The following is a 72089-nucleotide window of genomic DNA, read 5'->3' on the forward strand; positions in this document are numbered from 1 at the left end:
CTGCAGAGACTCCAGAGAGTGCACTGGCACCACTTGGGATGCAGTGCAGTGACTCTAGAGAGTGCACTGGCACCACTGGTGATGCAGAGCAGTGAGTCCAGAGAGTGTACTGTCACCAATGGGGAAGCACTGCAGTGACTCCACAGAGTGCACTGGCACCACTGGGGATGCAGAGCAGTGAGTCCAGAGACTGCACTGGCACTACTGGGGATTCAGCGCAGTGAGTCCAGAGAGTGCACTGGCACCACTGGGGATGCAGTGCTGTAAGTCCAGAGAGTGCACTGGCAGCACTGGGGATGCAGTGCTGTGAGTCCAGAGAGTGCACTTGCACCACTGGGGATGCAGTGCGGTGAGTCCAGAGAGTGCACTGGCACCACTGGGGATGCAGTGCAGTAACTCCAGAGAGTGCACTGGCACCACTGGGGATGCAGTGCAGTGAGTCCAGAGAGTGCACTGGCACCACTGGGGATGCACTGCAGTGACTCTAGAGAGTGCACTGGCACCAGTGGGGATGCAGTGCAGTGAGTCCAGAGAGTGCACTGGCACCACTGGGGATGCAGTGTAGTAACTCCAGAGAGTGCACTGGCACCACTGGTGATGCAGTGCAGTGAGTCCAGAGAGTGCACTGGCACCACTGGGGATGCAGTGCAGTGAGTCCAGAGAGAGCACTGGCACCACTGGGGATGCAGTGCAGTGAGTCCAGAGAGTGCACTGGCACCACTGGGGATGCAGTGCAGTGAGTCCAGAGAGTGCACTGGATCAATTGGGGATGCAGTACAGTTAGTCCAGAGAGTGCACTGGCACCACTGGGAATGCAGTGCAGTGAGTCCAGAGAGTGCACTGGCACCACTCTGGATCCAGTGCGGTGAGTCCAGAGAGTGCACTGGCACCACTGTGGATGCAGTACAGTGAGTCCACATAGTACACTGGCACCACTGGAGATGCACTGCAGTGACTCCAGAGAGTGCACTGGCACCACTGGTGATGCAGTGCAGTGAGTCCAGAGAGTGCACTGGCACCACTGGGGATGCACTGCAGTGACTCCAGAGAGTGCACTGGCCCCACTGGGGATGCACTGCAGTGAGTCCAGAGAGTGCACTGGCCCCACTGGGGATGCAGTGCAGTGAGTCCAGAGATTGCACTGGCACCACTGGGGATGCAGCGCAATGACTACAGAGAGTGCACTGGCACCACTGGGGATGCAGTGCTGTGAGTCCAGAGAGTGCACTGGCACCACTGGGGATGCAGTGCAGTGAGTTCAGAGAGTGCAGTGGCACCACAGGGGATGCAGTACAATGAGTCCACATAGTACACTGGCACCGCTGGAGATGCACTGCAGTGACTCCAGAGAGTGCACTGGCACCACTGGGGATGCAGTGCAGTGAGTCCAGAGAGTGCACTGGCACCACTGGGGATGCACTGCAGTGAGTCCATAGAGTGCACTGGCCCCACTGGGGATGCACTGCAGTGAGTCCAGAGAGTGCACTGGCCCCACTGGGGATGCAGTGCAGTGAGTCCAGAGATTGCACTGGCACCACTGGGGATGCAGCGCAATGACTACAGAGAGTGCACTGGCACCACTGGGGATGCAGTGCTGTGAGTACAGAGAGTGCACTGGCACCACTGGGGATGCAGTGCAGTGAGTTCAGAGAGTGCACTGGCACCACTGGGGATGCAGTGCAGTGAGTCCAGAGAGTGCACTGGCACCACTCTGGATGCAGTGCGGTGAGTCCAGAGAGTGCACTGGTGCCACTGGGGATGCAGTACAGTGAGTCCACAGAGTGCACTGGCACCACTGGGGATGCACTGCAGAGACTCCAGAGAGTGCACTGGCACCACTGGGGATGCAGTGCAGTGAGTCCAGAGAGTGCACTGGCACCACTGGGGATGCAGTACAGTGAGTCCACAGAGTGCACTGGCACCACTGGGGATGCAGTGCAGTGAGTCCATAGAGTGCACTGGCACCACTGGGGATGCAGTACAGTGACTCCAGAGAGTGAACTGGCACCACTGGGGATGCACTGCAGTGAGTCCAGAGAGTGCACTGGCACCACTGGGGATGCACTGCAGTGAGTGCAGAGAGTACACTGGCACCATTGGGGATGTACTGCAGTGAGTCCAGAGAGTGCACTGGCACCACTGGGGATGCAGTGCAGTGAGTCCAGAGAGTGCACTGGCACCACTGGGGATGCAGTACAGTGAGTCCATAGAGTGCACTGGCACCACTGGGGATGCACTGCAGAGACTCCAGAGAGTGCACTGGCACCACTGGAGATGCACTGCAGTGACTGTAGAGAGTGCACCGGCACCACTGGGGATGCAGTGCAGTGAGTCCAGAGAGTGCACTGGCACCACTGGGGAAGCACTGCAGTGACTCCAGAGAGTGCACTGGCACCAGTGGGGATGCAGTGCAGTGAGTCCAGAGAGAGCCCTGGCACCACTGGGGATGCAGCGCAATGACTCCAGAGAGTGCACTGGCACCACTGGGGATGCAGTGCAGTGAGTCCAGAGAGTGCACTGGCACCACTGGGGATGCAGCGCAGTGAGTCCAGAGAGTGCACTGGCACCACTCTGGATGCAGTGCGGTGAGTCCAGAGAGTGCACTGGCACCACTGGGGATGCAGTACAGTGAGTCCACAGAGTGCACTGGGACCACTGGGGATGCAGTGCAGTGACTCCAGAGAGTGCACTGGCACCACTGGTGATGCAGTGAAGTGAGTCCAGAGAGTGCACTGCATCAATTGGGGATGCAGTTCACTTAGTCCAGAGTGTGCACTGGCACCACTGGGGATGCAGTGCAGTGAGTCCAGAGAGTGCACTGGCACCACTGGGGATGCAGTACAGTGACTCCAGTGAGTGCACTGGCACCACTGGGGATGCACTGCAGTGAGTCCAGAGAGTGCACTGGCACCACTGGGGATGCACTGCAGTGAGTGCAGAGAGTACACTGGCACCATTGGGGATGTACTGCAGTGAGTCCAGAGAGTGCACTGGCACCACTGGGGATGCACTGCCGTGAGTCCAGAGAGTGCACTGGCACCACTGGGGATGCACTGCATTGACTCTAGAGAGTGCACTGGCACCACTGGGGATGCAGTGCAGTGAGTCCAGAGAGTGCACTGGCACCACTGGGGATGCAGTGCAGTGAGTCCAGAGAGTGCACTGGCACCACTGGGGATGCACTGCAGTGAGTCCAGAGAGTGCACTGGCACCACTGGGGATGCAGTGCAGTGAGTCCAGAGAGTGCACTGGCATCACTGGGGATGCACTGCAGTGAGTCCAGAGAGTGCACTGGCACCACTGGGGATGCAGTGCAGTGAGTCCAGAGAGTGCACTGGCACCACTGGGAATGCAGTGCAGTGAGTCCAGAGAGTGCACTGGCACCACTGGGAATGCACTGCTGTGAGTCCAGAGAGTGCACTGGCACCACTGGGGATGCAGTACAGTGAGTCCACAGAGTGCACTGGGACCACTGGGGATGCACTGCAGTGACTCCAGAGAGTGCACTGGCACCTTGGGGATGCAGTGCAGTGAGTCCAGAGAGTGCACTGGATCAATTGGGGATGCAGTTCACTTAGTCCAGAGAGTGCACTGGCACCACTGGGGATGCAGTGCAGTGAGTCCAGAGAGTGCACTGGCATCACTGGGGATGCACTGCAGTGAGTCCAGAGAGTGCACTGGCACCACTGGGGATGCAGTGCAGTGAGTCCAGAGAGTGCACTGGCACCACTGGGAATGCAGTGCAGTGAGTCCAGAGAGTGCACTGGCACCACTGGGAATGCACTGTTGTGAGTCCAGAGAGTGCACTGGCACCACTGGGGATGCAGTGCAGTGAGTCCAGAGAGTGCACTGGCACCACTGGGGAAGCACTGCAGTGACTCCAGAGAGTGCACTGGCACCAGTGGGGATGCAGTGCAGTGAGTCCAGAGAGAGCCCTGGCACCACTGGGGATGCAGCGCAATGACTCCAGAGAGTGCACTGGCACCACTGGGGATGCAGTGCAGTGAGTCCAGAGAGTGCACTGGCACCACTGGGGATGCAGCGCAGTGAGTCCAGAGAGTGCACTGGCACCACTCTGGATGCAGTGCGGTGAGTCCAGAGAGTGCACTGGCACCACTGGGGATACAGTGCAGTGAGTCCACAGAGTGCACTGGGACCACTGGGGATGCACTGCAGTGACTCCAGAGAGTGCACTGGCACCACTGGTGATGCAGTGAAGTGAGTCCAGAGAGTGCACTGGATCAATTGGGGATGCAGTTCACTTAGTCCAGAGAGTGCACTGGCACCACTGGGGATGCAGTGCAGTGAGTCCAGAGAGTGCACTGGCACCACTGGGGATGCAGTACAGTGACTCCAGTGAGTGCAGTGGCACCACTGGGGATGCACTGCAGTGAGTCCAGAGAGTGCACTGGCACCACTGGGGATGCACTGCAGTGAGTGCAGAGAGTACACTGGCACCATTGGGGATGTACTGCAGTGAGTCCAGAGAGTGCACTGGCACCACTGGGGATGCACCGCCGTGAGTCCAGAGAGTGCACTGGCACCACTGGGGATGCACTGCATTGACTCTAGAGAGTGCACTGGCACCACTGGGGATGCAGTGCAGTGAGTCCAGAGAGTGCACTGGCACCACTGGGGATGCAGTGCAGTGAGTCCAGAGAGTGCACTGGCACCACTGGGGATGCACTGCAGTGAGTCCAGAGAGTGCACTGGCACCACTGGGGATGCAGTGCAGTGAGTCCAGAGAGTGCACTGGCATCACTGGGGATGCACTGCAGTGAGTCCAGAGAGTGCACTGGCACCACTGGGGATGCACTGCAGTGAGTCCAGAGAGTGCACTGGCACCACTGGGAATGCATTGCAGTGAGTCCAGAGAGTGCACTGGCACCACTGGGAATGCACTGCTGTGAGTCCAGAGAGTGCACTGGCACCACTGGGGATGCAGTACAGTGAGTCCACAGAGTGCACTGGGACCACTGGGGATGCACTGCAGTGACTCCAGAGAGTGCACTGGCACCTTGGGGATGCAGTGCAGTGAGTCCAGAGAGTGCACTGGATCAATTGGGGATGCAGTTCACTTAGTCCAGAGAGTGCACTGGCACCACTGGGGATGCAGTGCAGTGAGTCCAGTGAGTGTACTGGCACCACTGGGGATGGACTGCAGTGAGTCCAGAGAGTGCACTGGCACCACTGGGGATGCACTGCAGTGAGTGCAGAGAGTATACTGGCACCATTGGGGATGTACTGCAGTGAGTCCAGAGAGTGCAATGGCACCACTGGGGATGCAGTGCTGTGAGTCCAGAGAGTGCACTGGCACCACTGGGGATGCAGTACAGTGAGTCCACAGAGTGCACTGGCACCACTGGGGATGCACTGCAGAGGCTCCAGAGAGTGCACTGGCACCACTGGGGATGCAGTGCAGTGAGTCCAGAGAGTGCACTGGCACCACTGGGGATGCACTGCTGTGAGTCCAGAGAGTGCACTGGCACCACTGGGGATGCAGTGCTGTGAGTCCAGAGAGTGCACTGGCACCACTGGGGATGCACTGCAGTGAGTCCACAGAGTGCACTGGCACCACTGGGGATGCAATGCAGTGAGTCCAGAGAGTGCACTGGCACCACTGGGGATGCAGTGCTGTGAGTCCAGAGAGTGCACTGGCACCACTGGGGATGCAGTGCAGTGAGTCCAGAGAGTGCACTGGCACCACGGGGGATGCACTGCAGTGAGTCCAGAGAGTGCACTGGCACCACTGGGGATGCAGTGCAGTGAGTCCAGAGAGTGCACTGGCACCACTCTGGATGCAGTGCGGTGAGTCCAGAGAGTGCACTGGCACCACTGGGGATGCACTGCAGTGAGTCCACAGAGTGCACTGGCACCACTGGGGATGCACTGCTGTGACTCCAGAGAGTGCACTGGCACCACTGGTGATGCAGTGCAGTGAGTCCAGAGAGTGCACTGGCACCACTGGGGATGCACTGCAGTGACTCTAGAGAGTGCACTGGCACCACTCTGGATGCAGTGCGGTGAGTCCAGAGAGTGCACTGGCACCACTGGGGATGCAGTACAGTGAGTCCACAGAGTGCACTGGCACCACTGGGGATGCAGTGCAGTGAGTCCAGAGAGTGCACTGGCACGACTGGGGATGCAGTGCAGTGAGTCCAGAGAGTGCACTGGATCAATTGGGGATGCAGTTCAGTTAGTCCAGAGAGTGCACTGGCACCACTGGGGATGCACTGCAGTGAGTCCAGAGAGTGCACTGGCACCACTGGGGATGCAGTACAGTGACTCCAGAGAGTGAACTGGCACCACTGGGGATGCACTGCAGTGAGTCCAGAGAGTGCACTGGCACCACTGGGGATGCACTGCAGTGAGTGCAGAGAGTACACTGGCACCATTGGGGATGTACTGCAGTGAGTCCAGAGAGTGCACTGGCACCACTGGGGATGCAGTACAGTGAGTCCACAGAGTGCACTGGCACCACTGGGGATGCACTGCAGTGAGTCCAGAGAGTGCACTGGCACCACTGGGGATGCAGTGCAGTGAGTCCAGAGAGTGCACTGGCACCACTGGGGATGCAGTGCAGTGAGTCCAGAGAGTGCACTGGCACCACTGGGGATGCAGTGCAGTGAGTCCAGATAGTGCACTGGCACCACTGGGAATGCACTGCTGTGAGTCCAGAGAGTGCACTGGCACCACTGGGGATGCACTGCAGTGAGTCCAGAGAGTGCACTGGCACCACTGGGGATGCAGTGTAGTGAGTGCAGAGAGTGCACTGGCACCTTGGGGATGCAGTGCAGTGAGTCCAGAGAGTGCATTGGCACCACTGGGGATGCACTTCAGTGAGTCCAGAGAGTGCACTGGCACCACTGGGGATGCACTGCAGTGAGTCCATAGAGTGCACTGGCACCACTGGGGATGCACTGAAATGACTCCAGAGAGTGCACTGGCCCCACTGGGGATGCAGTGCAGTGAGTCCATAGAGTGCACTGGTACCACTGGGGATGCAGCGCAATGACTACAGAGAGTGCACTGGCACCACTGGGGATGCAGTGCTGTGAGTCCAGAGAGTGCACTGGCACCACTGGGGATGCAGTGCAGTGACTCCAGAGAGTGCACTGGCACCACTGGGGATGCACTGCAGTGAGTCCAGAGAGTGCACTGGCACCATTGGGATGCAGTGCAGTGAGTCCAGAGAGTGCACTGGCACCACTGGGGATGCAGTGCGGTGAGTCCAGAGAGTGCACTGGCGCAACTGTGGATGCAGTACAGTGAGTCCAGAGAGTGCACTGGCACCACTGGGGATGCAGTGCAGTGAGTCCAGAGAGTGCACTGGCACCACTGGGGATGCACTGCAGAGACTCCAGAGAGTGCACTGGCACCACTTGGGATGCAGTGCAGTGACTCTAGAGAGTGCACTGGCACCACTGGGGAAGCACTGCAGTGACTCCAGAGAGTGCACTGGCACCACCGGGGATGCAGAGCAGTGAGTCCAGAGAGTGTACTGGCACCAATGGGGAAGCACTGCAGTGACTCCAGACAGTGCACTGGCACCACTGGGGATGCAGAGCAGTGAGTCCAGAGACTGCACTGGCACTACTGGGGATTCAGCGCAGTGAGTCCAGAGAGTGCACTGGCACCAGTGGGGATGCAGTGCTGTAAGTCCAGAGAGTGCACTGGCACCACTGGGGATGCACTGCAGTGAGTCCAGAGAGTGCACTGGCACCACTGGGGATGCAGTGCGGTGAGTGCAGAGAGTACACTGGCACCATTGGGGATGTACTGCAGTGAGTCCAGAGAGTGCACTGGCACCACTGGGGATGCAGTAGTGAGTCCACAGAGTGCACTGGCACCACTGGTGATGCACTGCAGAGACTCCAGAGAGTGCACTGGCACCACTGGGGATGCAGTGCAGTGAGTGCAGAGAGTGCACTGGCACCACTGGGGATGCACTGCAGTGAGTCCAGAGAGTGCACTGTCAGCACTGGGGATGCAGTGCAGTGAGTCCAGAGAGTGCACTGTCAGCACTGGGGATGCACTGCAGAGACTCCAGAGAGTGCACTGGCACCACTTGGGATGTAGTGCAGTGAGTCCACAGAGTGCACTGGCACCACTGGGGATGCAGTGCAGTGAGTCCAGAGAGTACACTGGCACCACTGGGGATGCAGTGCAGTGAGTCCATAGAGTGCACTGGCCCCACTGGGGATGCACTGCAGTGAGTCCAGAGAGTGCACTGGCCCCACTGGGGATGCAGTGCAGTGAGTCCAGAGATTGCACTGGCACCACTGGGGATGCAGCGCAATGACTACAGAGAGTGCACTGGCACCACTGGGGATGCAGTGCTGTGAGTCCAGAGAGTGCACTGGCAAAACTGGGGATGCAGTGCAGTGAGTCTAGAGAATGCACTGGCACCACTGGGGATGCAGTGCAGTGAGTCCAGAGAGTGCACTGGCACCACTGGGGATGCAGTGCAGTGAGTCCAGAGAGTGCACTGGATCAATTGGGGATGCAGTACAGTTAGTCCAGAGAGTGCACTGGCACCACTGGGAATGCAGTGCAGTGAGTGCAGAGAGTGCACTGGCACCACTCTGGATGCAGTGCGGTGAGTCCAGAGAGTGCACTGGCACCACTGTGGATGCAGTACAGTGAGTCCACATAGTACACTGGCACCACTGGAGATGCACTGCAGTGACTCCAGAGAGTGCACTGGCACCACTGGTGATGCAGTGCAGTGAGTCCAGAGAGTGCACTGGCAGCACTGCGGATGCACTGCAGTGACTCCAGAGAGTGCACTGGCACCACTGGGGATGCAGTGCAGTGAGTCCAGAGAGTGCACTGGATCAATTGGGGATGCAGTTCAGTTAGTCCAGAGAGTGCACTGGCACCACTGGGGATGCACTGAAATGACTCCAGAGAGTGCACTGGCCCCACTGGGGATGCAGTGCAGTGAGTCCAGAGATTGCACTGGCACCACTGGGGATGCAGCGCAATGACTACAGAGAGTGCACTGGCACCACTGGGGATGCAGTGCTGTGAGTCCAGAGAGTGCACTGGCACCACAGGGGATGCACTGCAGTGAGTGCAGAGAGTACACTGGCACCATTGGGGATGTACTGCAGTGAGTCTAGAGAGTGCACTGGCACCACTGGAGATGCAGTACAGTGAGTCCACAGAGTGCACTGGCACCACTGGGGATGCACTGCAGAGACTCCAGAGAGTGCGCTGGCACCACTGGGGATGCAGTGCAGTGACTCTAGAGAGTGCACTGGCACCACTGGGGAAGCACTGCAGTGAGTCCAGAGAGTGCACTGGCACCACTGGGGATGCAGAGCAGTGAGTCCAGAGAGTGCACTGGCACCACTGGGGAAGCACTGCAGTGACTCCAGAGAGTGCACTGGCACCACTGGTGATGCAGAGCAGTGAGTCCAGAGAGTGCACTGGCACTACTGGGGATTCAGCGCAGTGAGTCCAGAGAGTGCACTGGCACCACTGGGGATGCAGTGCTGTAAGTCCAGAGAGTGCACTGGCACCACTGGGGATGCACTGCAGTGAGTCCAGAGAGTGCACTGGCACCACTGGGGATGCAGTGCGGTGAGTCCAGAGAGTGCACTGGCACCACTGGGGATGCAGTGCAGTGAGTCCAGAGAGTGCACTGGCACCACTCTGGATGCAGTGCGGTGAGTCCAGAGAGTGCACTGGCACCACTGTGGATGCAGTACAGTGAGTCCACAGAGTGCACTGGCACCACTGGGGATGCACTGCAGTAACTCCAGAGAGTGCACTGGCACCACTGGGGATGCAGTGCAGTGACTCCAGAGAGTGCACTGGATCAATAGGGGATGCAGTTCAGTTAGTCCAGAGAGTGCACTGGCACCACTGGGGATGCAGTGCAGTGAGTCCAGAGAGTGCACTGGCACCACTGGGGATGCACTGCAGTGAGTCCATAGAGTGCACTGGCCCCACTGGGGATGCACTGCAGTGAGTCCACAGAGTGCACTGGCACCACTGGGGAGGAAGTGCAGTGACTCCAGAGAGTGCACTGGATCAATAGGGGATGCACTTCAGTTAGTCCAGAGAGTGCACTGGCACCACTGGGGATGCAGTGCAGTGAGTCCAGAGAGTGCACTGGCACCACAGGGGATACACTGCAGTGAGTGCAGAGAGTACACTGGCACCATTGGGGATGTACTGCAGTGAGTCCAGAGAGTGCACTGGCACCACTGGTGATGCACTGCAGAGACTCCAGAGAGTGCACTGGCACCACTGGGGATGCAGTGCAGTGAGTCCAGAGAGTGCACTGGCACCACTGGGGATGCACTGCAGTGAGTCCAGAGAGTGCACTGTCAGCACTGGGGATGCAGTGCAGTGAGTCCAGAGAGTGCACTGTCAGCACTGGGGATGCACTGCAGAGACTCCAGAGAGTGCACTGGCACCACTGGGGATGTAGTGCAGTGAGTCCACAGAGTGCACTGGCACCACTGGGGATGCAGTGCAGTGAGTCCAGAGAGTGCACTGGCACCACTGGGGATGCACTGCAGTGAGTCCATAGAGTGCACTGGCCCCACTGGGGATGCACTGCAGTGAGTCCAGAGAGTGCACTGGCCCCACTGGGGATGCAGTGCAGTGAGTCCAGAGATTGCACTGGCACCACGGGGGATGCAGCGCAATGACTACAGAGAGTGCACTGGCACCACTGGGGATGCAGTGCTGTGAGTCCAGAGAGTGCACTGGCACCACTGGGGATGCAGTGCAGTGAGTCCAGAGAGTGCACTGGCACCACTCTGGATGCAGTGCGGTGAGTCCAGAGAGTGCACTGGTGCCACTGGGGATGCAGTACAGTGAGTCCACAGAGTGCACTGGCACCACTGGGGATGCACTGCTATGCCTCCGGAGAGTGCACTGGCACCACTGGGGATGCAGTGCAGTGAGTCCAGAGAGTGCACTGGCACCACTGGGGATGCAGTACAGTGAGTCCACAGAGTGCACTGGCACCACTGGGGATGCAGTGCAGTGAGTCCATAGAGTGCACTGGCACCACTGGGAATGCAGTACAGTGACTCCAGAGAGTGAACTGGCACCACTGGGGATGCACTGCAGTGAGTCCAGAGAGTGCACTGGCACCACTGGGGATGCACTGCAGTGAGTGCAGAGAGTGCAATGGCACCATTGGGGATGTACTGCAGTGAGTCCAGAGAGTGCACTGGCACCACTGGGGATGCAGTGCAGTGAGTCCAGAGAGTGCACTGGCACCACTGGGGATGCAGTACAGTGAGTCCATAGAGTGCACTGGCACCACTGGGGATGCACTGCAGAGACTCCAGAGAGTGCACTGGCACCACTGGAGATGCACTGCAGTGACTGTAGAGAGTGCACCGGCACCACTGGGGATGCAGTGCAGTGAGTCCAGAGAGTGCACTGGCACCACTGGGGAAGCACTGCAGTGACTCCAGAGAGTGCACTGGCACCAGTGGGGATGCAGTGCAGTGAGTCCAGAGAGAGCCCTGGCACCACTGGGGATGCAGTGCGGTGAGTCCAGAGAGTGCACTGGCACCACTGGGGATGCAGTGCAGTGAGTCCAGAGAGTGCACTGGCACCACTGGGGATGCAGCGCAGTGAGTCCAGAGAGTGCACTGGCACCACTCTGGATGCAGTGCGGTGACTCCAGAGAGTGCACTGGCACCACTGGTGATGCAGTGAAGTGAGTCCAGAGAGTGCACTGGATCAATTGGGGATGCAGTTCACTTAGTCCAGAGAGTGCACTGGCACCACTGGGGATGCAGTGCAGTGAGTCCAGAGAGTGCACTGGCACCACTGGGGATGCAGTACAGTGACTCCAGTGAGTGCACTGGCACCACTGGGGATGCACTGCAGTGAGTCCAGAGAGTGCACTGGCACCACTGGGGATGCACTGCAGTGAGTGCAGAGAGTACACTGGCACCATTGGGGATGTACTGCAGTGAGTCCAGAGAGTGCACTGGCACCACTGGGGATGCACTGCTGTGAGTCCAGAGAGTGCACTGGCACCACTGGGGATGCACTGCATTGACTCTAGAGAGTGCACTGGCACCACTGGGGATGCAGTGCAGTGAGTCCAGAGAGTGCACTGGCACCACTGGGGATGCAGTGCAGTGAGTCCAGAGAGTGCACTGGCACCACTGGGGATGCACTGCAGTGAGTCCAGAGAGTGCACTGGCATCACTGGGGATGCACTGCAGTGAGTCCATAGAGTGCACTGGCACCACTGGGGATGCAGTGCAGTGAGTCCAGAGAGTGCACTGGCACCACTGGGAATGCAGTGCAGTGAGTCCAGAGAGTGCACTTGCACCACTCTGGATGCAGTGCGGTGAGTCCAGAGAGTGCACTGGCACCACTGTGGATGCAGTACAGTGAGTCCACAGAGTGCACTGGGACCACTGGGGATGCACTGCAGTGACTCCAGAGAGTGCACTGGCACCACTGGGGATGCAGTGCAGTGAGTCCAGAGAGTGCACTGGATCAATTGGGGATGCAGTTCACTTAGTCCAGAGAGTGCACTGGCACCACTGGGGATGCAGTGCAGTGAGTCCAGTGAGTGTACTGGCACCACTGGGGATGGACTGCAGTGAGTCCAGAGAGTGAACTGGCACCACTGGGGATGCACTGCAGTGAGTGCAGAGAGTACACTGGCACCATTGGGGATGTACTGCAGTGAGTCCAGAGAGTGCAATGGCACCACTGGGGATGCAGTGCTGTGAGTCCAGAGAGTGCACTGGCACCACTGGGGATGCAGTACAGTGAGTCCACAGAGTGCACTGGCACCACTGGGGATGCACTGCAGAGACTCCAGAGAGTGCACTGGCACCACTGGGGATGCAGTGCAGTGAGTCCAGAGAGTGCACTGGCACCACTGGGGATGCACTGCTGTGAGTCCAGAGAGTGCACTGGCACCACTGGGGATGCAGTGCTGTGAGTCCAGAGAGTGCACTGGCACCACTGGGGATGCAGTGCTGTGAGTCCAGAGAGTGCACTGGCACCACTGGGGATGCACTGCAGTGAGTCCACAGAGTGCACTGGCACCACTGGGGATGCAATGCAGTGAGTCCAGAGAGTGCACTGGCACCACTGGGGATGCAGTGCTGTGAGTCCAGAGAGTGCACTGGCACCACTGGGGATGCAGTGCAGTGAGTCCAGAGAGTGCACTGGCACCACTGGGGATGCAGTGCAGTGAGTCCAGAGAGTGCACTGGCACCACTGGGGATGCAGTGCAGTGACTCCAGAGAGTGCACTGGCACCACGGGGGATGCACTGCAGTGAGTCCAGAGAGTGCACTGGCACCACTGGGGATGCACTGCAGTGAGTGCAGAGAGTACACTGGCACCATTGGGGATGTACTGCAGTGAGTCCAGAGAGTGCACTGGCACCACTGGGGATGCAGTACAGTGAGTCCACAGAGTGCACTGGCACCACTGGGGATGCACTGCAGTGAGTCCAGAGAGTGCACTGGCACCACTGGGGATGCAGTGCAGTGAGTCCAGAGAGTGCACTGGCACTACTGGGGATGCACTGCAGTGAGTCCATAGAGTGCACTGGCACCACTGGGGATGCAGTGCAGTGAGTCCAGAGAGTGCACTGTCAGCACTGGGGATGCAGTGCAGTGAGTCCAGATAGTGCACTGGCACCACTGGGGATGCAGTGCAGTGAGTCCAGAGAGTGCACTGGCACCACTGGGAATGCACTGCTGTGAGTCCAGAGAGTGCACTGGCACCACTGGGGATGCAGTGCAGTGAGTCCAGAGAGTGCACTGGCACCACTGCGGATGCAGTGTAGTGAGTGCAGAGAGTGCACTGGCACCTTGGGGATGCAGTGCAGTGAGTCCAGAGAGTGCATTGGCACCACTGGGGATGCACTGCAGTGAGTCCAGAGAGTGCACTGGCACCACTGGGGATGCACTGCAGTGAGTCCAGAGAGTGCACTGGCACCACTGGGGATGCACTGCATTGACTCTAGAGAGTGCACTGGCACCACTGGGGATGCAGTGCAGTGAGTCCAGAGAGTGCACTGGCACCACTGGGGATGCAGTGCAGTGAGTCCAGAGAGTGCACTGGCACCACTGGGGATGCACTGCAGTGAGTCCAGAGAGTGCACTGGCACCACTGGGGATGCAGTGCAGTGAGTCCAGAGAGTGCACTGGCATCACTGGGGATGCACTGCAGTGAGTCCAGAGAGTGCACTGGCACCACTGGGGATGCAGTGCAGTGAGTCCAGAGAGTGCACTGGCACCACTGGGAATGCAGTGCAGTGAGTCCAGAGAGTGCACTGGCACCACTGGGAATGCACTGCTGTGAGTCCAGAGAGTGCACTGGCACCACTGGGGATGCAGTACAGTGAGTCCACAGAGTGCACTGGGACCACTGGGGATGCACTGCAGTGACTCCAGAGAGTGCACGGGCACCTTGGGGATGCAGTGCAGTGAGTCCAGAGAGTGCACTGGATCAATTGGGGATGCAGTTCACTTAGTCCAGAGAGTGCACTGGCACCACTGGGGATGCAGTGCAGTGAGTCCAGAGAGTGCACTGGCATCACTGGGGATGCACTGCAGTGAGTCCAGAGAGTGCACTGGCACCACTGGGGATGCAGTGCAGTGAGTCCAGAGAGTGCACTGGCACCACTGGGAATGCAGTGCAGTGAGTCCAGAGAGTGCACTGGCACCACTGGGAATGCACTGCTGTGAGTCCAGAGAGTGCACTGGCACCACTGGGGATGCAGTGCAGTGAGTCCAGAGAGTGCACTGGCACCACTGGGGAAGCACTGCAGTGACTCCAGAGAGTGCACTGGCACCAGTGGGGATGCAGTGCAGTGAGTCCAGAGAGAGCCCTGGCACCACTGGGGATGCAGCGCAATGACTCCAGAGAGTGCACTGGCACCACTGGGGATGCAGTGCAGTGAGTCCAGAGAGTGCACTGGCACCACTGGGGATGCAGCGCAGTGAGTCCAGAGAGTGCACTGGCACCACTCTGGATGCAGTGCGGTGAGTCCAGAGAGTGCACTGGCACCACTGGGGATACAGTGCAGTGAGTCCACAGAGTGCACTGGGACCACTGGGGATGCACTGCAGTGACTCCAGAGAGTGCACTGGCACCACTGGTGATGCAGTGAAGTGAGTCCAGAGAGTACACTGGATCAATTGGGGATGCAGTTCACTTAGTCCAGAGAGTGCACTGGCACCACTGGGGATGCAGTGCAGTGAGTCCAGAGAGTGCACTGGCACCACTGGGGATGCAGTACAGTGACTCCAGTGAGTGCAGTGGCACCACTGGGGATGCACTGCAGTGAGTCCAGAGAGTGCACTGGCACCACTGGGGATGCACTGCAGTGAGTGCAGAGAGTACACTGGCACCATTGGGGATGTACTGCAGTGAGTCCAGAGAGTGCACTGGCACCACTGGGGATGCACTGCCGTGAGTCCAGAGAGTGCACTGGCACCACTGGGGATGCACTGCATTGACTCTAGAGAGTGCACTGGCACCACTGGGGATGCAGTGCAGTGAGTCCAGAGAGTGCACTGGCACCACTGGGGATGCAGTGCAGTGAGTCCAGAGAGTGCACTGGCACCACTGGGGATGCACTGCAGTGAGTCCAGAGAGTGCACTGGCACCACTGGGGATGCAGTGCAGTGAGTCCAGAGAGTGCACTGGCATCACTGGGGATGCACTGCAGTGAGTCCAGAGAGTGCACTGGCACCACTGGGGATGCACTGCAGTGAGTCCAGAGAGTGCACTGGCACCACTGGGAATGCATTGCAGTGAGTCCAGAGAGTGCACTGGCACCACTGGGAATGCACTGCTGTGAGTCCAGAGAGTGCACTGGCACCACTGGGGATGCAGTACAGTGAGTCCACAGAGTGCACTGGGACCACTGGGGATGCACTGCAGTGACTCCAGAGAGTGCACTGGCACCTTGGGGATGCAGTGCAGTGAGTCCAGAGAGTGCACTGGATCAATTGGGGATGCAGTTCACTTAGTCCAGAGAGTGCACTGGCACCACTGGGGATGCAGTGCAGTGAGTCCAGTGAGTGTACTGGCACCACTGGGGATGGACTGCAGTGAGTCCAGAGAGTGCACTGGCACCACTGGGGATGCACTGCAGTGAGTGCAGAGAGTATACTGGCACCATTGGGGATGTACTGCAGTGAGTCCAGAGAGTGCAATGGCACCACTGGGGATGCAGTGCTGTGAGTCCAGAGAGTGCACTGGCACCACTGGGGATGCAGTACAGTGAGTCCACAGAGTGCACTGGCACCACTGGGGATGCACTGCAGAGGCTCCAGAGAGTGCACTGGCACCACTGGGGATGCAGTGCAGTGAGTCCAGAGAGTGCACTGGCACCACTGGGGATGCACTGCTGTGAGTCCAGAGAGTGCACTGGCACCACTGGGGATGCAGTGCTGTGAGTCCAGAGAGTGCACTGGCACCACTGGGGATGCACTGCAGTGAGTCCACAGAGTGCACTGGCACCACTGGGGATGCAATGCAGTGAGTCCAGAGAGTGCACTGGCACCACTGGGGATGCAGTGCTGTGAGTCCAGAGAGTGCACTGGCACCACTGGGGATGCAGTGCAGTGAGTCCAGAGAGTGCACTGGCACCACGGGGGATGCACTGCAGTGAGTCCAGAGAGTGCACTGGCACCACTGGGGATGCACTGCAGTGAGTCCAGAGAGTGCACTGGCACCACTCTGGATGCAGTGCGGTGAGTCCAGAGAGTGCACTGGCACCACTGGGGATGCACTGCAGTGAGTCCACAGAGTGCACTGGCACCACTGGGGATGCACTGCTGTGACTCCAGAGAGTGCACTGGCACCACTGGTGATGCAGTGCAGTGAGTCCAGAGAGTGCACTGGCACCACTGGGGATGCACTGCAGTGACTCTAGAGAGTGCACTGGCACCACTCTGGATGCAGTGCGGTGAGTCCAGAGAGTGCACTGGCACCACTGGGGATGCAGTACAGTGAGTCCACAGAGTGCACTGGCACCACTGGGGATGCAGTGCAGTGAGTCCAGAGAGTGCACTGGCACGACTGGGGATGCAGTGCAGTGAGTCCAGAGAGTGCACTGGATCAATTGGGGATGCAGTTCAGTTAGTCCAGAGAGTGCACTGGCACCACTGGGGATGCACTGCAGTGAGTCCAGAGAGTGCACTGGCACCACTGGGGATGCAGTACAGTGACTCCAGAGAGTGAACTGGCACCACTGGGGATGCACTGCAGTGAGTCCAGAGAGTGCACTGGCACCACTGGGGATGCACTGCAGTGAGTGCAGAGAGTACACTGGCACCATTGGGGATGTACTGCAGTGAGTCCAGAGAGTGCACTGGCACCACTGGGGATGCAGTACAGTGAGTCCACAGAGTGCACTGGCACCACTGGGGATGCACTGCAGTGAGTCCAGAGAGTGCACTGGCACCACTGGGGATGCAGTGCAGTGAGTCCAGAGAGTGCACTGGCACCACTGGGGATGCAGTGCAGTGAGTCCAGAGAGTGCACTGGCACCACTGGGGATGCAGTGCAGTGAGTCCAGATAGTGCACTGGCACCACTGGGAATGCACTGCTGTGAGTCCAGAGAGTGCACTGGCACCACTGGGGATGCACTGCAGTGAGTCCAGAGAGTGCACTGGCACCACTGGGGATGCAGTGTAGTGAGTGCAGAGAGTGCACTGGCACCTTGGGGATGCAGTGCAGTGAGTCCAGAGAGTGCATTGGCACCACTGGGGATGCACTTCAGTGAGTCCAGAGAGTGCACTGGCACCACTGGGGATGCACTGCAGTGAGTCCATAGAGTGCACTGGCACCACTGGGGATGCACTGAAATGACTCCAGAGAGTGCACTGGCCCCACTGGGGATGCAGTGCAGTGAGTCCATAGAGTACACTGGTACCACTGGGGATGCAGCGCAATGACTACAGAGAGTGCACTGGCACCACTGGGGATGCAGTGCTGTGAGTCCAGAGAGTGCACTGGCACCACTGGGGATGCAGTGCAGTGACTCCAGAGAGTGCACTGGCACCACTGGGGATGCACTGCAGTGAGTCCAGAGAGTGCACTGGCACCATTGGGATGCAGTGCAGTGAGTCCAGAGAGTGCACTGGCACCACTGGGGATGCAGTGCGGTGAGTCCAGAGAGTGCACTGGCGCAACTGTGGATGCAGTACAGTGAGTCCAGAGAGTGCACTGGCACCACTGGGGATGCAGTGCAGTGAGTCCAGAGAGTGCACTGGCACCACTGGGGATGCACTGCAGAGACTCCAGAGAGTGCACTGGCACCACTTGGGATGCAGTGCAGTGACTCTAGAGAGTGCACTGGCACCACTGGGGAAGCACTGCAGTGACTCCAGAGAGTGCACTGGCACCACTGGGGATGCAGAGCAGTGAGTCCAGAGAGTGTACTGGCACCAATGGGGAAGCACTGCAGTGACTCCAGACAGTGCACTGGCACCACTGGGGATGCAGAGCAGTGAGTCCAGAGACTGCACTGGCACTACTGGGGATTCAGCGCAGTGAGTCCAGAGAGTGCACTGGCACCAGTGGGGATGCACTGCTGTAAGTCCAGAGAGTGCACTGGCACCACTGGGGATGCACTGCAGTGAGTCCAGAGAGTGCACTGGCACCACTGGGGATGCAGTGCGGTGAGTGCAGAGAGTACACTGGCACCATTGGGGATGTACTGCAGTGAGTCCAGAGAGTGCACTGGCACCACTGGGGATGCAGTAGTGAGTCCACAGAGTGCACTGGCACCACTGGTGATGCACTGCAGAGACTCCAGAGAGTGCACTGGCACCACTGGGGATGCAGTGCAGTGAGTGCAGAGAGTGCACTGGCACCACTGGGGATGCACTGCAGTGAGTCCAGAGAGTGCACTGTCAGCACTGGGGATGCAGTGCAGTGAGTCCAGAGAGTGCACTGTCAGCACTGGGGATGCACTGCAGAGACTCCAGAGAGTGCACTGGCACCACTTGGGATGTAGTGCAGTGAGTCCACAGAGTGCACTGGCACCACTGGGGATGCAGTGCAGTGAGTCCAGAGAGTACACTGGCACCACTGGGGATGCACTGCAGTGAGTCCATAGAGTGCACTGGCCCCACTGGGGATGCACTGCAGTGAGTCCAGAGAGTGCACTGGCCCCACTGGGGATGCAGTGCAGTGAGTCCAGAGATTGCACTGGCACCACTGGGGATGCAGCGCAATGACTACAGAGAGTGCACTGGCACCACTGGGGATGCAGTGCTGTGAGTCCAGAGAGTGCACTGGCACCACTGGGGATGCAGTGCAGTGAGTCTAGAGAATGCACTGGCACCACTGGGGATGCAGTGCAGTGAGTCCAGAGAGTGCACTGGCACCACTGGGGATGCAGTGCAGTGAGTCCAGAGAGTGCACTGGATCAATTGGGGATGCAGTACAGTTAGTCCAGAGAGTGCACTGGCACCACTGGGAATGCAGTGCAGTGAGTGCAGAGAGTGCACTGGCACCACTCTGGATGCAGTGCGGTGAGTCCAGAGAGTGCACTGGCACCACTGTGGATGCAGTACAGTGAGTCCACATAGTACACTGGCACCACTGGAGATGCACTGCAGTGACTCCAGAGAGTGCACTGGCACCACTGGTGATGCAGTGCAGTGAGTCCAGAGAGTGCACTGGCAGCACTGGGGATGCACTGCAGTGACTCCAGAGAGTGCACTGGCACCACTGGGGATGCAGTGCAGTGAGTCCAGAGAGTGCACTGGATCAATTGGGGATGCAGTTCAGTTAGTCCAGAGAGTGCACTGGCACCACTGGGGATGCACTGAAATGACTCCAGAGAGTGCACTGGCCCCACTGGGGATGCAGTGCAGTGAGTCCAGAGATTGCACTGGCACCACTGGGGATGCAGCGCAATGACTACAGAGAGTGCACTGGCACCACTGGGGATGCAGTGCTGTGAGTCCAGAGAGTGCACTGGCACCACAGGGGATGCACTGCAGTGAGTGCAGAGAGTACACTGGCACCATTGGGGATGTACTGCAGTGAGTCTAGAGAGTGCACTGGCACCACTGGAGATGCAGTACAGTGAGTCCACAGAGTGCACTGGCACCACTGGGGATGCACTGCAGAGACTCCAGAGAGTGCGCTGGCACCACTGGGGATGCAGTGCAGTGACTCTAGAGAGTGCACTGGCACCACTGGGGAAGCACTGCAGTGAGTCTAGAGAGTGCACTGGCACCACTGGGGATGCAGAGCAGTGAGTCCAGAGAGTGCACTGGCACCACTGGGGAAGCACTGCAGTGACTCCAGAGAGTGCACTGGCACCACTGGTGATGCAGAGCAGTGAGTCCAGAGAGTGCACTGGCACTACTGGGGATTCAGCGCAGTGAGTCCAGAGAGTGCACTGGCACCACTGGGGATGCAGTGCTGTAAGTCCAGAGAGTGCACTGGCACCACTGGGGATGCACTGCAGTGAGTCCAGAGAGTGCACTGGCACCACTGGGGATGCAGTGCGGTGAGTCCAGAGAGTGCACTGGCACCACTGGGGATGCAGTGCAGTGAGTCCAGAGAGTGCACTGGCACCACTCTGGATGCAGTGCGGTGAGTCCAGAGAGTGCACTGGCACCACTGTGGATGCAGTACAGTGAGTCCACAGAGTGCACTGGCACCACTGGGGATGCACTGCAGTAACTCCAGAGAGTGCACTGGCACCACTGGGGATGCAGTGCAGTGACTCCAGAGAGTGCACTGGATCAATAGGGGATGCAGTTCAGTTAGTCCAGAGAGTGCACTGGCACCACTGGGGATGCAGTGCAGTGAGTCCAGAGAGTGCACTGGCACCACTGGGGATGCACTGCAGTGAGTCCATAGAGTGCACTGGCCCCACTGGGGATGCACTGCAGTGAGTCCACAGAGTGCACTGGCACCACTGGGGAGGAAGTGCAGTGACTCCAGAGAGTGCACTGGATCAATAGGGGATGCACTTCAGTTAGTCCAGAGAGTGCACTGGCACCACTGGGGATGCAGTGCAGTGAGTCCAGAGAGTGCACTGGCACCACAGGGGATACACTGCAGTGAGTGCAGAGAGTACACTGGCACCATTGGGGATGTACTGCAGTGAGTCCAGAGAGTGCACTGGCACCACTGGTGATGCACTGCAGAGACTCCAGAGAGTGCACTGGCACCACTGGGGATGCAGTGCAGTGAGTCCAGAGAGTGCACTGGCACCACTGGGGATGCACTGCAGTGAGTCCAGAGAGTGCACTGTCAGCACTGGGGATGCAGTGCAGTGAGTCCAGAGAGTGCACTGTCAGCACTGGGGATGCACTGCAGAGACTCCAGAGAGTGCACTGGCACCACTGGGGATGTAGTGCAGTGAGTCCACAGAGTGCACTGGCACCACTGGGGATGCAGTGCAGTGAGTCCAGAGAGTGCACTGGCACCACTGGGGATGCACTGCAGTGAGTCCATAGAGTGCACTGGCCCCACTGGGGATGCACTGCAGTGAGTCCAGAGAGTGCACTGGCCCCACTGGCGATGCAGTGCAGTGAGTCCAGAGATTGCACTGGCACCACGGGGGATGCAGCGCAATGACTACAGAGAGTGCACTGGCACCACTGGGGATGCAGTGCTGTGAGTCCAGAGAGTGCACTGGCACCACTGGGGATGCAGTGCAGTGAGTCCAGAGAGTGCACTGGCACCACTCTGGATGCAGTGCGGTGAGTCCAGAGAGTGCACTGGTGCCACTGGGGATGCAGTACAGTGAGTCCACAGAGTGCACTGGCACCACTGGGGATGCACTGCTATGCCTCCGGAGAGTGCACTGGCACCACTGGGGATGCAGTGCAGTGAGTCCAGAGAGTGCACTGGCACCACTGGGGATGCAGTACAGTGAGTCCGCAGAGTGCACTGGCACCACTGGGGATGCAGTGCAGTGAGTCCATAGAGTGCACTGGCACCACTGGGAATGCAGTACAGTGACTCCAGAGAGTGAACTGGCACCACTGGGGATGCACTGCAGTGAGTCCAGAGAGTGCACTGGCACCACTGGGGATGCACTGCAGTGAGTGCAGAGAGTGCAATGGCACCATTGGGGATGTACTGCAGTGAGTCCAGAGAGTGCACTGGCACCACTGGGGATGCAGTGCAGTGAGTCCAGAGAGTGCACTGGCACCACTGGGGATGCAGTACAGTGAGTCCATAGAGTGCACTGGCACCACTGGGGATGCACTGCAGAGACTCCAGAGAGTGCACTGGCACCACTGGAGATGCACTGCAGTGACTGTAGAGAGTGCACCGGCACCACTGGGGATGCAGTGCAGTGAGTCCAGAGAGTGCACTGGCACCACTGGGGAAGCACTGCAGTGACTCCAGAGAGTGCACTGGCACCAGTGGGGATGCAGTGCAGTGAGTCCAGAGAGAGCCCTGGCACCACTGGGGATGCAGTGCGGTGAGTCCAGAGAGTGCACTGGCACCACTGGGGATGCAGTGCAGTGAGTCCAGAGAGTGCACTGGCACCACTGGGGATGCAGCGCAGTGAGTCCAGAGAGTGCACTGGCACCACTCTGGATGCAGTGCGGTGACTCCAGAGAGTGCACTGGCACCACTGGTGATGCAGTGAAGTGAGTCCAGAGAGTGCACTGGATCAATTGGGGATGCAGTTCACTTAGTCCAGAGAGTGCACTGGCACCACTGGGGATGCAGTGCAGTGAGTCCAGAGAGTGCACTGGCACCACTGGGGATGCAGTACAGTGACTCCAGTGAGTGCACTGGCACCACTGGGGATGCACTGCAGTGAGTCCAGAGAGTGCACTGGCACCACTGGGGATGCACTGCAGTGAGTGCAGAGAGTACACTGGCACCATTGGGGATGTACTGCAGTGAGTCCAGAGAGTGCACTGGCACCACTGGGGATGCACTGCTGTGAGTCCAGAGAGTGCACTGGCACCACTGGGGATGCAGTACAGTGACTCCAGAGAGTGCACTGGCACCACTGGGGATGCAGTGCAGTGAGTCCAGAGAGTGCACTGGCACCACTGGGGATGCACTGCAGTGAGTCCAGAGAGTGCACTGGCATCACTGGGGATGCACTGCAGTGAGTCCATAGAGTGCACTGGCACCACTGGTGATGCAGTGCAGTGAGTCCAGAGAGTGCACTGGCACCACTGGGAATGCAGTGCAGTGAGTCCAGAGAGTGCACTTGCACCACTCTGGATGCAGTGCGGTGAGTCCAGAGAGTGCACTGGCACCACTGTGGATGCAGTACAGTGAGTCCACAGAGTGCACTGGGACCACTGGGGATGCACTGCAGTGACTCCAGAGAGTGCACTGGCACCACTGGGGATGCAGTGCAGTGAGTCCAGAGAGTGCACTGGATCAATTGGGGATGCAGTTCACTTAGTCCAGAGAGTGCACTGGCACCACTGGGGATGCAGTGCAGTGAGTCCAGTGAGTGTACTGGCACCACTGGGGATGGACTGCAGTGAGTCCAGAGAGTGAACTGGCACCACTGGGGATGCACTGCAGTGAGTGCAGAGAGTACACTGGCACCATTGGGGATGTACTGCAGTGAGTCCAGAGAGTGCAATGGCACCACTGGGGATGCAGTGCTGTGAGTCCAGAGAGTGCACTGGCACCACTGGGGATGCAGTACAGTGAGTCCACAGAGTGCACTGGCACCACTGGGGATGCACTACAGAGACTCCAGAGAGTGCACTGGCACCACTGGGGATGCAGTGCAGTGAGTCCAGAGAGTGCACTGGCACCACTGGGGATGCACTGCTGTGAGTCCAGAGAGTGCACTGGCACCACTGGGGATGCAGTGCTGTGAGTCCAGAGAGTGCACTGGCACCACTGGGGATGCAGTGCTGTGAGTCCAGAGAGTGCACTGGCACCACTGGGGATGCACTGCAGTGAGTCCACAGAGTGCACTGGCACCACTGGGGATGCAATGCAGTGAGTCCAGAGAGTGCACTGGCACCACTGGGGATGCAGTGCTGTGAGTCCAGAGAGTGCACTGGCACCACTGGGGATGCAGTGCAGTGAGTCCAGAGAGTGCACTGGCACCACTGGGGATGCAGTGCAGTGAGTCCAGAGAGTGCACTGGCACCACTGGGGATGCAGTGCAGTGAGTCCAGAGAGTGCACTGGCACCACGGGGGATGCACTGCAGTGAGTCCAGAGAGTGCACTGGCACCACTGGGGAAGCACTGCAGTGAGTCCAGAGAGTGCACTGGTACCACTCTGGATGCAGTGCGGTGAGTCCAGAGAGTGCACTGGCACCACTGGGGATGCACTGCAGTGAGTCCACAGAGTGCACTGGCACCACTGGGGATGCACTGCTGTGACTCCAGAGAGTGCACTGGCACCACTGGTGATGCAGTGCAGTGAGTCCAGAGAGTGCACTGGCACCACTGGGGATGCACTGCAGTGACTCTAGAGAGTGCACTGGCACCACTCTGGATGCAGTGCGGTGAGTCCAGAGAGTGCACTGGCACCACTGGGGATGCAGTACAGTGAGTCCACAGAGTGAACTGGCACCACTGGGGATGCAGTGCAGTGAGTCCAGAGAGTGCACTGGCACCACTGGGGATGCAGTGCAGTGAGTCCAGAGAGTGCACTGGATCAATTGGGGATGCAGTTCAGTTAGTCCAGAGAGTGCACTGGCACCACTGGGGATGCACTGCAGTGAGTCCAGAGAGTGCACTGGCACCACTGGGGATGCAGTACAGTGAGTCCAGAGAGTGAACTGGCACCACTGGGGATGCACTGCAGTGAGTCCAGAGAGTGCACTGGCACCACTGGGGATGCACTGCAGTGAGTGCAGAGAGTACACTGGCACCATTGGGGATGTACTGCAGTGAGTCCAGAGAGTGCACTGGCACCACTGGGGATGCAGTACAGTGAGTCCACAGAGTGCACTGGCACCACTGGGGATGCACTGCAGTGAGTCCAGAGAGTGCACTGGCACCACTGGGGATGCAGTGCAGTGAGTCCAGAGAGTGCACTGGCACTACTGGGGATGCACTGCAGTGAGTCCATAGAGTGCACTGGCACCACTGGGGATGCAGTGCAGTGAGTCCAGAGAGTGCACTGTCAGCACTGGGGATGCAGTGCAGTGAGTCCAGATAGTGCACTGGCACCACTGGGGATGCAGTGCAGTGAGTCCAGAGAGTGCACTGGCACCACTGGGAATGCACTGCTGTGAGTCCAGAGAGTGCACTGGCACCACTGGGGATGCAGTGCAGTGAGTCCAGAGAGTGCACTGGCACCACTGCGGATGCAGTGTAGTGAGTGCAGAGAGTGCACTGGCACCTTGGGGATGCAGTGCAGTGAGTCCAGAGAGTGCATTGGCACCACTGGGGATGCACTGCAGTGAGTCCAGAGAGTGCACTGGCACCACTGGGGATGCACTGCAGTGAGTCCATAGAGTGCACTGGCACCACTGGGGATGCACTGAAATGACTCCAGAGAGTGCACTGGCACCACTGGGGATGCAGTGCAGTGAGTCCATAGAGTGCACTGGTACCACTGGGGATGCAGCGCAATGACTACAGAGAGTGCACTGGCACCACTGGGGATGCAGTGCTGTGAGTCCAGAGAGTGCACTGGCACCACTGGGGATGCAGTGCAGTGACTCCAGAGAGTGCACTGGCACCACTGGGGATGCACTGCAGTGAGTCCAGAGAGTGCACTGGCACCATTGGGATGCAGTGCAGTGAGTCCAGAGAGTGCACTGGCACCACTTGGATGCAGTGCGGTGAGTCCAGAGAGTGCACTGGCGCAACTGTGGATGCAGTACAGTGAGTCCAGAGAGTGCACTGGCACCACTGGGGATGCAGTGCAGTGAGTCCAGAGAGTGCACTGGCACCACTGGGGATGCACTGCAGAGACTCCAGAGAGTGCACTGGCACCACTTCGGATGCAGTGCAGTGACTCTAGAGAGTGCACTGGCACCACTGGGGAAGCACTGCAGTGACTCCAGAGAGTGCACTGGCACCACTGGGGATGCAGAGCAGTGAGTCCAGAGAGTGTACTGGCACCAATGGGGAAGCACTGCAGTGACTCCAGACAGTGCACTGGCACCACTGGGGATGCAGAGCAGTGAGTCCAGAGACTGCACTGGCACTACTGGGGATTCAGCGCAGTGAGTCCAGAGAGTGCACTGGCACCAGTGGGGATGCAGTGCTGTAAGTCCAGAGAGTGCACTGGCACCACTGGGGATGCACTGCAGTGAGTCCAGAGAGTGCACTGGCACCACTGGGGATGCAGTGCGGTGAGTCCAGAGAGTGCACTGGCACCACTGGGGATGCAGTGCAGTAACTCCAGAGAGTGCACTGGCACCACTGGGGATGCAGTGCAGTGAGTCCAGAGAGTGCACTGGCACCACTGGGGATGCACTGCAGTGACTCTAGAGAGTGCACTGGCACCAGTGGGGATGCAGTGCAGTGAGTCCAGAGAGTGCACTGGCACCACTGGTGATGCAGTGCAGTGAGTCCAGAGAGTGCACTGGCACCACTGGGGATGCAGTGCAGTGAGTCCAGAGAGAGCACTGGCACCACTGGGGATGCAGTGCAGTGACTCCAGAGAGTGCACTGGCACCACTGGGGTGCAGTGCAGTGAGTCCAGAGAGTGCACTGGATCAATTGGGGATGCAGTACAGTTAGTCCAGAGAGTGCACTGGCACCACTGGGAATGCAGTGCAGTGAGTCCAGAGAGTGCACTGGCACCACTCTGGATGCAGTGTGGTGAGTCCAGAGAGTGCACTGGCACCACTGGGGATGCACTGAAATGACTCCAGAGAGTGCACTGGCCCCACTGGGGATGCAGTGCAGTGAGTCCAGAGAGTGCACTGGTACCACTGGTGATGCAGCGCAATGACTACAGAGAGGGCACTGGCACCACTGGGGATGCAGTGCAGTGAGTCTAGAGAGTGCACTGGCACCACTGGGGATGCAGTGCAGTGACTCCAGAGAGTGCACTGGCACCACTGGGAATGCAGTGCAGTGAGTCCAGAGAGTGCACTGGCACCACTGGGGATGCAGTGCGGTGAGTCCAGAGAGTGCACTGGCGCCACTGGGGATGCAGTACAGTGAGTCCACAGAGTGCACTGGCAGCACTGGGGATGCAGTGAAGTGAGTCCAGAGAGTGCAGTGGTACCACTGGGGATGCAGTGCAGTGAGTCCAGAGAGTGCACTGGATCAATTGGGGATGCAGTTCAGTTAGTCCAGAGAGTGCACTGGCACCACTGGGGATGCAGTGCAGTGAGTCCAGAGAGTGCACTGGCACCACTGGGGATGCAGTACAGTGACTCCAGAGAGTGAACTGGCACCACTGGGGATGCACTGCAGTGAGTCCAGAGAGTGCACTGGCACCACTGGGGATGCACTGCAGTGAGTGCAGAGAGTACACTGGCACCATTGGGGATGTACTGCAGTGAGTCCAGAGAGTGCACTGGCACCACTGGGGATGCAGTGCAGTGAGTCCAGAGAGTGCACTGGCACCACTGGGGATGCAGTACAGTGAGTCCACAGAGTGCACTGGCACCACTGGGGATGCACTGCAGAGACTCCAGAGAGTGCACTGGCACCACTGGGGATGCACTGCAGTGACTCTAGAGAGTGCACCGGCACCACTGGGGATGCAGTGCAGTGAGTCCAGAGAGTGCACTGGCACCACTGGGGAAGCACTGCAGTGACTCCAGAGAGTGCACTGGCACCACTGGGGATGCAGGGCAGTGACTCCAGAGAGTGCACTGGCACGACTGGGGATGCAGCGCAATGACTACAGAGAGTGCACTGGCACCACTGGTGATGCAGTACAGTGAGTCCAGAGAGTGCACTGGCACCACTGGGGATGCAGTGCTGTAAGTCCAGAGAGTGCACTGGCACCACTGGGGATGCACTGCAGTGAGTCCAGAGAGTGCACTGGCACCACTGGGGATGCAGTGCAGTGAGTCCAGAGAGTGCACTGGCACCACTGGGGATGCAGTGCGGTGAGTCCAGAGAGTGCACTGGCACCACTGGGGATGCAGTGCAGTGAGTCCACAGAGCGCACTGGCACCACTGGGGATGCAGTGCAGTGACTCCAGAGACTGCACTGGCACCACTGGTGATGCAGTGCAGTGAGTCCAGAGAGTGCACTGGCACCACTGGGGATGCAGTGCAGTGACTCTAGAGAGTGCACTGGCACCACTGGGGATGCAGTGCAGTGAGTCCAGAGAGTGCACTGGCACCACTGGGGATGCACTGCAGTGAGTCCAGAGAGTGCACTGGCACCACTGGTTATGCAGTGCAGTGAGTCCAGAGAGTGCACTGGCACCACTGGGGATGCAGTGCAGTGAGTCCAGAGAGAGCACTGGCACCACTGGGGATGCAGTGCAGTGAGTCCAGAGAGTGCACTGGCACCACTGGGGATGCACTGCAGCGAGTCCAGAGAGTGCACTGGCACCACTCTGGATGCAGTGCGGTGAGTCCAGAGAGTGCACTGGCACCACTGGGGATGCAGTACAGTGAGTCCACAGAGTGCACTGGCACCACTGGTGATGCAGTCCAGTGAGTCCAGAGAGTGCACTGGCACCACTGGGGATGCAGTGCAGTGAGTCCAGAGAGTGCACTGGCACCACTGGGGATGGACTGCAGTGAGTCCAGAGAGTGCACTGGCACCACTGGGGATGCACTGCAGTGAGTCCAGAGAGTGCACTGGCACCACAGGGGATGCAGTGCAGTGAGTCCAGAGAGTGCACTGGCACCACTGGGGATGCAGTGCAGTAACTCCAGAGAGTGCACTGGCACCACTGGGGATGCACTGCAGTGAGTCCAGAGAGTGCACTGGCACCGCTGGGGATGCACTGCAGTGACTCTAGAGAGTGCACTGGCACCACTGGGGATGCAGTGCAGTGAGTCCAGAGAGTGCACTGGCACCACTGGGGATGCAGTGCAGTGAGTCCAGAGAGTGCACTGGCACCACTGGTGATGCAGTGCAGTGAGTCCAGAGAGTGCACTGGCACCACTGGGGATGCAGTGCAGTGAGTCCAGAGAGAGCACTGGCACCACTGGGGATGCAGTGCAGTGAGTCCAGAGAGTGCACTGGCACCACTGGGGATGCAGTGCAGTGAGTCCAGAGAGTGCACTGGATCAATTGGGGATGCAGTACAGTTAGTCCAGAGAGTGCACTGGCACCACTGGGAATGCAGTGCAGTGAGTCGAGAGAGTGCACTGGCACCACTCTGGATGCAGTGCGGTGAGTCCAGAGAGTGTACTGGCACCACTGTGGATGCAGTACAGTGAGTCCACAGAGTACACTGGCACCACTGGTGATGCACTGCAGTGACTCCAGAGAGTGCACTGGCACCACTGGTGATGCAGTGTAGTGAGTCCAGAGAGTGCACTGGCAGCACTGGGGATGCACTGCAGTGACTCCAGAGAGTGCACTGGCACCACTGGGGATGCACTGCAGTGAGTCCAGAGAGTGCACTGGCACCACTGGGGATGCAGTGCAGTGAGTCCAGAGAGTGCACTGGCATCACTGGGGATGCACTGCAGTGAGTCCAGAGAGTGCACTGGCCCCACTGGGGATGCAGTGCAGTGAGTCCAGAGAGTGCACTGGCACCACTGGGAATGCAGTGCAGTGAGTCCAGAGAGTGCACTTGCACCACTCTGGATGCAGTGCGGTGAGTCCAGAGAGTGCACTGGCACCACTGGGGATGCACTGCAGAGACTGCAGAGAGTGCACTGGCACCACTGGGGATGCAGTGCAGTGAGTCCAGAGAGTGCACTGTCAGCACTGGGAATGCACTGCAGTGCCTCCAGAGAGTGCACTGGCACCACTGGGGATGCAGTGCAGTGAGTCCAGAGAGTGCACTGACACCACTGGGGATGCAGTGTAGTGAGTGCAGAGAGTGCACTGGCACCTTGGGGATGCAGTGCAGTGAGTCCAGAGAGTGCATTGGCACCACTGGGGATGCACTGCAGTGAGTCCAGAGAGTGCACTGGCACCACTGGGGATGCACTGCAGTGAGTCCATAGAGTGCACTGGCACCACTGGGGATGCACTGAAATGACTCCAGAGAGTGCACTGGCCCCACTGGGGATGCAGTGCAGTGAGTCCAGAGAGTGCACTGGTACCACTGGTGATGCAGCACAATGACTACAGAGAGTGCACTGGCACCACTGGGGATGCAGTGTGGTGAGTCCAGAGAGTGCACTGGCGCCACTGTGGACGCAGTACAGTGAGTCCACAGAGTGCACTGGCAGCACTGGGGATGCACTGCAGTGACTCCAGAGAGTGCACTGGCACCACTGGGGATGCAGGGCAGTGAGTCCAGAGAGTGCACTGGATCAATTGGGGATGCAGTTCAGTTAGTCCAGAGAGTGCACTGGCACCACTGGGGATGCAGTGCAGTGAGTCCAGAGAGTGCACTGGCACCACTGTGGATGCAGTGCAGTGAGTCCAGAGAGTGTACTGGCACCACTGGGGATGCACTGCAGTGAGTCCAGAGAGTGCACTGGCACCACTGGGGATGCACTGCAGTGAGTCCAGAGAGTGCACTGGCACCACTGGGGATGCACCGCAGTGAGTCCAGAGAGTGCACTGGCACCACTGGGGATGCAGTGCAGTGAGTCCAGAGAGTGCACTGGCACCACTGGGGATGCACTGCAGTGACTCTAGGGAGTGCACTGGCACCACTGGGGATGCAGTACAGTGAGTCCAGAGAGTGCACTGGCACCACTGGGGATGCACTGCAGTGAGTCCAGAGAGTGCACTGGATCCACTGGTGATGCAGTGCAGTGAGTCCAGAGAGTGCACTGGCACCACTGGGGATGCATTGCAGTGAGTCCAGAGAGAGCACTGGCACCACTGGGGATGCAGTGCAGTGAGCCCAGAGAGTGCACTGTCACCACTCTGGATGCAGTGCGGTGAGTCCAGAGAGTGCACTGGCACCACTGTGGATGCAGTACAGTGAGTCCACAGAGTGCACTGGCACCACTGGGGATGCACTGCAGTGACTCCAGAGAGTGCACTGGCACCACTGGGGATGCAGTGCAGTGAGTCCAGAGAGTGCACTGGCACCACTGGGGATGCAGTACAGTGACTACAGAGAGTGCACTGGCACCACTGGGGATGTACTGCAGTGAGTGCAGAGAGTACACTGGCACCATTGGGGATATACTGCAGTGAGTCCAGAGAGTGCACTGGCACAACTGGGGATGCAGTACAGTGAGTCCACAGAGTGCACTGGCACCACTGGGGATGCACTGCAGAGACTCCAGAGAGTGCACTGGCACCACTGGGGATGCAGTGCAGTGAGTCCAGAGAGTGCACTGGCACCACTGGGGATGCACTGCAGTGAGTCCAGAGAGTGCACTGGCACCACTGGGGATGCACTGCTGTGAGTCCAGAGAGTGCACTGTCAGCACTGAGGATGCAGTGCAGTGAGTCCAGAGAGTGCACTGGCACCACTGGGGATGCAGTGCAGTGAGTCCAGAGAGTGCACTGGCACCACTGGGAATGCACTGCTGTGAGTCCAGAGAGTGCATTGGCACCACTGGGGATGCACTGCAGTGAGTCCAGAGAGTGCACTGGCACCACTGGGGATGCAGTGTAGTGAGTGCAGAGAGTGCACTGGCACCTTGGGGATGCAGTGCAGTGAGTCCAGAGAGTGCATTGGCACCACTGGGGATGCACTGCAGTGAGTCCAGAGAGTGCACTGGCACCACTGGGGATGCACTGCAGTGAGTCCATAGTGTGCACTGGCACCACTGGGGATGCACTGAAATGACTCCAGAGAGTGCACTGGCCCCACTGGGGATGCAGTGCAGTGAGTCCAGAGAGTGCACTGGCACCACTGGGGATGCAGCGCAATGACTACAGAGAGTGCACTGGCACCACTGGGGATGGACTGCAGTGAGTCCAGAGAGTGCACTGGCACCACTGTGGATGCACTGCAGTGAGTCCAGAGAGTGCACTGGCACCACTGTGGATGCAGTACAGTGACTCCACAGAGTGCACTGGCACCACTGGGGATGCACTGCAGTGAGTCCAGAGAGTGCACTGGATCAATTGGGGATGCAGTTCAGTTAGTCCAGAGAGTGCACTGGCACCACTGGAGATGCAGTGCACTGAGTCCAGAGAGTGCACTGGCACCACTGGGGATGCATTACAGTGACTTCAGAGAGTGCACTGGCACCACTGGGGATGCACTGCAGTGAGTCCAGAGAGTGCACTGGCACCACTGGGGATGTACTGCAGTGAGTGCAGAGAGTACACTGGCACCACTGGGGATGCAGTGCAGTGAGTCCAGAGAGTGCACTGGCACCACTGGGGATGCAGTACAGTGAGTCCACAGAGTGCACTGGCACCACTGGGGATGCACTGCAGAGACTCCAGAGAGTGCACTGGCACCACTGGGGATGCACTGCAGTGACTCTAGAGAGTGCACCGGCACCACTGGGGATGCAGTGTAGTGAGTCCAGAGAGTGCACTGGCACCACTGGGGAAGCACTGCAGTGAGTCCAGAGAGTGCACTGGCACCACTGGGGATGCACTGCAGAGACTCCAGAGAGTGCACTGGCACCACTGGGGATGCACTGCAGTGAGTCCAGAGAGTGCACTGGCACCACTGGGGATGCAGTGCAGTGAGTCCAGAGAGTGCACTGGCACCACTGGGGATGCAGTGCAGTGAATCCAGAGAGTGCACGGGCACCCCTCGGGATGCAGTGCAGTGAGTCCAGAGAGTGCACGGGCACCACTGGGGATGCAGTGCAGTGAGTGCAGAGAGTGCACTGGCACCACTGGGGATGCAGTGCAGTGAGTCCAGAGAGTGCACTGGCACCGCTGGGGATGCAGTGCAGTGACTCCAGAGAGTGCACTGGCACCACTGGTGATGCAGCGCAGTGAGTCCAGAGAGTGCACTGGCACCACTGGGGATGCACTGCCGTGAGTCCAGAGAGTGCACTGGCACCACTGGGGATGCACTGCAGTGACTCTAGAGAGTGCACTGGCACCACTGGGGATGCACTGCAGTGAGTCCAGAGAGTGCACTGGCACCACTGGGGATGCAGTGCAGTGAGTCTAGAGAGTGCACTGGATCAATTGGGGATGCAGTTCAGTTAGTCCAGAGAGTGCACTGACACCACTGGGGATGCAGTGCAGTGAGTCCAGAGAGTGCACTGGCACCACTGGGGATGCAGTACAGTGAGTCCAGATAGTGCACTGGCACCACTGGGGATGCACTGCAGTGAGTCCAGAGAGTACACTGGCACCACTGGGGATGCACTGCAGTGAGTGCAGAGAGTACACTGGCACCATTGGGGATGTACTGCAGTGAGTCCAGAGAGTGCAATGGCACCACTGGGGATGCAGTGCTGTGAGTGCAGAGAGTGCACTGGCACCACTGGGGATGCAGTACAGTGAGTCCACAGAGTGCACTGGCACCACTGGGGATGCACTGCAGAGACTCCGGAGAGTGCACTGGCACCACTGGGGATGCAGTGCAGTGAGTCCAGAGAGTGCACTGGCACCACTGGGGATGCAGTGCTGTGAGTCCAGAGAGTGCACTGGCACCACTGGGGGTGCAGTGCAGTGACTCCAGAGAGTGCACTGGCACCACTGGGGATGCAGTGCAGTAAGTCCAGAGAGTGCACTGGCACCACTGGGGATGCAGTGCAGTGAGTCCAGAGAGTGCACTGGCACCACTGGGGATGCAGTGCAGTGAGTCCAGAGAGTGCAGTGGCACCACTGGGGATGCAGTGCAGTGAGTGCAGAGAGTGCACTGGCACCACTGGGGATACAGTGCAGTGAGTCCAGAGAGTGCACTGGATCAATTGGGGATGCAGTTCAGTTAGTCCAGAGAGTGCACTGGCACCACTGGGGATGCAGTGCACTGAGTCCAGAGACTGCACTGGCACCACTGGGGATGCAGTACAGTGACTCCAGAGAGTGAACTGGCTCCACTGGGGATGCAGTGCAGTGAGTCCAGAGAGTACACTGGCACCACTGGGGATGCAGTGCAGTGAGTGCAGAGAGTGCACTGGCACCACTGGGGATGCAGTGCAGTGAGTCCACAGAGTGCACTGGCACCACTGGGGATGCAGTACAGTGCGTCCACAGAGTGCACTGGCACCACTGGGGATGCAGTGCAGTGAGTCCAGAGAGTGCACTGGCACCACTGGGGATGCACTGCAGTGACTCTAGAGAGTGCACTGTCAGCACTGGGGATGCAGTGCAGTGAGTCCAGAGAGTGCACTGGCACCACAGGGGATGCACTGCAGTGACTCCAGAGAGTGCACTGGCACCACTGTGGATGCAGTGCAGTGAGTCCAGAGAGTGCACTGGCACCACTGGGGATGCAGCGCAATGACTACATAGAGTGCACTGGCACCACTGTGGATGCAGTGCAGTGAGTCCAGAGAGTGCACTGGCACCACTGGGGATGCAGTGCAGTGAGTCCAGAGAGTGCACTGACACCACTGGGGATGCAGTGTAGTGAGTGCATAGAGTGCACTGGCACCTTGGGGATGCAGTGCAGTGAGTCCAGAGAGTGCATTGGCACCACTGGGGATGCAGTGCAGTGAGTCCAGAGAGTGCACTGGCACCACTGGGGATGCACTGCAGTGAGTCCATAGAGTGCACTGGCACCACTGGGGATGCACTGAAATGACTCCAGAGAGTGCACTGGCCCCACTGGGGATGCAGTGCAGTGAGTCCAGAGAGTGCACTGGTACCACTGGTGATGCAGCGCAATGACTACAGAGAGTGCACTGGCACCACTGGGGATGCAGTGCAGTGAGTCCAGAGAGTGCACTGGCACCACTGGGGATGCAGTGCAGTGACTCCAGAGAGTGCACTGGCACCACTGGGGATGCAGTGCAGTGAGTCCAGAGAGTGCACTGGCACCACTGGGGATGCAGTGCGGTGAGTCCAGAGAGTGCACTGGCGCCACTGGGGATGCAGTACAGTGAGTCCACAGAGTGCACTGGCAGCACTGGGGATGCACTGCAGTGACTCCAGAGAGTGCACTGGCACCACTGGGGATGCAGTGCAGTGAGTCCAGAGAGTGCACTGGATCAATTGGGGATGCAGTTCAGTTAGTCCAGAGAGTGCACTGGCACCACTGGGGATGCAGTGCAGTGAGTCCAGAGAGTGCACTGGCACCACTGGGGATGCAGTACAGTGAATCCAGAGAGTGAACTGGCACCACTGGGGATGCACTGCAGTGAGTCCAGAGAGTGCACTGGCACCACTGGGGATGCACTGCAGTGAGTGCAGAGAGTACACTGGCACCATTGGGGATGTACTGCAAGGAGTCCAGAGAGTGCACTGGCACCATTGGGGATGCAGTGCAGTGAGTCCAGAGAGTGCACTGCACCACTGGGGATGCAGTACAGTGAGTCCACAGAGTGCACTGGCACCACTGGGGATGCAGTGCAGTGAGTCCAGAGAGTGCACTGGCACCACTGGGGATGCACTGCAGTGAGTCCAGAGAGTGCACTGGATCCACTGGTGATGCAGTGCAGTGAGTCCAGAGAGTGCACTGGCACCACTGGGGATGCAGTGCAGTGAGTCCAGAGAGAGCACTGGCACCACTGGGGATGCAGTGCAGTGAGTCCAGAGAGTGCAGTGGCACCACTGGGGATGCACTGCAGTGAGTCCAGAGAGTGCACTGGCACCACTCTGGATGCAGTGCGGTGAGTCCAGAGAGTGCACTGGCACCACTGTGGATGCAGTACAGTGAGTCCACAGAGTGCACTGGCACCACTGGGGATGCACTGCAGTGACTCCAGAGAGTGCACTGGCACCACTGGGGATGCAGTGCTGTGAGTCCAGAGAGTGCACTGGCACCACTGGGGATGGACTGCAGTGAGTCCAGAGAGTGCACTGGCACCACTGGGGATGCAGTGCAGTGAGTCCAGAGAGTGCACTGGCACCACTGGGGATGCAGTACATAGACTCCAGAGAGTGAACTGGCACCACTGGGGATGCACTGCAGTGACTCCAGAGAGTGCACTGGCACCACTGGGGATGCACTGCAGTGAGTGCAGAGAGTACACTGGCACCATTGGGGATGTACTGCAGTGAGTCCAGAGAGTGCACTGGCACCACTGGGGATGCAGTACAGTGAGTCCAGAGAGTGCACTGGCACCACTGGGGATGCACTGCAGAGACTCCAGAGAGTGCACTGGCACCACTGGGGATGCACTGCAGTGAGTCCAGAGAGTGCACTGGCACCACTGGGGATGCAGTGCAGTGAGTCCAGAGAGGGCACTGTCAGCACTGGGGATGCAGTGCAGTGAGTCCAAATAGTGCACTGGCACCACTGGGGATGCAGTGCAGTGAGTCCAGAGAGTGCACTGGCACCACTGGGAATGCACTGCTGTGAGTCCAGAGAGTACACTGGCACCACTGGGGATGCACTGCAGTGAGTCCAGAGAGTGCACTGGCACCACTGGGGATGCAGTGTAGTGAATGCAGAGAGTGCACTGGCACCTTGGGAATGCAGTGCAGTGAGTCCAGAGAGTGCATTGGCACCACTGGGGATGCAGTGCAGTGAGTCCAGAGAGTGCACTGGCACCACTGGGGATGCACTGCAGTGAGTCCATAGAGTGCACTGGCACCACTGGGGATGCAATGAAATGACTCCAGAGAGTGCACTGGCCCCACTGGGGATGCACTGCAGTGAGTCCAGAGAGTGCACTGGCACAACTGGGGATGCAGCGCAATGACTACAGAGAGTGCACTGGCCCCACTGGGGATGCAGTGCTGTGCGTCCAGAGAGTGCACTGGCAGCACTGGGGATGCACTGCAGTGAGTCCAGAGAGTGCACTGGCACCACTGGGGATGCACTGCAGTGAGTGCAGAGAGTACACTGGCACCATTGGGGATGTACTGCAAGGAGTCCAGAGAGTGCACTGGCACCATTGGGGATGCAGTGCAGTGAGTCCAGAGAGTGCACTGCACCACTGGGGATGCAGTACAGTGAGTCCACAGAGTGCACTGGCACCACTGGGGATGCAGTGCAGTGAGTCCAGAGAGTGCACTGGCACCACTGGGGATGCACTGCAGTGAGTCCAGAGAGTGCACTGGATCCACTGGTGATGCAGTGCAGTGAGTCCAGAGAGTGCACTGGCACCACTGGGGATGCAGTGCAGTGAGTCCAGAGAGAGCACTGGCACCACTGGGGATGCAGTGCAGTGAGTCCAGAGAGTGCAGTGGCACCACTGGGGATGCACTGCAGTGAGTCCAGAGAGTGCACTGGCACCACTCTGGATGCAGTGCGGTGAGTCCAGAGAGTGCACTGGCACCACTGTGGATGCAGTACAGTGAGTCCACAGAGTGCACTGGCACCACTGGGGATGCACTGCAGTGACTCCAGAGAGTGCACTGGCACCACTGGGGATGCAGTGCTGTGAGTCCAGAGAGTGCACTGGCACCACTGGGGATGGACTGCAGTGAGTCCAGAGAGTGCACTGGCACCACTGGGGATGCAGTGCAGTGAGTCCAGAGAGTGCACTGGCACCACTGGGGATGCAGTACATAGACTCCAGAGAGTGAACTGGCACCACTGGGGATGCACTGCAGTGACTCCAGAGAGTGCACTGGCACCACTGGGGATGCACTGCAGTGAGTGCAGAGAGTACACTGGCACCATTGGGGATGTACTGCAGTGAGTCCAGAGAGTGCACTGGCACCACTGGGGATGCAGTACAGTGAGTCCAGAGAGTGCACTGGCACCACTGGGGATGCACTGCAGAGACTCCAGAGAGTGCACTGGCACCACTGGGGATGCACTGCAGTGAGTCCAGAGAGTGCACTGGCACCACTGGGGATGCAGTGCAGTGAGTCCAGAGAGGGCACTGTCAGCACTGGGGATGCAGTGCAGTGAGTCCAAATAGTGCACTGGCACCACTGGGGATGCAGTGCAGTGAGTCCAGAGAGTGCACTGGCACCACTGGGAATGCACTGCTGTGAGTCCAGAGAGTACACTGGCACCACTGGGGATGCACTGCAGTGAGTCCAGAGAGTGCACTGGCACCACTGGGGATGCAGTGTAGTGAATGCAGAGAGTGCACTGGCACCTTGGGAATGCAGTGCAGTGAGTCCAGAGAGTGCATTGGCACCACTGGGGATGCAGTGCAGTGAGTCCAGAGAGTGCACTGGCACCACTGGGGATGCACTGCAGTGAGTCCATAGAGTGCACTGGCACCACTGGGGATGCAATGAAATGACTCCAGAGAGTGCACTGGCCCCACTGGGGATGCACTGCAGTGAGTCCAGAGAGTGCACTGGCACAACTGGGGATGCAGCGCAATGACTACAGAGAGTGCACTGGCCCCACTGGGGATGCAGTGCTGTGCGTCCAGAGAGTGCACTGGCAGCACTGGGGATGCAGTGCAGTGAGTCCAGAGAGTGCACTGGCACCACTGGGGATGCACTGCAGTGAGTCCAGAGAGTGCACTGGCACCACTGGGGATGCAGTGCAGTGAGTCCAGAGAGTGCAGTGGCACCACTGGGGATGCAGTACAGTGAGTCCACAGAGTGCACTGGCACCACTGGGGATGCAGTGCAGTGACTCCAGAGAGTGCACTGGCACCACTGGGGATGCACTGCAGTGAGTCCAGAGAGTGCACTGGCACCACTGGGGATGCACTGCAGTGACTCTAGAGAGTGCACTGGCTCCACTGGGGATGCAGTGCAGTGAGTCCAGAGAGTGCACTGGCACCACTGGTGATGCAGTGCAGTGAGTCCAGAGAGTGCACTGGCACCACTCTGGATGCAGTGCGGTGAGTCCAGAGAGTGCACTGGCACCACTGTGGATGCAGTACAGTGAGTCCACAGAGTGCACTGGCACCACTGGGGATGCACTGCAGTGACTCCAGAGAGTGCACTGGCACCACTGGTGATGCAGTGCAGTGAGTCCAGAGAGTGCACTGGATCAATTGGGGATGCAGTTCAGTTAGTCCAGAGAGTGCACTGACACCACTGGGGATGCAGTGCAGTGAGTCCAGAGAGTGCACTGGCACCACTGGGGATGCAGTACAGTGAGTCCAGATAGTGCACTGGCACCACTGGGGATGCACTGCAGTGAGTCCAGAGAGTACACTGGCACCACTGGGGATGCACTGCAGTGAGTCCTGAGAGTACACTGGCACCATTGGGGATGTACTGCAGTGAGTCCAGAGAGTGCAATGGCACCACTGGGGATGCAGTGCTGTGAGTCCAGAGAGTGCACTGGCACCACTGGGGATGCAGTACAGTGAGTCCACAGAGTGCACTGGCACCACTGGGGATGCACTGCAGAGACTCCTGAGAGTGCACTGGCACCACTGGGGATGCAGTGCAGTGAGTCCAGAGAGTGCACTGGCACCACTGGGGATGCAGTGCTGTGAGTCCAGAGAGTGCACTGGCACCACTGGGGGTGCAGTGCAGTGACTCCAGAGAGTGCACTGGCACCACTGGGGATGCAGTGCAGTGAGTCCAGAGAGTGCACTGGCACCACTGGGGATGCAGTGCAGTGAGTCCAGAGAGTGCACTGGCACCACTGGGGATGCAGTGCAGTGAGTCCAGAGAGTGCAGTGGCACCACTGGGGATGCAGTGCAGTGAGTGCAGAGAGTGCACTGGCACCACTGGGGATACAGTGCAGTGAGTCCAGAGAGTGCACTGGCACCACTGGGGATGCACTGCAGTGAGTCCAGAGGGTGCACTGGCACCACTGGGGATGCACTGCAGTGAGTCCAGAGACTGCACTGGCACCACTGGGGATGCAGTACAGTGACTCCAGAGAGTGAAGTGGCTCCACTGGGGATGCAGTGCAGTGAGTCCAGAGAGTACACTGGCACCACTGGGGATGCAGTGCAGTGAGTGCAGAGAGTGCACTGGCACCACTGGGGATGCAGTGCAGTGAGTCCACAGAGTGCACTGGCACCACTGGGGATGCAGTACAGTGCGTCCACAGAGTGCACTGGCACCACTGGGGATGCAGTGCAGTGAGTCCAGAGAGTGCACTGGCACCACTGGGGATGCACTGCAGTGACTCTAGAGAGTGCACTGTCAGCACTGGGGATGCAGTGCAGTGAGTCCAGAGAGTGCACTGGCACCACAGGGGATGCACTGCAGTGACTCCAGAGAGTGCACTGGCACCACTGGGGATGCACTGCAGTGAGTCCAGAGAGTGCACTGGCACCACTGGGGATGCAGAGCAATGACTACATAGAGTGCACTGGCACCACTGTGGATGCAGTGCAGTGAGTCCAGAGAGTGCACTGGCACCACTGGGGATGCACTGCAGTGAGTCCAGAGAGTGCACTGACACCACTGGGGATGCAGAGTAGTGAGTGCAGAGAGTGCACTGGCACCTTGGGGATGCAGTGCAGTGAGTCCAGAGAGTGCACTGGCACCACTGGGGATGCAGTGCAGTGAGTCCAGAGAGTGCACTGGCACCACTGGGGATGCACTGCAGTGAGTCCATAGAGTGCACTGGCACCACTGGGGATGCACTGAAATGACTCCAGAGAGTGCACTGGCCCCACTGGGGATGCAGTGCAGTGAGTCCAGAGAGTGCACTGGTACCACTGGTGATGCAGCGCAATGACTACAGAGAGTGCACTGGCACCACTGGGGATGCAGTGCAGTGAGTCCAGAGAGTGCACTGGCACCACTGGGGATGCAGTGCAGTGACTCCAGAGAGTGCACTGGCACCACTGGGGATGCAGTGCAGTGAGTCCAGAGAGTGCACTGGCACCACTGGGGATGCAGTGCGGTGAGTCCAGAGAGTGCACTGGCGCCACTGGGGATGCAGTACAGTGAGTCCACAGAGTGCACTGGCAGCACTGGGGATGCAGTGCAGTGACTCCAGAGAGTGCACTGGCACCACTGGGGATGCAGTGCAGTGAGTCCAGAGAGTGCACTGGATCAATTGGGGATGCAGTTCAGTTAGTCCAGAGAGTGCACTGGCACCACTGGGGATGCACTGCAGTGAGTCCAGAGAGTGCACTGGCACCACTGGGGATGCAGTACAGTGAATCCAGAGAGTGAACTGGCACCACTGGGGATGCACTGCAGTGAGTCCAGAGAGTGCACTGGCACCACTGGGGATGCACTGCAGTGAGTGCAGAGAGTACACTGGCACCATTGGGGATGTACTGCAGTGAGTCCAGAGAGTGCACTGGCACCATTGGGGATGCAGTGCAGTGAGTCCAGAGAGTGCACTGCACCACTGGGGATGCAGTACAGTGAGTCCACAGAGTGCACTGGCACCACTGGGGATGCAGTGCTGTGAGTCCAGAGAGTGCACTGGCACCACTGGGGATGCACTGCAGTGAGTCCATAGAGTGCACTGGCACCACTGGGGATGCACTGAAATGACTCCAGAGAGTGCACTGGCCCCACTGGGGATGCACTGCAGTGAGTCCAGAGAGTGCACTGGCACAACTGGGGATGCAGCGCAATGACTACAGAGAGCGCACTGGCACCACTGGGGATGCAGTGCTGTGCGTCCAGAGAGTGCACTGGCACCACTGGGGATGCACTCTTGTGAGTCCAGAGAGTGCACTGGCACCACTGTGGATGCACTGCAGTGAGTCCAGAGAGTGCACTGGCACCACTGGGGATGCAGTGCAGTGAGTCCAGAGAGTGCAGTGGCACCACTGGGGATGCAGTACAGTGAGTCCACAGAGTGCACTGGCACCACTGGGGATGCAGTGCAGTGACTCCAGAGAGTGCACTGGCACCACTGGGGATGCAGTGCAGTGAGTCCAGAGAGTGCACTGGCACCACTGGGGATGCACTGCAGTGACTCTAGAGAGTGCACTGGCACCACTGGGGATGCAGTGCAGTGAGTCCAGAGAGTGCACTGGCACCACTGGTGATGCAGTGCAGTGAGTCCAGAGAGTGCACTGGCACTACTCTGGATGCAGTGCGGTGAGTCCAGAGAGTGCACTGGCACCACTGTGGATGCAGTACAGTGAGTCCACAGAGTGCACTGGCACCACTGGGGATGCACTGCAGTGACTCCAGAGAGTGCACTGGCACCACTGGTGATGCAGTGCAGTGAGTCCAGAGAGTGCACTGGATCAATTGGGGATGCAGTTCAGTTAGTCCAGAGAGTGCACTGACACCACTGGGGATGCAGTGCAGTGAGTCCAGAGAGTGCACTGGCACCACTGGGGATGCAGTACAGTGAGTCCAGATAGTGCACTGGCACCACTGGGGATGCACTGCAGTGAGTGCAGAGAGTACACTGGCACCATTGGGGATGTACTGCAGTGAGTCCAGAGAGTGCAATGGCACCACTGGGGATGCAGTGCTGTGAGTCCAGAGAGTGCACTGGCACCACTGGGGATGCAGTACAGTGAGTCCACAGAGTGCACTGGCACCACTGGGGATGCACTGCAGAGACTCCTGAGAGTGCACTGGCACCACTGGGGATGCAGTGCAGTGAGTCCAGAGAGTGCACTGGCACCACTGGGGATGCAGTGCTGTGAGTCCAGAGAGTGCACTGGCACCACTGGGGGTGCAGTGCAGTGACTCCAGAGAGTGCACTGGCACCACTGGGGATGCAGTGCAGTGAGTCCAGAGAGTGCACTGGCACCACTGGGGATGCACTGCAGTGAGTCCAGAGAGTGCACTGGCACCACTGGGGATGCAGTGCAGTGAGTCCAGAGAGTGCAGTGGCACCACTGGGGATGCAGTGCAGTGAGTGCAGAGAGTGCACTGGCACCACTGGGGATACAGTGCAGTGAGTCCAGAGAGTGCACTGGCACCACTGGGGATGCACTGCAGTGAGTCCAGAGGGTGCACTGGCACCACTGGGGATGCACTGCAGTGAGTCCAGAGACTGCACTGGCACCACTGGGGATGCACTGAAATGACTCCAGAGAGTGCACTGGCCCCACTGGGGATGCAGTGCAGTGAGTCCAGAGAGTGCACTGGTACCACTGGTGATGCAGCGCAATGACTACAGAGAGTGCACTGGCACCACTGGGGATTCAGTGCAGTGAGTCCAGAGAGTGCACTGGCACCACTGGGGATGCAGTGCAGTGACTCCAGAGAGTGCACTGGCACCACTGGGGATGCAGTGCAGTGAGTCCAGAGAGTGCACTGGCACCACTGGGGATGCAGTGCGGTGAGTCCAGAGAGTGCACTGGCGCCACTGGGGATGCAGTACAGTGAGTCCACAGAGTGCACTGGCAGCACTGGGGATGCACTGCAGTGACTCCAGAGAGTGCACTGGCACCACTGGGGATGCAGTGCAGTGAGTCCAGAGAGTGCACTGGATCAATTGGGGATGCAGTTCAGTTAGTCCAGAGAGTGCACTGGCACCACTGGGGATGCAGTGCAGTGAGTCCAGAGAGTGCACTGGCACCACTGGGGATGCACTGCAGTGAGTGCAGAGAGTACACTGGCACCATTGGGGATGTACTGCAGTGAGTCCAGAGAGTGCACTGGCACCATTGGCGATGCAGTGCAGTGAGTCCAGAGAGTGCACTGCACCACTGGGGATGCAGTACAGTGAGTCCACAGAGTGCACTGGCACCACTGGGGATGCACTGCAGTGAGTCCAGAGAGTGCACTGGCACCACTGGGGATGCACTGCAGTGAGTCCAGAGAGTGCACTGGATCCACTGGTGATGCAGTGCAGTGAGTCCAGAGAGTGCACTGGCACCACTGGGGATGCAGTGCAGTGAGTCCAGAGAGTGCAGTGGCACCACTGGGGATGCACTGCAGTGAGTCCAGAGAGTGCACTGGCACCACTCTGGATGCAGTGCGGTGAGTCCAGAGAGTGCACTGGCACCACTGTGGATGCAGTACAGTGAGTCCACAGAGTGCACTGGCACCACTGGGGATGCACTGCAGTGACTCCAGAGAGTGCACTGGCACCACTGGGGATGCAGTGCTGTGAGTCCAGAGAGTGCACTGGCACCACTGGGGATGCAGTGCAGTGAGTCCAGAGAGTGCACTGGCACCACTGGGGATGCAGTACATAGACTCCAGAGAGTGAACTGGCACCACTGGGGATGCACTGCAGTGAGTCCAGAGAGTGCACTGGCACCACTGGGGATGCACTGCAGTGAGTGCAGAGAGTACACTGGCACCATTGGGGATGTACTGCAGTGAGTCCAGAGAGTGCACTGGCACCACTGGGGATGCAGTACAGTGAGTCCAGAGAGTGCACTGGCACCACTGGGGATGCACTGCAGAGACTCCAGAGAGTGCACTGGCACCACTGGGGATGCAGTGCAGTGAGTCCAGAGAGTGCACTGGCACCACTGGGGATGCAGTGCAGTGAGTCCAGAGAGTGCACTGTCAGCACTGGGGATGCAGTGCAGTGAGTCCAAATAGTGCACTGGCACCACTGGGGATGCAGTGCAGTGAGTCCAGAGAGTGCACTGGCACCACTGGGAATGCACTGTTGTGAGTCCAGAGAGTGCACTGGCACCACTGGGGATGCACTGCAGTGAGTCCAGAGAGTGCACTGGCACCACTGGGGATGCAGTGTAGTGAATGCAGAGAGTGCACTGGCACCTTGGGGATGCAGTGCAGTGAGTCCAGAGAGTGCATTGGCACCACTGGGGATGCACTGCAGTGAGTCCAGAGAGTGCACTGGCACCACTGGGGATGCACTGCAGTGAGTCCATAGAGTGCACTGGCACCACTGGGGATGCAGTGAAATGACTCCAGAGAGTGCACTGGCCCCACTGGGGATGCACTGCAGTGAGTCCAGAGAGTGCACTGGCACAACTGGGGATGCAGCGCAATGACTACAGAGAGTGCACTGGCACCACTGGGGATGCAGTGCTGTGCGTCCAGAGAGTGCACTGGCACCACTGGGGATGCACTGCAGTGAGTCCAGAGAGTGCACTGGCACCACTGGGGATGCACTGCAGTGAGTCCAGAGAGTGCACTGGCACCACTGGGGATGCAGTGCAGTGAGTCCAGAGAGTGCACTGGCACCACTGGGGATGCAGTACAGTGAGTCCACAGAGTGCACTGGCACCACTGGGGATGCAGTGCAGTGAGTCCAGAGAGTGCACTGGCACCACTGGGGATGCACTGCAGTGAGTGCAGAGAGTACACTGGCACCATTGGGGATGTACTGCAGTGAGTCCAGAGAGTGCAATGGCACCACTGGGGATGCAGTGCTGTGAGTCCAGAGAGTGCACTGGCACCACTGGGGATGCAGTACAGTGAGTCCACAGAGTGCACTGGCACCACTGGGGATGCACTGCAGAGACTCCAGAGAGTGCACTGGCACCACTGGGGATGCACTGCAGTGACTCTAGAGAGTGCACCGGCACCACTGGGGATGCAGTGCAGTGAGTCCAGAGAGTGCACTGGCACCACTGGGGATGCACTGCAGTGAGTCCAGAGAGTGCACTGGCACCACTGGGGATGCAGTGCTGTGAGTCCAGAGAGTGCACTGGCACCACTGGGGATGCAGTGCAGTGAGTCCAGAGAGTGCACAGGCACCACTGGGGATGCAATGCAGTGAGTCCAGAGAGTGCACTGGCACCACTGGGGATGCAGCGCAATGACTACATAGAGTGCACTGGCACCACTGGGGATGCAGTGCAGTGAGTCCAGAGAGTGCACTGGCACCACTGGGGATGCAGTGCAGTGAGTCCAGAGAGTGCACTGGCACCACGGGGGATGCACTGCAGTGAGTCCAGAGAGTGCACTGCCACCACTGGGGATGCACTGCAGTGACTCTAGAGAGTGCACTGGCACCACTGGGGATGCAGTGCAGTGAGTCCAGAGAGTGAACTGGCACCACTGGGGATGCACTGCAGTGAGTCCAGAGAGTGCACTGGCACCACTGGTGATGCAGTGCAGTGAGTCCAGAGAGTGCACTGGCACCACTGGGGATGCAGTGCAGTGAGTCCAGAGAGAGCACTGGCACCACTGGGGATGCAGTGCAGTGAGTCCAGAGAGTGCACTGGCACCACTGGGGATGCACTGCAGTGAGTCCAGAGAGTGCACTGGATCAATTGGGGATGCAGTACAGTTAGTCCAGAGAGTGCACTGGCACCACTGGGAATGCAGTACAGTGACTCCAGAGAGTGAACTGGCACCACTCTGGATGCAGTGCGGTGAGTCCAGAGAGTGCACTGGCACCACTGGGGATGCAGTACAGTGAGTCCACAGAGTGCACTGGCACCACTGGGGATGCACTGCAGTGACTCCAGAGAGTGCACTGGCACCACTGGTGATGCAGTACAGTGAGTCCAGAGAGTGCACTGGCAGCACTGGGGATGCACTGCAGTGACTCCAGAGAGTGCACTGGCACCACTGGGGATGCAGTGCAGTGAGTCCAGAGAGTGCACTGGATCAATTGGGGATGCAGTTCAGTTAGTCCAGAGAGTGCACTGGCACCACTGGGGATGCACTGCAGTGAGTCCAGAGAGTGCACTGGCACCACTGGGGATGCACTGCAGTGAGTCCAGAGAGTGCACTGGATCAATTGGGGATGCAGTACAGTTAGTCCAGAGAGTGCACTGGCACCACTGGGAATGCAGTACAGTGACTCCAGAGAGTGAACTGGCACCACTCTGGATGCAGTGCGGTGAGTCCAGAGAGTGCACTGGCACCACTGGGGATGCAGTACAGTGAGTCCACAGAGTGCACTGGCACCACTGGGGATGCACTGCAGTGACTCCAGAGAGTGCACTGGCACCACTGGTGATGCAGTACAGTGAGTCCAGAGAGTGCACTGGCAGCACTGGGGATGCACTGCAGTGACTCCAGAGAGTGCACTGGCACCACTGGGGATGCAGTGCAGTGAGTCCAGAGAGTGCACTGGATCAATTGGGGATGCAGTTCAGTTAGTCCAGAGAGTGCACTGGCACCACTGGGGATGCACTGCAGTGAGTCCAGAGAGTGCACTGGCACCACTGGGGATGCACTGCAGTGAGTCCAGAGAGTGCACTGGCACCACTGGGGATGCAGTACAGTGACTCCAGAGAGTGAACTGGCACCACTGGGGATGCACTGCAGTGAGTCCAGAGAGTGCACTGGCACCACTGGGGATGCACTGCAGTGAGTGCAGAGAGAACACTGGCACCATTGGGGATGTACTGCAGTGAGTCCAGAGAGTGCACTGGCACCACTGGGGATGCAGTGAAGTGAGTCCACAGAGTGCACTGGCACCACTGGGGATGCACTGCAGAGACTGCAGAGAGTGCACTGGAACCACTGGGGATGCAGTGCAGTGAGTCCACAGAGTGCACTGGCACCACTGCGGATGCAGTTCAGTGAGTCCAGAGAGTGCACTGGCACCACTGGGGATGCAGTGCAGTGAGTCCAGATAGTGCACTGGCACCACTGGGGATGCAGTGCAGTGAGTCCAGAGAGTGCACTGGCACCACTGGAAATGCACTGCTGTGAGTCCAGAGAGTGCACTGGCACCACTGGGGATGCACTGCAGTGAGTCCAGAGAGTGCACTGACACCACTGGGGATGCAGTGTAGTGAGTGCAGAGAGTGCACTGGCACCTTGGGGATGCAGTGCAGTGAGTCCAGAGAGTGCATTGGCACCACTGGGGATGCAGTGCAGTGAGTCCATAGAGTGCACTGGCACCACTGGGGATGGAGTACAGTGAGTCCATAGAGTGCACTGGCACCACTGGGGATGCACTGAAATGACTCCAGAGAGTGCACTGGCACCACTGGGGATGCAGTGCAGTGAGTCCAGAGAGTGCACTGGATCAATTGGGGATGCAGTTGAGTTAGTCCAGAGAGTGCACTGGCACCACTGGTGATGCAGTGCAGTGAGTCCAGAGAGTGCACTGGCACCACTGGGGATGCAGTACAGTGACTCCAGAGAGTGAACTGGCAGCACTGGGGATGCACTGCAGTGAGTCCAGAGAGTGCACTGGCACCACTGGGGATGCACTGCAGTGAGTCCAGAGAGTGCACTGGCACCACTGGGGATGCAGTGCGGTGAGTCCAGAGAGTGCACTGGCACCACTGGTGATGCAGTGCAGTGAGTCCAGAGAGTGCACTGGCACCACTGGGGATGCACTGCAGTGACTCTAGAGAGTGCACTGGCACCACTGGGGATGCAGTACAGTGAGTCCAGAGAGTGCACTGGCACCACTGGGGATGCACTGCAGTGAGTCCAGAGAGTGCACTGGCACCACTGGGGATGCAGTACAGTGAGTCCAGAGAGTGCACTGGCACCACTGGGGATGCAGTGCGGTGAGTCCAGAGAGTGCAGTGGCACCACTGGGGATGCAGTGCAGTGAGTCCACAGAGTGCACTGGCACCACTGGGGATGCACTGCAGTGAGTCCAGAGAGTGCACTGGCACCACTGGGGATGCAGTGCAGTGAGTCCAGAGAGTGCACTGGCACCACTGGGGATGCACTGCAGTGACTCTAGAGAGTGCACTGGCACCACTGGGGATGCAGTGCAGTGAGTCCAGAGAGTGCACTGGCACCACTGGTGATGCAGTGCAGTGAGTCCAGAGAGTGCACTGGCACCACTCTGGATGCAGTGCGGTGAGTCCAGAGAGTGCACTGGCACCACTGTGGATGCAGTACAGTGAGTCCAGAGAGTGCACTGGCACCACTGGGGATGCACTGCAGTGAGTCCAGAGAGTGCACTGGCACCACTGGGGATGCAGTGCAGTGAGTCCAGAGAGTGCACTGGCACCACTGGGGATGCAGTACAGTGACTCCAGTGAGTGCACTGGCACCACTGGGGATGCACTGCAGTGAGTCCAGAGAGTACACTGGCACCACTGGGGATGCACTGCAGTGAGTGCAGAGAGTACACTGGCACCATTAGGGATGTACTGCAGTGAGTCCAGAGAGTGCAATGGCACCACTGGGGATGCAGTGCTGTGAGTCCAGAGAGTGCACTGGCACCACTGAGGATGCAGTACAGTGAGTCCACAGAGTGCACTGGCACCACTGGGGATGCACTGCAGTGAGTCCAGAGAGTGCACTGGCACCACTTGGATGCAGTGCGGTGAGTCCAGAGAGTGCACTGGCGCAACTGTGGATGCAGTACAGTGAGTCCAGAGAGTGCACTGCCACCACTGGGGATGCAGTGCAGTGAGTCCAGAGAGTGCACTGGCACCACTGGGGATGCAGCGCAATGACTACAGAGAGTGCACTGGCACCACTGGGGATGCAGTGCTGTGAGTCCAGAGAGTGCACTGGCACCACTGGGGATGCAGTGCAGTGACTCCAGAGAGTGCACTGGCACCACTGGGGATGCACTGCAGTGAGTCCAGAGAGTGCACTGGCACCACTTGGATGCAGTGCAGTGAGTCCAGAGAGTGCACTGGCACCACTGGGGATGCACTGCAGAGACTCCAGAGAGTGCACTGGCACCACTTGGGATGCAGTGCAGTGACTCTAGAGAGTGCACTGGCACCACTGGTGATGCAGAGCAGTGAGTCCAGAGAGTGTACTGGCACCAATGGGGAAGCACTGCAGTGACTCCACAGAGTGCACTGGCACCACTGGGGATGCAGAGCAGTGAGTCCAGAGACTGCACTGGCACTACTGGGGATTCAGCGCAGTGAGTCCAGAGAGTGCACTGGCACCACTGGGGATGCAGTGCTGTAAGTCCAGAGAGTGCACTGGCACCACTGGGGATGCACTGCAGTGAGTCCAGAGAGTGCACTTGCACCACTGGGGATGCAGTGCGTTGAGTCCAGAGAGTGCACTGGCACCACTGGGGATGCAGTGCAGTAACTCCAGAGAGTGCACTGGCACCACTGGTGATGCAGTGCAGTGAGTCCAGAGAGTGCACTGGCACCACTGGGGATGCACTGCAGTGACTCTAGAGAGTGCACTGGCACCAGTGGGGATGCAGTGCAGTGAGTCCAGAGAGTGCACTGGCACCACTGGGGATGCAGTGTAGTAACTCCAGAGAGTGCACTGGCACCACTGGTGATGCAGTGCAGTGAGTCCAGAGAGTGCACTGGCACCACTGGGGATGCAGTGCAGTGAGTCCAGAGAGAGCACTGGCACCACTGGGGATGCAGTGCAGTGAGTCCAGAGAGTGCACTGGCACCACTGGGGATGCAGTGCAGTGAGTCCAGAGAGTGCACTGGATCAATTGGGGATGCAGTACAGTTAGTCCAGAGAGTGCAATGGCACCACTGGGAATGCAGTGCAGTGAGTCCAGAGAGTGCACTGGCACCACTCTGGATGCAGTGCGGTGAGTCCAGAGAGTGCACTGGCACCACTGTGGATGCAGTACAGTGAGTCCACAGAGTACACTGGCACCACTGGAGATGCACTGCAGTAACTCCAGAGAGTGCACTGGCCCCACTGGTGATGCAGTGCACTGAGTCCAGAGAGTGCACTGGCACCACTGGGGATGCACTGCAGTGACTCCAGAGAGTGCACTGGCACCACTCTGGATGCAGTGCGGTGAGTCCAGAGAGTGCACTGGCACCACTGTGGATGCAGTACAGTGAGTCCACAGAGTGCACTGGCACCACTGGGGATGCACTGCAGTGACTCCAGAGAGTGCACTGGCACCACTGGGGATGCAGTGCAGTGAGTCCAGAGAGTGCACTGGCACCACTGGGGATGCAGTACAGTGACTCCAGTGAGTGCACTGGCACCACTGGGGATGCACTGCAGTGAGTCCAGAGAGTACACTGGCACCACTGGGGATGCACTGCAGTGAGTGCAGAGAGTACACTGGCACCATTAGGGATGTACTGCAGTGAGTCCAGAGAGTGCAATGGCACCACTGGGGATGCAGTGCTGTGAGTCCAGAGAGTGCACTGGCACCACTGAGGATGCAGTACAGTGAGTCCACAGAGTGCACTGGCACCACTGGGGATGCACTGCAGTGAGTCCAGAGAGTGCACTGGCACCACTTGGATGCAGTGCGGTGAGTCCAGAGAGTGCACTGGCGCAACTGTGGATGCAGTACAGTGAGTCCAGAGAGTGCACTGCCACCACTGGGGATGCAGTGCAGTGAGTCCAGAGAGTGCACTGGCACCACTGGGGATGCAGCGCAATGACTACAGAGAGTGCACTGGCACCACTGGGGATGCAGTGCTGTGAGTCCAGAGAGTGCACTGGCACCACTGGGGATGCAGTGCAGTGACTCCAGAGAGTGCACTGGCACCACTGGGGATGCACTGCAGTGAGTCCAGAGAGTGCACTGGCACCACTTGGATGCAGTGCAGTGAGTCCAGAGAGTGCACTGGCACCACTGGGGATGCACTGCAGAGACTCCAGAGAGTGCACTGGCACCACTTGTTATGCAGTGCAGTGACTCTAGAGAGTGCACTGGCACCACTGGTGATGCAGAGCAGTGAGTCCAGAGAGTGTACTGGCACCAATGGGGAAGCACTGCAGTGACTCCACAGAGTGCACTGGCACCAATGGGGATGCAGAGCAGTGAGTCCAGAGACTGCACTGGCACTACTGGGGATTCAGCGCAGTGAGTCCAGAGAGTGCACTGGCACCACTGGGGATGCAGTGCTGTAAGTCCAGAGAGTGCACTGGCACCACTGGGGATGCACTGCAGTGAGTCCAGAGAGTGCACTTGCACCACTGGGGATGCAGTGCGTTGAGTCCAGAGAGTGCACTGGCACCACTGGGGATGCAGTGCAGTAACTCCAGAGAGTGCACTGGCACCACTGGTGATGCAGTGCAGTGAGTCCAGAGAGTGCAGTGGCACCACAGGGGATGCAGTACAATGAGTCCACATAGTACACTGGCACCGCTGGAGATGCACTGCAGTGACTCCAGAGAGTGCACTGGCACCACTGGTGATGCAGTGCAGTGAGTCCAGAGAGTGCACTGGCACCACTGGGGATGCACTGCAGTGAGTCCATAGAGTGCACTGGCCCCACTGGGGATGCACTGCAGTGAGTCCAGAGAGTGCACTGGCCCCACTGGGGATGCAGTGCAGTGAGTCCAGAGATTGCACTGGCACCACTGGGGATGCAGCGCAATGACTACAGAGAGTGCACTGGCACCACTGGGGATGCAGTGCTGTGAGTACAGAGAGTGCACTGGCACCACTGGGGATGCAGTGCAGTGAGTTCAGAGAGTGCACTGGCACCACTGGGGATGCAGTGCAGTGAGTCCAGAGAGTGCACTGGCACCACTCTGGATGCAGTGCGGTGAGTCCAGAGAGTGCACTGGTGCCACTGGGGATGCAGTACAGTGAGTCCACAGAGTGCACTGGCACCACTGGGGATGCACTGCAGTGAGTCCAGAGAGTGCACTGGCACCACTGTGGATGCAGTGCAGTGAGTCCAGAGAGTGCACTGGCACCACTGGGGATGCAGTACAGTGAGTCCACAGAGTGCACTGGCACCACTGGGGATGCAGTGCAGTGAGTCCATAGAGTGCACTGGCACCACTGGGGATGCAGTACAGTGACTCCAGAGAGTGAACTGGCACCACTGGGTATGCACTGCAGTGAGTCCAGAGAGTGCACTGGCACCACTGGGGATGCACTGCAGTGAGTGCTTAGAGTACACTGGCACCATTGGGGATGTACTGCAGTGAGTCCAGAGAGTGCACTGGCACCACTGGGGATGCAGTGCAGTGAGTCCAGAGAGTGCACTGGCACCACTGGGGATGCAGTACAGTGAGTCCATAGAGTGCACTGGCACCACTGGGGATGCACTGCAGAGACTCCAGAGAGTGCACTGGCACCACTGGAGATGCACTGCAGTGACTGTAGAGAGTGCACCGGCACCACTGGGGATGCAGTGCAGTGAGTCCAGAGAGTGCACTGGCACCACTGGGGAAGCACTGCAGTGACTCCAGAGAGTGCACTGGCACCAGTGGGGATGCAGTGCAGTGAGTCCAGAGAGAGCCCTGGCACCACTGGGGATGCAGCGCAATGACTCCAGAGAGTGCACTGGCACCACTGGGGATGCAGTGCAGTGAGTCCAGAGAGTGCACTGGCACCACTGGGGATGCAGCGCAGTGAGTCCAGAGAGTGCACTGGCACCACTCTGGATGCAGTGCGGTGAGTCCAGAGAGTGCACTGGCACCACTGGGGATGCAGTACAGTGAGTCCACAGAGTGCACTGGGACCACTGGGGATGCACTGCAGTGACTCCAGAGAGTGCACTGGCACCACCGGTGATGCAGTGAAGTGAGTCCAGAGAGTGCACTGGATCAATTGGGGATGCAGTTCACTTAGTCCAGAGAGTGCACTGGCACCACTGGGGATGCAGTGCAGTGAGTCCAGAGAGTGCACTGGCACCACTGGGGATGCAGTACAGTGACTCCAGTGAGTGCACTGGCACCACTGGGGATGCACTGCAGTGAGTCCAGAGAGTGCACTGGCACCACTGGGGATGCACTGCAGTGAGTGCAGAGAGTACACTGGCACCATTGGGGATGTACTGCAGTGAGTCCAGAGAGTGCACTGGCACCACTCGGGATGCACTGCCGTGAGTCCAGAGAGTGCACTGGCACCACTGGGGATGCACTGCATTGACTCTAGAGAGTGCACTGGCACCACTGGGGATGCAGTGCAGTGAGTCCAGAGAGTGCACTGGCACCACTGGGGATGCAGTGCAGTGAGTCCAGAGAGTGCACTGGCACCACTGGGGAAGCACTGCAGTGAGTCCAGAGAGTGCACTGGCACCACTGGGGATGCAGTGCAGTGAGTCCAGAGAGGGCACTGGCATCATTGGGATGCACTGCAGTGAGTCCAGAGAGTGCACTGGCACCACTGGGGATGCAGTGCAGTGAGTCCAGAGAGTGCACTGGCACCACTGGGAATGCAGTGCAGTGAGTCCAGAGAGTGCACTGGCACCACTGGGAATGCACTGCTGTGAGTCCAGAGAGTGCACTGGCACCACTGGGGATGCAGTACAGTGAGTCCACAGAGTGCACTGGGACCACTGGGGATGCACTGCAGTGACTCCAGAGAGTGCACTGGCACCTTGGGGATGCAGTGCAGTGAGTCCAGAGAGTGCACTGGATCAATTGGGGATGCAGTTCACTTAGTCCAGAGAGTGCACTGGCACCACTGGGGATGCAGTGCAGTGAGTCCAGAGAGTGCACTGGCATCACTGGGGATGCACTGCAGTGAGTCCAGAGAGTGCACTGGCACCACTGGGGATGCAGTGCAGTGAGTCCAGAGAGTGCACTGGCACCACTGGGAATGCAGTGCAGTGAGTCCAGAGAGTGCACTGGCACCACTGGGAATGCACTGCTGTGAGTCCAGAGAGTGCACTGGCACCACTGGGGATGCACTGCAGTGAGTCCAGAGAGTGCACTGGCACCACTGGGGAAGCACTGCAGTGACTCCAGAGAGTGCACTGCCACCAGTGGGGATGCAGTGCAGTGAGTCCAGAGAGAGCCCTGGCACCACTGGGGATGCAGCGCAATGACTCCAGAGAGTGCACTGGCACCACTGGGGATGCAGTGCAGTGAGTCCAGAGAGTGCACTGGCACCACTGGGGATGCAGCGCAGTGAGTCCAGAGAGTGCACTGGCACCACTCTGGATGCAGTGCGGTGAGTCCAGAGAGTGCACTGGCACCACTGGGGATGCAGTACAGTGAGTCCACAGAGTGCACTGGGACCACTGGGGATGCACTGCAGTGACTCCAGAGAGTGCACTGGCACCACTGGGGATGCAGTGCAGTGAGTCCAGAGAGTGCACTGGCACCACAGGGGATGCACTGCAGTGAGTGCAGAGAGTACACTGGCACCATTGGGGATGTACTGCAGTGAGTCCAGAGAGTGCACTGGCACTACTGGGGATTCAGCGCAGTGAGTCCAGAGAGTGCACTGGCACCATTGGGGATGTACTGCAGTGAGTCCAGAGAGTGCACTGGCACCACTGAGGATGCAGTGCGGTGAGTCCAGAGAGTGCACTGGCACCACTGGGGATGCAGTGCAGTGAGTCCAGAGAGTGCACTGGCACCACTGGGGATGCACTGCCGTGAGTCCAGAGAGTGCACTGGCACCACTGGGGATGCACTGCATTGACTCTAGAGAGTGCACTGGCACCACTGGGGATGCAGTGCAGTGAGTCCAGAGAGTGCACTGGCACCACTGGGGATGCAGTGCAGTGAGTCCAGAGAGTGCACTGGCACCACTGGGGATGCAGTGCTGTGAGTCCAGAGAGTGCAGTGGCACCACTGGGGATGCAGTGCAGTGAGTCCAGAGAGTGCACTGGCATCACTGGGGATGCACTGCAGTGAGTCCAGAGAGTGCACTGGCACCACTGGGGATGCAGTGCAGTGAGTCCAGAGAGTGCACTGGCACCACTGGGAATGCAGTGCAGTGAGTCCAGAGAGTGCACTGGCACCACTGGGAATGCACTGCTGTGAGTCCAGAGAGTGCACTGGCACCACTGGGGATGCAGTACAGTGAGTCCACAGAGTGCACTGGGTCCACTGGGGATGCACTGCAGTGACTCCAGAGAGTGCACTGGCACCTTGGGGATGCAGTGCAGTGAGTCCAGAGAGTGCACTGGATCAATTGGGGATGCAGTTCACTTAGTCCAGAGAGTGCACTGGCACCACTGGGGATGCAGTGCAGTGAGTCCAGTGAGTGTACTGGTACCAATGGGGATGGACTGCAGTGAGTCCAGAGAGTGAACTGGCACCACTGGGGATGCACTGCAGTGAGTGCAGAGAGTACACTGGCACCATTGGGGATGTACTGCAGTGAGTCCAGAGAGTGCAATGGCACCACTGGGGATGCAGTGCTGTGAGTCCAGAGAGTGCACTGGCACCACTGGGGATGCAGTACAGTGAGTCCACAGAGTGCACTGGCACCACTGGGGATGCACTGCAGAGACTCCAGAGAGTGCACTGGCACCACTGGGGATGCAGTGCAGTGAGTCCAGAGAGTGCACTGGCACCACTGGGGATGCACTGCTGTGAGTCCAGAGAGTGCACTGGCACCACTGGGGATGCAGCGCTGTGAGTCCAGAGAGTGCACTGGCACCACTGGGGATGCACTGCAGTGAGTCCACAGAGTGCACTGGCACCACTGGGGATGCAATGCAGTGAGTCCAGAGAGTGCACTGGCACCACTGGGGATGCAGTGCTGTGAGTCCAGAGAGTGCACTGGCACCACTGGGGATGCAGTGCAGTGAGTCCAGAGAGTGCACTGGCACCACTGGGGATGCAGTGCAGTGACTCCAGAGAGTGCACTGGCACCACGGGGGATGCACTGCAGTGAGTCCAGAGAGTGCACTGGCACCACTGGGGATGCACTGCAGTGAGTCCAGAGAGTGCACTGGCACCACTCTGGATGCAGTGCGGTGAGTCCAGAGAGTGCACTGGCACCACTGGGGATGCACTGCAGTGAGTCCACAGAGTGCACTGGCACCACTGGGGATGCACTGCTGTGACTCCAGAGAGTGCACTGGCACCACTGGTGATGCAGTGCAGTGAGTTCAGAGAGTGCACTGTCACCACTGGGGATGCACTGCAGTGACTCTAGAGAGTGCACTGGCACCACTCTGGATGCAGTGCGGTGAGTCCAGAGAGTGCACTGGCACCACTGGGGATGCAGTACAGTGAGTCCACAGAGTGCACTGGCACCACTGGGGATGCAGTGCAGTGAGTCCAGAGAGTGCACTGGCACCACTGGGGATGCAGTGCAGTGAGTCCAGAGAGTGCACTGGATCAATTGGGGATGCAGTGCAGTTAGTCCAGAGAGTGCACTGGCACCACTGGGGATGCACTGCAGTGAGTCCAGAGAGTGCACTGGCACCACTGGGGATGCAGTACAGTGACTCCAGAGAGTGAACTGGCACCACTGGGGATGCACTGCAGTGAGTCCAGAGAGTGCACTGGCACCACTGGGGATGCACTGCAGTGAGTGCAGAGAGTACACTGGCACCATTAGGGATGTACTGCAGTGAGTCCATAGAGTGCACTGGCACCACTGGGGATGCAGTACAGTGAGTCCACAGAGTGCACTGGCACCACTGGGGATGCACTGCAGTGAGTCCAGAGAGTGCACTGGCACCACTGGGGATGCAGTGCAGTGAGTCCAGATAGTGCACTGGCACCACTGGGGATGCAGTGCAGTGAGTCCAGAGAGTGCACTGGCACCACTGGGAATGCACTGCTGTGAGTCCAGAGAGTGCACTGGCACCACTGGGGATGCACTGCAGTGAGTCCAGAGAGTGCACTGGCACCACTGGGGATGCAGTGTAGTGAGTCCAGAGAGTGCACTGGCACCTTGGGGATGCAGTGCAGTGAGTCCAGAGAGTGCATTGGCACCACTGGGGATGCACTGCAGTGAGTCCAGAGAGTGCACTGGCACCACTGGGGATGCACTGCAGTGAGTCCATAGAGTGCACTGGCACCACTGGGGATGCACTGAAATGACTCCAGAGAGTGCACTGGCCCCACTGGGGATGCAGTGCAGTGAGTCCATAGAGTGCACTGGTACCACTGGGGATGCAGCGCAATGACTACAGAGAGTGCACTGGCACCACTGGTGATGCAGTGCTGTGAGTCCAGAGAGTGCACTGGCACCACTGGGGATGCAGTGCAGTGACTCCAGAGAGTGCACTGGCACCACTGGGGATGCACTGCAGTGAGTCCAGAGAGTGCACTGGCACCATTGGGATGCAGTGCAGTGAGTCCAGAGAGTGCACTGGCACCACTGGGGATGCAGTGCGGTGAGTCCAGAGAGTGCACTGGCGCAAGTGTGGATGCAGTACAGTGAGTCCAGAGAGTGCACTGGCACCACTGGGGATGCAGTGCAGTGAGTCCAGAGAGTGCACTGGCACCACTGGGGATGCACTGCAGAGACTCCAGAGAGTGCACTGGCACCACTTGGGATGCAGTGCAGTGACTCTAGAGAGTGCACTGGCACCACTGGGGAAGCACTGCAGTGACTCCAGAGAGTGCACTGGCACCACTGGGGATGCAGAGCAGTGAGTCCAGAGAGTGTACTGGCACCAATGGGGAAGCACTGCAGTGACTCCAGACAGTGCACTGGCACCACTGGGGATGCAGAGCAGTGAGTCCAGAGACTGCACTGGCACTACTGGGGATTCAGCGCAGTGAGTCCAGAGAGTGCACTGGCACCACTGGGGATGCAGTGCTGTAAGTCCAGAGAGTGCACTGGCACCACTGGGGATGCACTGCAGTGAGTCCAGAGAGTGCACTGGCACCACTGGGGATGCAGTGCGGTGAGTCCAGAGAGTGCACTGGCACCACTGGGGATGCACTTCAGTTAGTCCAGAGAGTGCACTGGCACCACTGGGGATGCAGTGCACTGAGTCCAGAGAGTGCACTGGCACCACTGGGGATGCACTGCAGTGACTCTAGAGAGTGCACTGGCACCAGTGGGGATGCAGTGCAGTGAGTCCAGAGAGTGCACTGGCACCACTGGGGATGCAGTGCAGTGAGTCCAGAGAGTGCACTGGCACCACTGGTGATGCAGTGCAGTGAGTCCAGAGAGTGCACTGGCACCACTGGGGATGCACTGCAGTGAGTCCAGAGAGAGCACTGGCACCACTGGGGATGCAGTGCAGTGAGTCCAGAGAGTGCACTGGCACCACTGGGGATGCAGTGCAGTGAGTCCAGAGAGTGCACTGGATCAATTGGGGATGCAGTACAGTTAGTCCAGAGAGTGCACTGGCACCACTGGGAATGCAGTGCAGTGAGTCCAGAGAGTGCACTGGCACCACTCTGGATGCAGTGCGGTGAGTCCAGAGAGTGCACTGGCACCACTGTGGATGCAGTACAGTGAGTCCACATAGTACACTGGCACCACTGGAGATGCACTGCAGTGACTCCAGAGAGTGCACTGGCACCACTGAGGATGCAGTGCAGTGAGTCCAGAGAGTGCACTGGCAGCACTGGGGATGCACTGCAGTGACTCCAGAGAGTGCACTGGCACCACTGGGGATGCATTGCAGTGAGTCCAGAGAGTGCACTGGATCAATTGGGGATGCAGTGCAGTGAGTCCAGAGAGTGCACTGGCACCACTGGGGATGCAGCGCAATGACTACAGAGAGTGCACTGGCACCACTGGGGATGCAGTGCTGTGAGTCCAGAGAGTGCACTGGCACCACAGGGGATGCACTGCAGTGAGTGCAGAGAGTACACTGGCACCATTGGGGATGTACTGCAGTGAGTCCAGAGAGTGCACTGGCACCACTGGAGATGCAGTACAGTGAGTCCACAGAGTGCACTGGCACCACTGGGGATGCACTGCAGAGACTCCAGAGAGTGCGCTGGCACCACTGGGGATGCACTGCAGTGACTCTAGAGAGTGCACTGGCACCACTGGGGAAGCACTGCAGTGACTCCAGAGAGTGCACTGGCACCACTGGGGATGCAGAGCAGTGAGTCCAGAGAGTGCACTGGCACCACTGGGGAAGCACTGCAGTGACTCCAGAGAGTGCACTGGCACCACTGGGGATGCAGAGCAGTGAGTCCAGAGAGTGCACTGGCACTACTGGGGATTCAGCGCAGTGAGTCCAGAGAGTGTACTGGAACCACTGGGGATGCAGTGCTGTAAGTCCAGAGAGTGCACTGGCACCACTGGGGATGCACTGCAGTGAGTCCAGAGAGTGCACTGGCACCACTGGGGATGCAGTGCGGTGAGTCCAGAGAGTGCACTGGCACCACTGGGGATGCAGTGCAGTGAGTCCAGAGAGTGCACTGGCACCACTCTGGATGCAGTGCGGTGAGTCCAGAGAGTGCACTGGCACCACTGTGGATGCAGTACAGTGAGTCCACAGAGTGCACTGGCACCACTGGGGATGCACTGCAGTAACTCCAGAGAGTGCACTGGCACCACTGGGGATGCAGTGCAGTGACTCCAGAGAGTGCACTGGATCAATAGGGGATGCAGTTCAGTTAGTCCAGAGAGTGCACTGGCACCACTGGGGATGCAGTGCAGTGAGTCCAGAGAGTGCACTGGCACCACAGCGGATGCACTGCAGTGAGTGCAGAGAGTACACTGGCACCATTGGGGATGTACTGCAGTGAGTCCAGAGAGTGCACTGGCACTACTGGGGATTCAGCGCAGTGAGTCCAGAGAGTGCACTGGCACCATTGGGGATGTACTGCAGTGAGTCCAGAGAGTACACTGGCACCACTGAGGATGCAGTGCGGTGAGTCCAGAGAGTGCACTGGCACCACTGGGGATGCAGTGCAGTGAGTCCAGAGAGTGCACTGGCACCACTCTGGATGCAGTGCGGTGAGTCCAGAGAGTGCACTGGCAGCACTGTGGATGCAGTACAGTGAGTCCACAGAGTGCACTGGCACCACTGGGGATGCACTGCAGTAACTCCAGAGAGTGCACTGGCACCACTGGGGATGAAGTGCAGTGACTCCAGAGAGTGCACTGGATCAATAGGGGATGCACTTCAGTTAGTCCAGAGAGTGCACTGGCACCACTGGGGATGCAGTGCAGTGAGTCCAGAGATTGCACTGGCCCCACTGGGGATGCAGCGCAATGACTACAGAGAGTGCACTGGCACCACTGGGGATGCAGTGCTATGAGTCCAGAGAGTGCACTGGCACCACAGGGGATGCACTGCAGTGAGTGCAGAGAGTACACTGGCACCATTGGGGATGTACTGCAGTGAGTCCAGAGAGTGCACTGGCACCACTGGAGATGCAGTACAGTGAGTCCACAGAGTGCACTGGCACCACTGGGGATGCACTGCAGAGACTCCAGAGAGTGCGCTGGCACCACTGGGGATGCACTGCAGTGACTCTAGAGAGTGCACTGGCACCACTGGGGAAGCACTGCAGTGACTCCAGAGAGTGCACTGGCACCACTGGGGATGCAGAGCAGTGAGTCCAGAGAGTGCACTGGCACCACTGGGGAAGCACTGCAGTGACTCCAGAGAGTGCACTGGCACCACTGGGGATGCAGAGCAGTGAGTCCAGAGAGTGCACTGGCACTACTGGGGATTCAGCGCAGTGAGTCCAGAGAGTGCACTGGAACCACTGGGGATGCAGTGCTGTAAGTCCAGAGAGTGCACTGGCACCACTGGGGATGCACTGCAGTGAGTCCAGAGAGTGCACTGGCACCACTGGGGATGCAGTGCGGTGAGTCCAGAGAGTGCACTGGCACCACTGGGGATGCAGTGCAGTGAGTCCAGAGAGTGCACTGGCACCACTCTGGATGCAGTGCGGTGAGTCCAGAGAGTGCACTGGCACCACTGTGGATGCAGTACAGTGAGTCCACAGAGTGCACTGGCACCACTGGGGATGCACTGCAGTAACTCCAGAGAGTGCACTGGCACCACTGGGGATGCAGTGCAGTGACTCCAGAGAGTGCACTGGATCAATAGGGGATGCAGTTCAGTTAGTCCAGAGAGTGCACTGGCACCACTGGGGATGCAGTGCAGTGAGTCCAGAGAGTGCACTGGCACCACAGGGGATGCACTGCAGTGAGTGCAGAGAGTACACTGGCACCTTTGGGGATGTACTGCAGTGAGTCCAGAGAGTGCACTGGCACTACTGGGGATTCAGCGCAGTGAGTCCAGAGAGTGCACTGGCACCATTGGGGATGTACTGCAGTGAGTCCAGAGAGTGCACTGGCACCACTGAGGATGCAGTGCGGTGAGTCCAGAGAGTGCACTGGCACCACTGGGGATGCAGTGCAGTGAGTCCAGAGAGTGCACTGGCACCACTCTGGATGCAGTGCGGTGAGTCCAGAGAGTGCACTGGCACCACTGGGGATGCAGTACAGTGAGTCCACAGAGTGCACTGGCACCACTGGGGATGCACTGCAGTAACTCCAGAGAGTGCACTGGCACCACTGGGGATGAAGTGCAGTGACTCCAGAGAGTGCACTGGATCAATAGGGGATGCACTTCAGTTAGTCCAGAGAGTGCACTGGCACCACTGGGGATGCAGTGCAGTGAGTCCAGAGAGTGCACTGGCACCACAGGGGATGCACTGCAGTGAGTGCAGAGAGTACACTGGCACCATTGGGGATGTACTGCAGTGAGTCCAGAGAGTGCACTGGCACCACTGGGGATGCAGTAGTGAGTCCACAGAGTGCACTGGCACCACTGGTGATGCACTGCAGAGACTCCAGAGAGTGCACTGGCACCACTGGGGATGCAGTGCAGTGAGTCCACAGAGTGCACTGGCACCACTGGGGATGCACTGCAGTGAGTCCAGAGAGTGCACTGTCAGCACTGGGGATGCAGTGCAGTGAGTCCAGAGAGTGCACTGTCAGCACTGGGGATGCACTGCAGAGACTCCAGAGAGTGCACTGGCACCACTTGGGATTTAGTGCAGTGAGTCCACAGAGTGCACTGGCACCACTGGGGATGCAGTGCAGTGAGTCCAGAGAGTACACTGGCACCACTGGGGATGCACTGCAGTGAGTCCATAGAGTGCACTGGCCCCACTGGGGATGCACTGCAGTGAGTCCAGAGAGTGCACTGGCCCCACTGGGGATGCAGTGCAGTGAGTCCAGAGATTGCACTGGCACCACTGGGGATGCAGCGCAATGACTACAGAGAGTGCACTGGCACCACTGGGGATGCAGTGCTGTGAGTCCAGAGAGTGCACTGGCACCACTGGGGATGCAGTGCAGTGAGTTCAGAGAGTGCACTGGCACCACTGGGGATGCAGTGCAGTGAGTCCAGAGAGTGCACTGGCACCACTGGGGATGCAGTGCAGTGAGTCCAGAGAGTGCACTGGATCAATTGGGGATGCAGTACAGTTAGTCCAGAGAGTGCACTGGCACCACTGGGAATGCAGTGCAGTGAGTGCAGAGAGTGCACTGGCACCACTCTGGATGAAGTGCGGTGAGTCCAGAGAGTGCACTGGCACCACTGTGGATGCAGTACAGTGAGTCCACATAGTACACTGGCACCACTGGAGATGCACTGCAGTGACTCCAGAGAGTGCACTGGCACCACTGGTGATGCAGTGCAGTGAGTCCAGAGAGTGCACTGGCAGCACTGGGGATGCACTGCAGTGACTCCAGAGAGTGCACTGGCACCACTGGGGATGCAGTGCAGTGAGTCCAGAGAGTGCACTGGATCAATTGGGGATGCAGTTCAGTTAGTCCAGAGAGTGCACTGGCACCACTGGGGATGCACTGAAATGACTCCAGAGAGTGCACTGGCCCCACTGGGGATGCAGTGCAGTGAGTCCAGAGATTGCACTGGCACCACTGGGGATGCAGCGCAATGACTACAGAGAGTGCACTGGCACCACTGGGGATGCAGTGCTGTGAGTCCAGAGAGTGCACTGGCACCACAGGGGATGCACTGCAGTGAGTGCAGAGAGTACACTGGCACCATTGGGGATGTACTGCAGTGAGTCTAGAGAGTGCACTGGCACCACTGGAGATGCAGTACAGTGAGTCCACAGAGTGCACTGGCACCACTGGGGATGCACTGCAGAGACTCCAGAGAGTGCGCTGGCACCACTGGGGATGCACTGCAGTGACTCTAGAGAGTGCACTGGCACCACTGGGGAAGCACTGCAGTGACTCCAGAGAGTGCACTGGCACCACTGGGGATGCAGAGCAGTGAGTCCAGAGAGTGCACTGGCACCACTGGGGAAGCACTGCAGTGACTCCAGAGAGTGCACTGGCACCACTGGGGATGCAGAGCAGTGAGTCCAGAGAGTGCACTGGCACTACTGGGGATTCAGCGCAGTGAGTCCAGAGAGTGCACTGGCACCACTGGGGATGCACTGCTGTAAGTCCAGAGAGTGCACTGGCACCACTGGGGATGCACTGCAGTGAGTCCAGAGAGTGCACTGGCACCACTGGGGATGCAGTGCGGTGAGTCCAGAGAGTGCACTGGCACCACTGGGGATGCAGTGCAGTGAGTCCAGAGAGTGCACTGGCACCACTCTGGATGCAGTGCGGTGAGTCCAGAGAGTGCACTGGCACCACTGTGGATGCAGTACAGTGAGTCCACAGAGTGCACTGGCACCACTGGGGATGCACTGCAGTAACTCCAGAGAGTGCACTGGCACCACTGGGGATGCAGTGCAGTGACTCCAGAGAGTGCACTGGATCAATAGGGGATGCAGTTCAGTTAGTCCAGAGAGTGCACTGGCACCACTGGGGATGCAGTGCAGTGAGTCCAGAGAGTGCACTGGCACCACAGGGGATGCACTGCAGTGAGTGCAGAGAGTACACTGGCACCATTGGGGATGTACTGCAGTGAGTCCAGAGAGTGCACTGGCACTACTGGGGATTCAGCGCAGTGAGTCCAGAGAGTGCACTGGCACCATTGGGGATGTACTGCAGTGAGTCCAGAGAGTGCACTGGCACCACTGGGGATGCAGTGCGGTGAGTCCAGAGAATGCACTGGCACCACTCTGGATGCAGTGCAGTGAGTCCAGAGAGTGCACTGGCACCACTCTGGATGCAGTGCGGTGAGTCCAGAGAGTGCACTGGCAGCACTGTGGATGCAGTACAGTTAGTCCACAGAGTGCACTGGCACCACTGGGGATGCACTGCAGTAACTCCAGAGAGTGCACTGGCACCACTGGGGAGGAAGTGCAGTGACTCCAGAGAGTGCACTGGATCAATAGGGGATGCACTTCAGTTAGTCCAGAGAGTGCACTGGCACCACTGGGGATGCAGTGCAGTGAGTCCAGAGAGTGCACTGGCACCACAGGGGATACACTGCAGTGAGTGCAGAGAGTACACTGGCACCATTGGGGATGTACTGCAGTGAGTCCAGAGAGTGCACTGGCACCACTGGGGATGCAGTAGTGAGTCCACAGAGTGCACTGGCACCACTGGTGATGCACTGCAGAGACTCCAGAGAGTGCACTGGCACCACTGGGGATGCAGTGCAGTGAGTCCAGAGAGTGCACTGGCACCACTGGGGATGCACTGCAGTGAGTCCAGAGAGTGCACTGTCAGCACTGGGGATGCAGTGCAGTGAGTCCAGAGAGTGCACTGTCAGCACTGTGGATGCACTGCAGAGACTCCAGAGAGTGCACTGGCACCACTGGGGATGTAGTGCAGTGAGTCCACAGAGTGCACTGGCACCACTGGGGTTGCAGTGCAGTGAGTCCAGAGAGTGCACTGGCACCACTGGGGATGCACTGCAGTGAGTCCATAGAGTGCACTGGCCCCACTGGGGATGCACTGCAGTGAGTCCAGAGAGTGCACTGGCCCCACTGGGGATGCAGTGCAGTGAGTCCAGAGATTGCACTGGCACCACTGGGGATGCAGCGCAATGACTACAGAGAGTGCACTGGCACCACTGGGGATGCAGTGCTGTGAGTCCAGAGAGTGCACTGGCACCACTGGGGATGCAGTGCAGTGAGTTCAGAGAGTGCACTGGCACCACTGGGGATGCAGTGCAGTGAGTCCAGAGAGTGCACTGGCACCACTCTGGATGCAGTGCGGTGAGTCCAGAGAGTGCACTGGTGCCACTGGGGATGCAGTACAGTGAGTCCACAGAGTGCACTGGCACCACTGGGGATGCACTGCTATGCCTCCGGAGAGTGCACTGGCACCACTGGGGATGCAGTGCAGTGAGTCCAGAGAGTGCACTGGCACCACTGGGGATGCAGTACAGTGAGTCCACAGAGTGCACTGGCACCACTGGGGATGCAGTGCAGTGAGTCCATAGAGTGCACTGGCACCACTGGGAATGCAGTACAGTGACTCCAGAGAGTGAACTGGCACCACTGGGGATGCACTGCAGTGAGTCCAGAGAGTGCACTGGCACCACTGGGGATGCACTGCAGTGAGTGCAGAGAGTACACTGGCACCATTGGGGATGTACTGCAGTGAGTCCAGAGAGTGCACTGGCACCACTGGGGATGCAGTGCAGTGAGTCCAGAGAGTGCACTGGCACCACTGGGGATGCAGTACAGTGAGTCCATAGAGTGCACTGGCACCACTGGGGATGCACTGCAGAGACTCCAGAGAGTGCACTGGCACCACTGGAGATGCACTGCAGTGACTGTAGAGAGTGCACCGGCACCACTGGGGATGCAGTGCAGTGAGTCCAGAGAGTGCACTGGCACCACTGGGGAAGCACTGCAGTGACTCCAGAGAGTGCACTGGCACCAGTGGGGATGCAGTGCAGTGAGTCCAGAGAGAGCCCTGGCACCACTGGGGATGCAGCGCAATGACTCCAGAGAGTGCACTGGCACCACTGGGGATGCAGTGCAGTGAGTCCAGAGAGTGCACTGGCACCACTGGGGATGCAGCGCAGTGAGTCCAGAGAGTGCACTGGCACCACTCTGGATGCAGTGCGGTGTGTCCAGAGAGTGCACTGGCACCACTGGGGATGCAGTACAGTGAGTCCACAGAGTGCACTGGGACCACTGGGGATGCACTGCAGTGACTCCAGAGAGTGCACTGGCACCACTGGTGATGCAGTGAAGTGAGTCCAGAGAGTGCACTGGATCAATTGGGGATGCAGTTCACTTAGTCCAGAGAGTGCACTGGCACCACTGGGGATGCAGTGCAGTGAGTCCAGAGAGTGCACTGGCACCACTGGGGATGCAGTACAGTGAGTCCAGATAGTGCACTGGCACCACTGGGGATGCACTGCAGTGAGTCCAGAGAGTGCACTGGCACCACTGGGGATGCACTGCAGTGAGTGCAGAGAGTACACTGGCACCATTGGGGATGTACTGCAGTGAGTCCAGAGAGTGCACTGGCACCACTGGGGATGCACTGCCGTGAGTCCAGAGAGTGCACTGGCACCACTGGGGATGCACTGCATTGACTCTAGAGAGTGCACTGGCACCACTGGGGATGCAGTGCAGTGAGTCCAGAGAGTGCACTGGCACCACTGGGGATGCAGTGCAGTGAGTCCAGAGAGTGCACTGGCACCACTGGGGATGCACTGCAGTGAGTCCAGAGAGTGCACTGGCACCACTGGGGATGCAGTGCAGTGAGTCCAGAGAGTGCACTGGCATCACTGGGGATGCACTGCAGTGAGTCCAGAGAGTGCACTGGCACCACTGGGGATGCAGTGCAGTGAGTCCAGAGAGTGCACTGGCACCACTGGGAATGCAGTGCAGTGAGTCCAGAGAGTGCACTTGCACCACTCTGGATGCAGTGCGGTGAGTCCAGAGAGTGCACTGGCACCACTGTGGATGCAGTACAGTGAGTCCACAGAGTGCACTGGGACCACTGGGGATGCACTGCAGTGAGTCCAGAGAGTGCACTGGCACCACTGGGGATGCAGTGCAGTGAGTCCAGAGAGTGCACTGGATCAATTGGGGATGCAGTTCACTTAGTCTAGAGAGTGCACTGGCACCACTGGGGATGCAGTGCAGTGAGTCCAGTGAGTGTACTGGCACCACTGGGGATGGACTGCAGTGAGTCCAGAGAGTGAACTGGCACCACTGGGGATGCACTGCAGTGAGTGCAGAGAGTACACTGGCACCATTGGGGATGTACTGCAGTGAGTCCAGAGAGTGCAATGGCACCACTGGGGATGCAGTGCTGTGAGTCCAGAGAGTGCACTGGCACCACTGGGGATGCAGTACAGTGAGTCCACAGAGTGCACTGGCACCACTGGGGATGCACTGCAGAGACTCCAGAGAGTGCACTGGCACCACTGGGGATGCAGTGCAGTGAGTCCAGAGAGTGCACTGGCACCACTGGGGATGCACTGCTGTGAGTCCAGAGAGTGCACTGGCACCACTGGGGATGCAGTGTTGTGAGTCCAGAGAGTGCACTGGCACCACTGGGGATGCACTGCAGTGAGTCCACAGAGTGCACTGGCACCACTGGGGATGCAATGCAGTGAGTCCAGAGAGTGCACTGGCACCACTGGGGATGCAGTGCTGTGAGTCCAGAGAGTGCACTGGCACCACTGGGGATGCAGTGCAGTGAGTCCAGAGAGTGCACTGGCACCACTGGGGATGCAGTGCAGTGACTCCAGAGAGTGCACTGGCACCACGGGGGATGCACTGCAGTGAGTCCAGAGAGTGCACTGGCACCACTGGGGAAGCACTGCAGTGAGTCCAGAGAGTGCACTGGCACCACTCTGGATGCAGTGCAGTGAGTCCAGAGAGTGCACTGGCACCACTGGGGATGCACTGCAGTGAGTCCACAGAGTGCACTGGCACCACTGGGGATGCACTGCTGTGACTCCAGAGAGTGCACTGGCACCACTGGTGATGCAGTGCAGTGAGTCCAGAGAGTGCACTGGCACCACTGGGGATGCACTGCAGTGACTCTAGAGAGTGCACTGGCACCACTCTGGATGCAGTGCGGTGAGTCCAGAGAGTGCACTGGCACCACTGGGGATGCAGTACAGTGAGTCCACAGAGTGCACTGGCACCACTGGGGATGCAGTGCAGTGAGTCCAGAGAGTGCACTGGCACCACTGGGGATGCAGTGCAGTGAGTCCAGAGAGTGCACTGGATCAATTGGGGATGCAGTTCAGTTAGTCCAGAGAGTGCACTGGCACCACTGGGGATGCACTGCAGTGAGTCCAGAGAGTGCACTGGCACCACTGGGGATGCAGTACAGTGAGTACAGAGAGTGAACTGGCACCACTGGGGATGCACTGCAGTGAGTCCAGAGAGTGCACTGGCACCACTGGGGATGCACTGCAGTGAGTGCAGAGAGTACACTGGCACCATTGGGGATGTACTGCAGTGAGTCCAGAGAGTGCACTGGCACCACTGGGGATGCAGTACAGTGAGTCCACAGAGTGCACTGGCACCACTGGGGATGCAGTGCAGTGAGTCCAGAGAGTGCACTGGCACCACTGGGGATGCAGTGCAGTGAGTCCAGAGAGTGCACTGGCACTACTGGGGATGCACTGCAGTGAGTCCAGAGAGTGCACTGGCACCACTGGGGATGCAGTGCAGTGAGTCCAGAGAGTGCACTGTCAGCACTGGGAATGCACTCTTGTGAGTCCAGAGAGTGCACTGGCACTACTGGGGATGCACTGCAGAGACTGCAGAGAGTGCACTGGCACCACTGGGGATGCAGTGCAGTGAGTCCACAGAGTGCACTGGCACCACTGGGGATGCAGTGCAGTGAGTCCAGAGAGTGCACTGTCAGCACTGGGAATGCACTCTTGTGAGTCCAGAGAGTGCACTGGCACCACTGGGGATGCACTGCAGTGACTCCAGAGAGTGCACTGACACCACTGGGGATGCAGTGTAGTGAGTGCAGAGAGTGCACTGGCACCTTGGGGATGCAGTGCAGTGAGTCCAGAGAGTGCATTGGCACCACTGGGGATGCACTGCAGTGAGTCCAGAGAGTGCACTGGCACCACTGGGGATGCACTGCAGTGAGTCCATAGAGTGCACTGGCACCACTGGGGATGCACTGAAATGACTCCAGAGAGTGCACTGGCCCCACTGGGGATGCAGTGCAGTGAGTCCAGAGAGTGCACTGGTACCACTGGTGATGCAGCACAATGACTACAGAGAGTGCACTGGCACCACTAGGGATGCAGTGTGGTGAGTCCAGAGAGTGCACTGGCGCCACTGTGGATGCAGTACAGTGAGTCCACAGAGTGCACTGGCAGCACTGGGGATGCACTGCAGTGACTCCAGAGAGTGCACTGGCACCACTGGGGATGCAGGGCAGTGAGTCCAGAGAGTGCACTGGATCAATTGGGGATGCAGTTCAGTTAGTCCAGAGAGTGCACTGGCACCACTGGGGATGCAGTGCAGTGAGTCCAGAGAGTGCACTGGCACCACTGGGGATGCACTGCAGTGAGTCCAGAGAGTGAACTGGCACCACTGGGGATGCACTGCAGTGAGTCCAGAGAGTGCACTGGCACCACTGGGGATGCACTGCAGTGAGTCCAGAGAGTGCACTGGCACCACTGGGGATGCACCGCAGTGAGTCCAGAGAGTGCACTGGCACCACTGGGGATGCAGTGCAGTGAGTCCAGAGAGTGCACTGGCACCACTGGGGATGCACTGCAGTGACTCTAGGGAGTGCACTGGCACCACTGGGGATGCAGTACAGTGAGTCCAGAGAGTGCACTGGCACCACTGGGGATGCACTGCAGTGAGTCCAGAGAGTGCACTGGATCCACTGGTGATGCAGTGCAGTGAGTCCAGAGAGTGCACTGGCACCACTGGGGATGCATTGCAGTGAGTCCAGAGAGAGCACTGGCACCACTGGGGATGCAGTGCAGTGAGTCCAGAGAGTGCACTGTCACCACTCTGGATGCAGTGCGGTGAGTCCAGAGAGTGCACTGGCACCACTGTGGATGCAGTACAGCGAGTCCACAGAGTGCACTGGCACCACTGGGGATGCACTGCAGTGACTCCAGAGAGTGCACTGGCACCACTGGGGATGCAGTGCAGTGAGTCCAGAGAGTGCACTGGCACCACTGGGGATGCAGTACAGTGACTACAGAGAGTGAACTGGCACCACTGGGGATGCACTGCAGTGAGTCCAGAGAGTGCACTGGCACCACTGGGGATGCACTGCAGTGAGTGCAGAGAGTACACTGGCACCATTGGGGATATACTGCAGTGAGTCCAGAGAGTGCACTGGCACCACTGGGGATGCAGTACAGTGAGTCCACAGAGTGCACTGGCACCACTGGGGATGCACTGCAGAGACTCCAGAGAGTGCACTGGCACCACTGGGGATGCAGTGCAGTGAGTCCAGAGAGTGCACTGGCACCACTGGGGATGCACTGCAGTGAGTCCAGAGAGTGCACTGGCACCACTGGGGATGCACTGCTGTGAGTCCAGAGAGTGCACTGTCAGCACTGAGGATGCAGTGCAGTGAGTCCAGAGAGTGCACTGGCACCACTGGGGATGCAGTGCAGTGAGTCCAGAGAGTGCACTGGCACCACTGGGAATGCACTGCTGTGAGTCCAGAGAGTGCACTGGCACCACTGGTGATGCACTGCAGTGAGTCCAGAGAGTGCACTGGCACCACTGGGGATGCAGTGTAGTGAGTGCAGAGAGTGCACTGGCACCTTGGGGATGCAGTGCAGTGAGTCCAGAGAGTGCATTGGCACCACTGGGGATGCAGTGCAGTGAGTCCAGAGAGTGCACTGGCACCACTGGGGATGCACTGCAGTGAGTCCATAGTGTGCACTGGCACCACTGGGGATGCACTGAAATGACTCCAGAGAGTGCACTGGCCCCACTGGGGATGCAGTGCAGTGAGTCCAGAGAGTGCACTGGCACCACTGGGGATGCAGCGCAATGACTACAGAGAGTGCACTGGCACCACTGGGGATGGACTGCAGTGAGTCCAGAGAGTGCTCTGGCACCACTGTGGATGCACTGCAGTGAGTCCAGAGAGTGCACTGGCACCACTGTGGATGCAGTACAGTGACTCCACAGAGTGCACTGGCACCACTGGGGATGCACTGCAGTGAGTCCAGAGAGTGCACTGGATCAATTGGGGATGCAGTTCAGTTAGTCCAGAGAGTGCACTGGCACCACTGTGGATGCAGTGCACTGAGTCCAGAGAGTGCACTGGCACCACTGGGGATGCATTACAGTGACTTCAGAGAGTGAACTGGCACCACTGGGGATGCACTGCAGTGAGTCCAGAGAGTGCACTGGCACCACTGGGGATGTACTGCAGTGAGTGCAGAGAGTACACTGGCACCACTGGGGATGCAGTGCAGTGAGTCCAGAGAGTGCACTGGCACCACTGGGGATGCAGTACAGTGAGTCCACAGAGTGCACTGGCACCACTGGGGATGCACTGCAGAGACTCCAGAGAGTGCACTGGCACCACTGGGGATGCACTGCAGTGACTCTAGAGAGTGCACCGGCACCACTGGGGATGCAGTGTAGTGAGTCCAGAGAGTGCACTGGCACCACTGGGGAAGCACTGCAGTGAGTCCAGAGAGTGCACTGGCACCACTGGGGATGCACTGCAGAGACTCCAGAGAGTGCACTGGCACCACTGGGGATGCACTGCAGTGAGTCCAGAGAGTGCACTGGCACCACTGGGGATGCAGTACAGTGAGTCCAGAGAGTGCACTGGCACCACTGGGGATGCAGCGCAGTGAGTCCAGAGAGTGCACTGGCACCACTGGGGATGCACTGCAGTGAGTCCAGAGAGTGCACTGGCACCACTGGGGATGCAGTGCAGTGAGTCCAGAGAGTGCACTGGCACCACTGGGGATGCAGTGCGGTGAGTCCAGAGAGTGCAGTGGCACCACTGGGGATGCAGTGCAGTGAGTCCACAGAGTGCACTGGCACCACTGGGGATGCAGTGCAGTGACTCCAGAGAGTGC

The sequence above is a fragment of the Anser anser genome (genome assembly GCF_964211835.1).
Source record: "Anser anser genome assembly, chromosome: 13".
In the NCBI taxonomy this organism is placed as follows: domain Eukaryota; kingdom Metazoa; phylum Chordata; class Aves; order Anseriformes; family Anatidae; genus Anser; species Anser anser.